Below are 72089 nucleotides of genomic sequence, written 5' to 3'. Positions count from 1 at the left end.
AACTGGTATCAGTCCCAAATCAGATGAGGAAAGGGACATGATGGCCAAGGTTCCTTATGCATCAGCAATTGGGAGTCTTATGGATGCTATGATAGCTACTAGACCAGACATTGCATTTGCAGTGGGAGTTGTTAGCCGGTATATGGCTAATCCAGGAAAGAGGCATTGGGAGGAAGTTAAGTGCATCATGAGGTACATGAAGGGTACCAAGGAGATGTGCATCTGCTTTGGTAGAGGAGACATGCGTGTACTTGGGTACACAGATTTAGACTATGCAGGGCATGTGGATAGTAGGAGATCCACTTCTGGTTATGTGTTCACCTTTGCAGGTGGTGCAATGTCGTGGATGTCTCGTGCACAGAAGTGCGTTGCTTTGTCTACCACAGAGGCTGAGTATGTTGCAGCCATAGAGGGTTGCAAGGAGGCTATATGGCTTGATCGGCTAGTGGGAGATTTGGGGATTCATACAGGTGTACCAACATTGCATAGTGATTCCATGAGTGCTATTCAGCTAGCACGGAATCCGGTCTTTCATGCGAAGACCAAACACATTGAGGTCAAGTACCATTTCATCAGGGAGCTACTTGAGGACAAGCGCATAGAGCTTGTCAAGGTTCATACAGATGGTAACCCTGTAGATATGTTGACGAAGAGTCTACCTAGTCGACGGCTTGAGTATTGTCGTGTATTAATGGGCATTGGATAGTATGCTCACTGGTTGTTCTCTCTTAAAGGCACATTGTCCTTTAAGTGGGAGGTTGTGGGGGTTAAAGGTCACTGTGCCTTTACCCCGGTTATGTACAATACTCAAACCTATATATAAATGAATGAAAAAGAAGATTAGGGTGGTTCTACACCCACCAAAACTTGTGTGGCTCTCTCTCTCTCTCCCTCTCTCTCCCTCTTTCGTTCTTGCTTCCATTGAGAGCACTCTCATACATGCTATTGATGGAATGTTTCTATGACGGAAGCAAGCCAGGTATACAATGATTGACACCCGAAAAAAGCCATGCTAGGAACAAGTATTTGTGGTGGTTGTCTAACTTGTAAAAATGCGCATGATCGGTGAGAAGTGGCACACCGATTATCATATTTTTAAAAAGAAGCTTGCAAGCTAGTTAATGCGTAGAAGCCATATGAGAGTCATATTTTTGCTCCCTTGCTACTACAGCTTAATCGTGATAGCAAGAGTTGGCCAATAGAGTCTTTGACATGAAAGGTGGGTGAGAAAAGATACTCCAAGCATCTACAAAGTTACGCTTCAGAGTCACAGGGAGTATGCATCACAACCAACTACTTTGTGCCCAATCACCACTCCAGCATATAACGATCTACGCTACCAAAGCTAGTTATCATGATCTGCACTCCAAGATATGATGATCTATGCATGCTTATCAACACAATTGTTGACTATAAGAGGTAATCTAAAGACCGATAGGAGTTCCTTTTCAAATCTATACATTACTCTTTTATGGTTGTACGTGATCCCATGATCTAATAATCTAATGACCTACCATGGATTATCATTACTGTTTGGGACCCTGGTGAAGCTTTATAAGGGCAAGTTGGTGGTCAAAATTGATGCTCACACAACAATCTAATGACCTACCATGGATTATCATTACTGTTTGGGACCCTGGTGAAGCTTTATAAGGGCAAGTTGGTGGTCAAAATTGATGCTCACACAACAAATATGCTTCCTATAATTGGATTTTCAAACCTTAGTTGGAGCACTCAAGCTAGTAAGAGGTAACTACTATCTCAAATAGCATGAATTTTTACACTAATGATAGGGTGGAACACTCAATACTTTCCACCATTTATAACATGGTAATAGTGAGTATAATGCCAATATAGTTCCCAAGCATATACCATTTTTTCATGGGTATATTCATAAATGACATTTTTTTGTTTTGAAAATGGAAAATAATCAGGGATTCACTTGGATCCTAGACGTGAGTTCGTGGAGACTCAGGAAATTCATAATTTTCTTCTAGCCTGAGGACCTAGCCTTGTTGTCTCATATTCTAAAGGTATGATGATTTTTTCACTAGGCATATTATTGTCATATTCATATAGACATGAATCGGTACCATTGGATGTATATTACTAGATTTCATCAAATGGTAATCTATATGACTAAATCCTTGGTCTCTATAAGAATCTTGTTTATAGCTTCAATGGAGATAAAACTTTATCCATATCAGTCGACTAAAATTTCTTCCAACCCCGTTCTTGGGGTAATTTGTAAAAATATGTTTCAGAAAGTGTGAAAAGCTCACACCATACACATGGAGCATCTGGATGCTTGTGACTCAAATATTAAGGTGTCGCATGGTGCACCACCATCCAAGGTTGATTCAATTTTGCTATATTAGAATAACCTATGATATTGTGACATCGATAACAAGTGGAGCTGCGCATTGAAGCCTGTAGTCCCACAAATAAGGGTCCTTGTTATAACTTGTGCTTGTTGTGGATGGATGCAGGTGAGTGGAGCTCCTTCAATGTCATTCGGTATTTATAATTGAGCAAAATTACATGATTCTTTCTTAAATTTTCTTTGTAGAGATTATCGTATCACAAATTGTCTTGATTGTTGATAAGCCTAAGATGGATAATGTTTGTCTTAAAATTGCACACACACACACCTGGGGGATGGAGAAGGGAGGATAAACCTCGTCTATTGCCATCCATAACATTATCCTATCTTTTTCTGTTTCTTTCTCTGTCCACATGTACTTTCACAGGACTATACTTGGCATGGTGATTTACACAAAATGGGATATATTGATCCCCTTCCAGCTCCTTCCATTGGGGTCGAAGGGTTTTTATCTATTATTTCTAGCAAAGAATTCCATAAATTCATCCAACAACATGACAATGATTTGCTTTTTGTCAATCCAGAGAACCAACAACTACTATTGATCCAGTTAGGTATTTCAGATTGGTGCCGTTGGAAACTTTTTGCAAAATCTTATGACAATGGCCTTTCCACTATTCCAAAGCTATCAAAGGTTATTGGTAAGATCATTTCCAATGATGAACCACAATACGAGGAATAGAAGAAAAAATTTGATGGGGTAATTAAATCTTTTTACCGCTACCACAATGAAGAGTATCTTTTCGATAATATTGGAGGAAGGAAATGTGATGCCATGGTTACACCTTTTTCCACAAAATTACATTCTTTGATTCCTTTTGACACTTTATCTCAAGAAGAGAAAAATGTCCTTACGCAGGAATTCCCTGCACCAGACACTTTGGCTCTTAATATCAAGGATATTTCAGTTAATCCCCTTATCCCAAGAAGGATATTAAAAGGGACATTTGCACATCGTGGAACATAAATTGTTGTCGCTCAATGATTTAAGCGTTGCAGCACCCATCACATTTGAAATGTGGGCAGTTTTGGCTGGAATTACTGAGAATATTGATGCTGTTAAAAAAGAATACAAGAACATGGCTATTGAAGGGAAGGCAGCACATACGGACAACATTATCTTACCGGAGCTCTTTGCACTCATTTTGCACATCAAAACAAGGAATTTTTTGCAGCCACAAAACTTTATTACTTGCAAAAAAAGTGCTGGATGTTTGGAACTATATGCGACCCTACTTAAAATGCAATTGTAACAATATGGGGTTATAGTGTCCCAACAAGGTAATGTGGTTTGACCATGCTATATGGTACATACTCAATCATGCACACCAATTTATGCATAGCAACACCCTTACAGTCAAAATGTATGCCTTCATACAATGGTGCTCTTCTTTTCTTCAATTCTCAATTAAGCAAGCCATGATTTTTTCTTGCTACCGGGATTTAGTCAATGAAGGTGTCAGGGCCACAAGTGATCCATACATTGACCCATTTTAGGGGCTTAATGGAAAAGGGATTAACTTTTTGGTCAGATCTCTTAATCCAAAACGGGCTAGAGTTATGGATGAAAGGCACCAGAAGTTCTAGAGGTGGAAACAACTCAACACGTGGTGGGAGACATGGTCATGTGCCAAGAAGAGGAGGCTACCGCCCTTCCACAGGCAAAGGCAGAGGGCAATGTGTAGAGGAGTCCTATGGGTTCAATAGGAGCAGTGATGTTGGGAGAAGACAAGATACTATTGATTTCTCCCCTGGTGGATCATCTCATGATGGACAGCAGCTCAAGACGTGGTAACACATGATATGATACAGAGGAGGGTAGTAAAAACTCTTCCAAAATATCTCTAATAGAGGATATTATTTTTTGACACATGTTCACAGATATATCTCTTTTTCGGTTTACGGAAGGAAGATGTTGGAAAGTACAAGAGAAAATGGCTTTTCACACTTCATCCATGTTCTTTTTGATAATCCCTTACTTGAAGGCATAATTTTGAGAGACTTTTTTCTAAATGCTTGTAATTTTTGCAAAGTGATAGTGGAAAATACTATCTTTGATGAAATCTTGTTAACTTGGAAACTCCACAAAAATCTACTAGGGTACGTATATTCTCCAAAAGAGACCTTTTGCATAATACTAAGTTACAATGCTCATGCCACAAATTTGGTAAATTTATCGATAAAAAATGGAATCATGTGGTTACTTGTGATTTGAGTATAATTGATTATGAACCATTAAGACATGAGCTCAAAAAAGGACTTAACCACATACCGGTTAAAAGGCCTTGTAGCACTTGAACAAGCTTGGAAAAATTTATGCCACATACTTGGCATTTCCCTATGGGCTACTTTAACATATTTCAGAAAATTCTCTTATGATTGGCTATGGAACCAATACAAAAAGTTACCCAACCGTAAGAAATTTATGAAAGATGTATGGGGTGATAAATATTTTTGGGAAAATTTGAGAACTCTCAAGGACCATTTTTTCATGCATGGTATTGACAAGGCTTCTAATAACATTGCATTGGTGTGTCAGAAATTTGCTCATGACTCAGCCTTCGAAAGACTTAATGATGGAGATTTTGAATTAGTAAATAAATTAAATATAGAAGTGAAAATTGAAACCGAATTCCAAGCATTTTCTGTAACACCTCTATCCACTGAATTACCATTTATTATGGGTATATACAAAGACCCAGAACACTTTTAGATGGATTACCAATGCTACTGGTTGCATTTATGATGAAATTGGACTTATTAATACATGCATATTAAAAACATGCATTTCACATCTTAAAAGTAAATGTGCTAAAACGCAACATGAGCTCTTTCTCAGAGGTGGAGTCAATTGTTCTTGTTGGTGGGGGATTGAATCCCTCTACGACTACACTCTAAATCTTCCCAACAAAATATTTAGTATTTTTTTGGCTGACATAGCACAATGCTATGAAAGCATTCCTCTAGAAGGGGAACGTGGTCTAGTTAACATCATAAGGGAGGTAATCATTATGACATTCAAGGATAGTAGCTTCAATTTTATCTCTTTTCGAAAAAAGCCTCACTCTCCAATTGAAGGTATATGGACTTTGATAGGTGGTGCACTTGAGCTAAACTATGATATGGAGGCAGTCATTAAAATTAATTCATGGCTCATTTCCAACATGTACGTTCAACTTAACAACATGACGTGGAGGCAAAAGAAGGGAATTCCTATGGGCTTATCTTGCTCACCCATTTGGTGCGATCTTTACCTGTTTTACTTTGAGTACAAATTCTGCATTAATTTGGCCAGACAAGGCAGATGGAATATTTTGAAATGGTTTCAATATCCCTTTAGGTACATCGATGACATTTTCCTGGTCAATATACCTAACCCTATGATATTCTGTTCCCTTGGAGATAATTGCATTTACCCTCTTGAGTTCGTGGACATTATTGCTAATACCACAACTTTTTGCTAACTGGAGAACTAGTGCTAAGTTTCTTAGCACAAAGGTCATCATCACATCAGTACATGATGGAGCCTTTGTCATCCTAAAATATGACAGAAGGAATTCCCTCCCATTTAAGGTTTCAAGATTCATCAAGGTGGATAGCAATAGACCATCAAAACTTTGCTATATGGGTATATGCTCTTAGATTATGCCTATCATTTACATTTGTAACAATGACAAACATGCGGCTTATTTTATTCGTAAACTTTTCAGATGCTTTTCTGAAAATGGTTGTAATAGCTTGAGGCTAAGGAGGGTTGTTTCTAACTACCTTAACAGTGATTTTCCTGGGACTTCAATCAATACTCGAGAGATCTAATAAAAGTTATTTGATATCACTCAAAACGATGCTCTTAAACTAATATTTTTTGTCTAAGTTTTTTCTCTTCAAAAGGTGGGCACCATGACCCTGACAAAAAATGAAGAGGGGAGAGGAGAAGAGTGGAGATGAGGAGAGAGGGCACAGCTAGAGAGCACACCACAAATAACTAACTGTACACTAGATTTAGTTGAAAAAATAGAATATATACAAAACCTTTTAGGGTAAGGGTTAGGGGATCTAACCCTTTCCTTTATAGCACTCTATAAGGTTAGTGCTATGCACATATGATCACATGATGGTGCTATGCACACATGATCACATGATATTGAGCGTGAACTCTCAACACCTTCCCTCAAGATCAACATCATGAAGTAGGCCTTCCCTCAAGATGATGATTCTCAGGAATCGAAGAAGGACTGAGCATTACATTCCATCACACCCCTTTAATGGGAATGTCCTTCTTCTGTGTCAAACCAATCGGTGTTTCTCGAATAGCTCTTTACCAAGTGGTTTGGTAAAGATGTCTGCAACATTTTCTTTGCTATCACAATGCTGCAGTGTGATGTCACCAAGTAACACTCTTTCTCTGATGAAGTGCTCTCTGACATCAATGTGCTTTGTCCTGGAGTAATATACTGGATTTTTGGCCAATGCTTGAGCCGATTGATTATCACAGTATATTGTTGTTGGCTTTGACTCATCAAAGTAATCTGTTTCTAACAATAGTCTTCTGAGCCATATAGCCTCACATGCACCTATATGAGTGCTCTATATTCTGCTTTAGTCGAAGACAAAGAAACAGTTGGCTATTTGTTTGACAACCATGATATAGCACCTTGACCAAGGAAAAATGCATATCCCTGTGTCGATCTCCTAGTCTCATGATCTCTGGCATAGTCACTGTCACAATATCCATGCAACTGTGGATGACTTCCTCTGTATTCTATCCTAAACTGTCTTGTACCTCTGATGTATCTCAAGACTCTTTTGGCTGCATTCCAGTGAGACTATTTTGGATTTGCCATAAACTGTGCTAGTGAGCTTACTGCATAACAAATATCTAGCCGTGTGATTGTCAAATATATAAGAGATCTGATGAGTTGCCTGTAGTATCTATCATTGACTTAGGCTTTTCTGAATCTTTAGTAAGTTTCAAACTCTTTCCATGGGAGTGGATGCAATCTTGCAATCTGCCATATGAAACTTCTTCAGGAGATTGTAAACATACTTGAGCTGACTCATAAATGTGCAATCTAAATCTCTCCAGAACTCAATTCCAAGACAATAGTGCATAAGTCTAAGATCTTTCATGTTGAACTCTGCAGATAAGTCTTGTTTCAATTTTTTGATGAAGCTATCCTTGCTTCCTGTCACAATCAGATCATCTACATACAAAAGTGCAATAGTAATGTCTTCCCCTTGAACTTTGTAGTAGAGAGTATGATCTGCATTGGACTTCATGTATCCTAGATCAGCAAAATACTTGTCAATTCTGCTGTACCAACTTCTGGGTGATTGCTTTAAGCCGTACTGACTTTTCTTGAGATGGCAAACCTTTTTCTCCTTTCCTGGTTCAACATAACCTGTTGGTTGTTGCATGTAGACTTCCTCGTCTAGATAACCGTCTAGATAACCATTGAGAAATGCATTCTTGACATCGAGCTGATACACATTCCATTTGCTAAGTGTCACTAGTGATATCAACAATCGTATGGAATCCATCTTTGCTACTGGAGCATAAGTCTCATCATAGTCTTGACCATATTGTTGTGCAAATCCTTTTGCAACTAATCTGGCTTTATATCTTTGAATACTGCCATCTGGATTGTACTTCACTTTGTATACCCATTTGTTTGCTATGGCCTTCTTTCCTGGTGGAAGGTCACATAATTCCCAAGTGTTATTTTTATACAAAGCATCCATTTCTTCATTCATAGCAGTTTTCCATTCTGGCTTGTCTACTGCATCTTCGAAGTACACTGGCTCTTCTGTAGCCATGATGGTAGTCATAAGAGCATAGTTGGTGGTTTCCACCTGAATTGCTTTGCCTTTCTGAGCATATGTCAATGTGGCTACAGGTCTGCTTTCCCTAGTAGACCGTCTGAGCTGCTGGGGCTCTGCTTGGATTGTTGCTGGCAATTCTTGCTCTTATTCATCAACCTGTTCTGTAGATGACTGTGAAGTCGATGCTTCTATCTCCTATGTAGGTGAGGTTTTCCATTCTGATTCCTCATCAAAGATTACATCTCTGGAGATAATGACTTTGCGGTTGATGGGATCATACAATTTGTATGCTTTGCTTTCTTCATTGTAGCCAACCATGATGCATTTGCATGACTTCGCATCCAATTTTCTGCGATTATCATCATGTATGTGGGCATATGCTATGCAACCAAATATGCGGAGATGCCCAATGCGTGGCTTGTGTCCAGTGAATGCTTCATAAGGAGTCATACCTTATATCGGTTCGGTAGGAAGCCGATTAAGCAAATAGTTAGCTATAGCTATTGCTTCTTCCCAATACTGATTCGGAAGATGCTTTTCACTAAGCATTGCTCTAGCACTGTCTGCTAAAGTCCCATTCTTCCTTTCAGCTATTGCGTTCTGCTGAGGAGTATCTGCACATGTGAATTGTCTTCGTATGCCGTGTTTTTTGCAAAAGTTCATGAATGTTGAAGACATGTATTCACCTCCTCTGTCTAATCTCATGACCTTGATCTTTCTACTTGTTTGGTTTTCTACCATGGCTTTGAATTCTTGAAATCTGGAAAACACTTCAGATTTCTCTTTCAGAAAGTAGACCCAACAATATCTACTGTAGTCGACGATGAAGGTCAAGTAATAAAGTGAACCATTGATGCTTCGGGTCTAGGCATAACCCCATACATCTGTATGAATCAAGAATACCTCATGCACGAGAGGTGCTTTTGACAAAGTTGGTTCGCTTTTGTTTGCCGAAGCAGCATGCTTCACAAACCTTTCCAAGAAACTGTAGCTTCGGTACCCCAATTTCCATATTCTGATTCCTTAGATCTAACAAGTACTTGAAGTTGACATGACCATATCTCTTATGCCATTTTGCAGATAGTGGCATCTATTGCATTTGAGCTGACATGGCATGCTTATCTGGTATTGTAGCTAGCATTCTGTATAAGCGTCCTTCCTTGACACCTTTTGCTACTAGCTGACATCTTTTGGATTTGTCTCTGATAGTGCATTCATCACCATCGAAGATGACTTTGTAGTTGTGCTCCATCATTTGACCTACTGACAAAAGGTTCTTGCTGAGCTTTGGAACATAGAGCACATCTTTGACTAATCCTTTTGTACCAGTGAAATTGTTCATAGGGATAACACCTGTCCCTTGAACTAGATTTGGTGTATTGTCTATTGTGTAGATGACATTTTTCTGTCCTTCTAATGGTTTCATTTCTGTGAACCATTCCTGATGATTTGTCATATGAGATGATGCACTGCTGTCGATGTACCAAGGATCCTGTTCCACTTGGTCGACTTGATAGCTGAAATCCTCTTTGGGATTGAAATCAGTGTCTAGGTGCATTGTGTCAGTCTGATGTAATTCCTCGCTTGCAAGAAACATATTTCCATGTTCATTTGCAAAATGACTGTGACTAGAATGTCCACCACGATGATTTCCTCTTCCTCGTGAACTCCCTCGTCGATTACTGCTGGATTGACCGCCTTGGTCGTATTGATTCTTGCGGCAATCTCTTTCATAGTGTCCAAACTTGTGACAGTAGTTGCACTGAATGTTTGACACATTGGTGGATGCATTCCCTCGACCTTGAAATCTTCCTCGATTGGAATGATTTCCTCTTTGCTGATTTTGATGTTGCTGAGGATGATGCTAATGCTGATGCTAATTCTGACTTTGATTTTGTTGATGATGACCACTTTTCTAGTATGATCTACCTCTGTTTCTGCCTTTGCCTCTGCTTCTGTCTGAAGCTGTGAATGCCTGATCATTAGAATGACCTTTACGTGCTTGAATAGCCTGAGTCTTGAGTTCTTCACCAAGTAGAACTGACTGAAGTTCTTCTAGTGTTGGAATTTGGCGTTGGATGGCAATACTCTGGACTAGATTCTCGTATCCTTCTCCTAGTCCATTCAGGATTACTTGAACCATTTCTGCGGGATTCATAGTCTCTCCTGCTGCTGCAAGTTGATTGTTGTAGTCTTTTATGCGGAGTACATAAGCATGACCGGTTTCACTGCTGTTGCGGAAAATCTAGTTGATTTGGTTTCTCAGGGTGAGAATCCTGGATGTGTTCTTGGACTCGTAGAAAGCTGCAAACATATCCCATGCTTCTTTTGATGTCTTGACTATGTTGAGCTGTCCTAGCATGACATCTTGCACATTCTGCTTGATCAATTGATAGGCATACTTGTCTTTCTTATCCCATTCTGCTTGAGCTCGGGCAATGGCAGGATCTACTACTGGTGCGAAAACTGTTTGAGTAGTTGTAGATCCTGATGTAGATCCCGTTGCTGGTGCTATGACAACAGATGGAGTAGAGCTACTGGTGGCTGGTTTGGCCAATGGTCTAGGTGTAGACCCATTGACATACTCCCATTTGTCCTGAAGCACAAGAATGGTCTCCATTCGGTATTTCCATGTACCATAATTGGAGTTGTCTAACTTAGCAGATGCCTCCAGATTGAGGTTGCTAGTCGACATGGTGCAAAAAATGTACTCAAAAAGTGTCCAGAAAATCTCTGTATGAATCAACTGCAAATACACTGAAGATGCCAAGTGAAATCTCTGTACTGCCAGTGAAGATAGAACTGCAGTATATGAAATCTGATCTATGTTACAAGGCTTGTGGCGATGATGCCGGGAATAGCCAAGAGGCTTTACAAGGTTGAAAATGATGTGCACGATGCCGTGAGATAGCCGAATAGGCTTTACAATGGTGGCATGTGTGTGTGAAATCAAATGCTATCTGCCCACTGAATCAATCTGCAATGCCTCTGAACTCTGAAGTCTGCTCACTAAACTGAGGAACGTAAGGTTTTAGGTAATGTAATGATGTGAAATCGGATGTGAGCGTATGGACTGACTCCGAGTAGGTACTAGTCGAGAATTTCGGGCATGGCTTAGATTGGCAACTTGGGGAATTCAAAGTGTCCCCTCTATGGCGATCTAATCTACTCTGATCTAGATCTAAGCCAACCCTCGATTGATGAAAGAAAAACAAATAATTCCTTTTCTTTTGTTATTTTTAAGTGCTGGGTCAGATGCATCGATGTAGAGGCAAATGTGCGTGAAGGAAGTGGTTTTGTCGGCGAGGCTCAAATGTGAGTGTAACTTGCACCGAAATGTGCACATGATGTGACGAGCGCATAGAGTACGAAAAAATGAGCGACTTTCCTTTTTGGAGCGCCCTCAAATTCTTCTTGGACCAAGAGATATGACTTGATCTAGGTGGAGGGGCAAAAGGAGTGCAAATGTGTTCAATGATGATGTGTCACTGTGAGTCACATGCAGTGATGATGTGGCACTGTGCTTAGCAAGAGGTGTGCCAATGAAGCTCTGTGCTGAGGTGGCAACTGTGTGCACATGCAGTGTGTGCACAGTGTGCTTGACAAGGGACTGTGCTTGTAGAGGTCAGTGCTGAGGTGGCACTGCTGATGTGGCATTGATGATGTGGCTGATGATGTGTCCTTGATGATGTGGCATAGGTGACATGGCTGATGATATGGTAGTCGGTGATGACATGGCAGTCGATGATGATGTGGCCTGATGACATGGCGATAATGACGTGTCAGTTGATGTGGTAGCTGCGGTGGCACTGATGACATGTCAGCTGAGTTGGGCTACTGACGTGGCTGCTTATGTGGCACTGATGACGTGGCACTATGGATAAGGGTGCCATGTGGCAAAGGATAGGATAGGTACACGTGGCTCATTCGGGTGCCTGATGACATGGCAAGCAAGGCTGACGTGGCAGATAGGGTCTGCCATGTGGTTGGTCGTTGACCAAGCTCTAGAGTGTGGTGACCCTGAGGATAGGATAAGTTGATCTGCCACGTGTTGTGCTGCAAGCTACCAGAATCTCTTGAAGATTGCTATCGAAATCTGCAACGCTGCCTCTAGATCGACGAAAATGTGAGTCTGCTCTCAAAGGGTCGCTCGTAGCTCATTGTTGATGCAGAGGCTCATTGGAAGCTTTGGAGGCTCATCGTTTTAGATAGGAAGCTTGCCTGTTACAGGTCGAGGCTAGAGAGGTGCTTGAGTCGCCCGTGAGGAAGCTGGAGGAGCCGTTGGTCGATGCTTGTGGAGGAGAAGCCCGTGAAGCAGGGAGCTAGAGAGTTGTCCTTCATTGACAAGGACTGAGGCTGTGAGTTCATAGTAGCTGCTGTGTAGCCAGTTGGGATGGTCGTTGGGAGCACCTAACTTGTTTAGTTGCTTGTTTGTAGCTTGAGGACTACAGAGCCGAGTCATTGGGTTGAAGGTAGCCGGGGCTGACAGGTTCGCTGGCGCTATTGGTAGTAGAGAGGAAGTCGTAGCTGAGGCTATAGTATAGGCGTTGTGGGCTAGGCTTGGAGCAGATGCGTGGCTGTTGAAGGAGCGACGTTGGAGAGCTGTTGTTGCAGAGCGCTTTGTATTTGAGTCATTTGGCGAGGCAAGGCGCTATAGATGGCTGGCGGCTAGCTTTATTGAAGCTGTAGATGGCATTGGCGCAGCTGACAGACGGTCGTTAGAGAGGCTTCTATAGATCTTGGAGGCTCGTAGAGGAGCTGCTATGAATCTTGTTGTAGATGGCTGGAGCATGGCCGTCGATGATATAGTGCAGTTGTTGGAGTCATGTCTATTCGTAGGCGATAGAGGTAGAAGCTTGTTGTTAGCTTGGCCGTTGTAGTCCCAGAATAGAGCAGAGTCGCAAGGTTGGAGCTTGCTATCATGAAGCCGTTGATGGGCTAAGGTGCCCAAAGAAAGGTTAGCCTTCGGAGATACGTTTGAAGAGTTGGTATTGTAGCTGGCTGTGGAGAGCTCTCGTGAGCTTTGAAGACCAGTTGAATCAGTGCTTTGAAGGCTCGAGGAGCTGCATGGCTATATCCACTAACAGCATTAAGCTTTCTATCTCTCAAACAAGACTCTATTCATGCATTATCACAGCAGAATTTCTCCCTATATCTCTCTAAATTAAGGGAAGAATACCTCACAAGTAAAGCACTCTCTTTGTCACAATGGAAATCTCTCAAGAACAATGACGGAAATTTCTATCAATGGACGGAAATTTCTCTCAACGGAAGTGAAGGGAAGGATCTCACAATCACTCAAGAGAACTCTCAATCTCACAATCTCTCAATCGCTCTCAGGAATCACAATGCCTCAGCGGAAGGCAAGGGAGCTCTGATACCATGACAAAATATGAAGAGGGGAGAGGAGAAGAGTAGAGATGAGGAGAGAGGGCACAGCTAGAGAGCACACCACAAATGGCTAACTGTACACTAGATTTAGTTGAAAAAATAGAATATATAAAAACCCTTTTAGGGTTAGGGTTAGGGGATCTAACTCTTTCCTTATAGCACTCTATAAGGTTAGTGCTATGCACATATGATCACGTGATGGTGCTATGCACACATGATCACATGATGTTGAGTGTGAACTCTCAACAGACCCCTCTCTACCACGAGGAGCATGGTGACCCTCGTATGTAACTTTCTCAAGGGTGATTTCCATGGCACTTTGATCAAGACTAAGGATCTAATAAAATTTGTATAAATTCTACTTTTATAAAATATCAATTCAAAATTTGATAAACATTAGGGATTATAATTGACTTTCTCATGATATGGTGTTCCTGAAACATTGATCAAACACTCATGATCTAATCCAGGCTTGTTCGGATGTCTTTTAGTTCTAAAGATGGGCACCATGATCCCCTCCCTATGAGGGAACATGGTGACCCTCGTAGGGTGTGGGTTTGTGATTGTGTGAGCGGATGGTTGGGCGCACACACACACACACACACACACACACACACGTGTATACTTTTTTAGAAATATTATATCTTGGACTTACCATCAAAGCTAGACCATGACTTTTTCTTTGTTCAAACATTGGCTAGTCCGTGAGGAATTTCTATTAAAAAGGTATTGTTTTTTAATAATTACCCATGGAACTTTGCATGGAAATGCACATAAGAGATGAAACGTTGCATGAATATAGACCGACTGGGTCGGCATGATTCGTTCCACTCATCCTCTCATTCCCATACAATATCTTAGAAAATAAAAATAATTGAGAGCCACTAGGATATCACTTGATACTCACACTCTTATCAAACATAGAGAAAAGCAATACCAATTGCCAATAAAACATATCAATTTTGGGCCTCACAATGTCATTATCAAAACTTTAAAATCTGGTATAGATATGGCATCACAGGGGTGCTACACATGTAGGCTTGGAGTAGACATGTCCATGGTTCATCAATGGAAAGGCCATTGCTACATATGGTGGGAAGTGCATTGCGCTTTTATGGATGGCATGAACATACCCACGGACCTTATAGTTCATCCATGTTAATCTCGGAATCATGCTATGATTGTTAAGAGAGGGAGGGGAGGGGGAAAGATAGGGAAAGGGAGGAGGGGAGAGAGGGGGAGGAAGGGGGAAGGAAAGGGGTAAGGGGAGGGGAGGGTGAAGGGAAGGAAAGAGAAAGGGAAGGGGAAGTGAAGGAAGGGGGAGGAAAGGGGAGGGGGAGAGAGAGTGGAAGGAAGGGGCAGAGAAGGGAAAGGAACAAGGAAGGGAACAAAGGGGAGGGTGAGAAAGGGGGAAGAGGGGAAGGGAACAAAAGGGAGGGGAGGGAAGGGAGAAGGGAAGGACGGGATAAATGGGGGTGAGGAGAGAGGAAGAAATATGGAAGGGGGACAGGGAGGTAGAGGGGAAGCAAGAGAGAGAGAAGAGGGTGGGCACAGCCATGGCGGCAAATACCCACCCCCCTCCCCTCCCCTTCCTTCTTTCCACTATCTCTCCCTCTCCCCTCCCCTCCTATCCTGTCTCATGTAGCCATGGCCATAAGAGAGGGGAGAGGAGGGTAGGGGAAGAGAGAGAGAGAGAGAGATTGTTGGCTCTTTCCCATGGCTTCCGTAGGAAGAGCAGGGTATTATCAGTATGCAGGGTTCCGAGGCTTTTTGTCACCTATAGATATATCGGTGTTGTTGTATGTAGTATAAGTGTAGGTTAGGACCTCGAGTTGTATTCCGATGAGAAACGTAGGCTTAAGTGGGGTAAGAAAACATAGTGCATGCATGTGTGAAAGGAATGTGTATCATCATGGTTGGGGTAATGAAGGCTTTCGCCTTCGTTGGGGGTTGAAGGGTTTAGGAGGAGTTTAAGGGGGTTTAGAGGGAGGTTTAGGGTTTAGAAGGAGGTTCCAAGTTTCAAAGAGAGGTTCCAAAGTTTAGAAGAGGTTCAAGGGTTAGAAGGAGGATTCAAGGTTCAGGGTAGAGTACATGGTGGAGAACTCGTCTCCCTTGTAGATCATGGAGGTTAAGGGTTGAGGAACTAAGGGTTTAGGGGGAGCATAGGAATGGGAGAGGAAGAAGACGTAAGAGCATGGGGGGAAAGGAGAGAGAGAAGAAGGGAGGAGGAGGGAGGAGGGAGGAGGGAGGAGGAGGAGGGAGGAGGAGGGAACAGGAGGAGGGAGGAGGAGGAGGAGGAGGGGGGAGGAGGAGGAGGAGAAGGAGGAGGCAGAGGAGGAGGAGGAGGAGGGGGGAGGAGGAGAGGGAGAGGATGGGTTGCAAGGTTGGAGGAGAGAGGAGGAGGAGTTGCAACGTTAGGACATGCTTTTGGACATGGAGTGCAAGGAAGCATGGACACTTGAGAGAATTGCTTGGAATACCAAAGTAGAACTCAACACAATGCCCCAAAGAGTGTGGGCTTCATTCCATTATGGGGTATTCATACAAGTTGGAGAGTGTCTCTCTGCATGTAGGAATTGTAAGACATTCTCTCTCTACATGTAGAACTTGCATGTTGCATGTAGGAATCACATGCAAGACTTGCATGTAGGAGTTGCATGTTGAGGATTCCTAAGAGAGATTATTCCTAGCCATATGCAAGTACAAGTGGAGCTTTGCAGCTACTCTACACACACATTTTATACTACCTAAGTCCATGTTGGCATAGAGACAACATACTCTTGAATCCATTTTATTACCTATCCTCGAGTTATGCTTATTGTGATCACGTAGCTAGGTTGCCATGAGACAAATCTAGTGGCTGTGGAACATGTGTCATGCCAATCATTCATTGGGATTGAAAGTGAGTGGAGGAAAAGGGTGGTCGAGGTGGTTGGGAACTTGCAGAATGTATTCCAATGTTGTGCAAAAGATAGCACTTTGGCGAAGGAAGCGGTCATTATTGCTGCGGATTATTTGCTCATGCTGCTAAAGTGCTCAGTTTAGTGTGCCTTGGATATTCCATTCTACACTAGCATATGGTTCGATCATTGGCTAATTAATGGTGCGATCATCACCCAAAGTGTGTATGTTGGCTTCTCATCTATGACGTCGTGGAACTGCATAGAACTTGGGATGGGTTGTGAGACATGGAGTTGCATGAAGATACTCTTTCAAGAAGATTACATCAAAGAGGGATGGCACCAATCAGGTTGGGGATCCAACTTGCTTATCCAATCTTCACTAATTTGACGCTGACGAAGGTTGGTAGGGAAGTTGTCCAGGGTCCCATCCACCTCGAGTTTTCATATCAGGATATTTGCTCCAAAATTCCTTGATGAGTTTATTGGGAAGTGGTATCTCATCAAAATCATACTCATCATTGGAATTTGGCATGGGAGTATGAATTGGATTATCCGGATCCTGACATTCAAAATCAAATACTATGTCATTTTCTGTGGATGGTAGCACAAGTAGTGTTGGAGGTGATGACGGGGCAGGGAGAGAATGACGGGGTAGGGAGAGAATCTGGGGACATGGGAGAGAAATATGGAAGAGTATTAGTTGTGGAAGGGAGAGCAGAGGGGAGGGGGGGAAGAACTGGGCAAATGGTTTGAGCAGCTTGGTAATCCTCAAGGGTAGGATTAGCAAGGAAAGGGAAGAAGCTAGGTGTGAGGGGCTTGTGTGTTTATGACTGTTGGGTTAGTTGAAAATGGTGAGAGGCATGAGCAAAGAGATGATGAAGGGAATAGATGTTAGGATGGAGCTGAGGGAAGGTTAAGAGGGTGGTAGCAGCAAGGGTAAGTGAGGTTGGCAAAGAGAGTGGTTAGATATGGGAAGTTGGATGTGAGATAGGCCCTGTCATCTTTTGACACTTCTTTTTGCTAGTGCGATGGGATCATCAGCTCTGCAAGGGTGGGATGTCGGTTATGTCATGCCTTGCAAATAATAGTGATGGCCTTTGTAGCAATGGCAACAAACCAGCAATAACCCTGAGGGGAGGACTACCCATGAGGCATACATATGCGATGAAAGCGTCCATCCTGAGTGCTATAAACCTGGCATGTGTAGATAGGCAAAGGATATTTTTCTCATCTTCAGACAAGCCTTGGAAAATTTAGTGTAGTTTTTTGGTCCCTATGGAATGTTCCCATTTGATTGTTGGATGAGCAGATATGATCCTGATTTGGAGTTGCTTCCATTGGATAAGAACTCGTGCGTTGAGGTGATCTGCTTGTAGAGCAGCCACAAGCTCTTGGTATACCACCATTGTGCATTGTAGTGGGACTTCATTGGTGTTCTCTTCCATTGCCTCATTGTTGTGCACTAGCAATTGGAGTTCAAGCTTGGAGATGATTATCTTTAGGGATTGCATCTCATCCATTTTCTCTTTATATTTATGGTAGATGTATGTATATGCCTCCTTAAGCTTTCTCATTTGCAAGGTGACCTGTGCTTGTTGAGGAATGACTTTAGTGGTGTTGGACCATTGGTCTAAGACTTGTGCTTGTGAAGTGCTGACCTCTTTAGCAGTAACAAGTTGGTCCTTTAAGTTTCTACAATCCCTTGTAAGCTCTTCAATGTTGAATGTGCATATTGCCAAAGGCTATTGCATGTACCATTGATCATTAAATTAGTTGGCATGCAAGTATGTGAGAGATCTTATTTTTACACATGCTTTGAGAGTGTGGAATGAAAGTGTGTGGCACAATTATTCATGCAATCAACTATGTGTCTAAGCAAAAGCGTATGAGTGCACGTGACCTAGTAACTAGGTAGGGACTAACTATATGCTTTTTTGTTGTTGCTGGGATTTCAAAGGGTAGCTAGGACTTAGGCATCACTTCCGAGCCCTAGGTTGAAATCGGTTGATGCTACCTATATGTGTGAAGACATACATAGGCAAGTGGGTGCTCATGATACAATCTAATCCTAACTAAGGAAGACTTGGGTTTCCCAAATCTTCATTTTTTTTGAGGATGGCTTGTGTGTTGAAGTAGTAGCGCTTCAGTCAGCTCCCATTTATAATTGTGTTAAATTGAACTCCATCCAATCTTTTTAGCAGCACAGCTCCGATGGCATTCATCTTTCTTACTCAGTAGGGTCCTTGACCTAGATACTTGAGTTTTCCCTTGTGTACTTTGGCATTGTATAACAACACTAGGTCACCTCCCTTGATGTCTTTGGCTTTAAGATTTCTATCAAACCATGCCTTTCTTTTGTGCTTTTCTATTGTCATGGCATGGTAGGCGACTAATTTGGTCTCTATATGCTTTTCCAATTGATAGAGTCTTTCTTTCAAGGATGCATGATCTCCCATGTGTTTTTGTACTATTATGCATAGGCTTGGTATTGCAAATTGTAGTGGGAGAGCTTCAAGGCCATACACCAATTGAAAAGATGTATTCCCTATACTGACCTTGAGTGTGGTTTGGTATGCCCATAAGACTGCATTTAGTTTCTTTGCCCAATTAGAATGCTGTGGTTCTACTACCTTGGTGAGGATAATGCATAAGATTTTGTTGGTGGATTCAGCCAGCTGGCCATTCCCTTGGGGGTAGTAAATTGTGCTTTTTCTATAGATTACCATAAAGCCAGAAAAGAGTTCTTGGATTATCTCATTGACAAAATGTGTGTCTCTATCCGACACAATTTCAATGGGGCATCTGAATCGGGTGATCACATTCTCATATAAGAATCTTGCTGTGCTTCTGGCATCTACTTTTCTGACTGCTTTAGCTTCAGCCCATTTGGTAAAGTAATCAGTGGCCACAATGATGTAGCGTGCCTACGTTCCCTTTGTTATTGGATGGATGGGACCCACATAGTCGATCCCCCACTTTTCAAATGGTTTTTGTGCAACAACTATTGCTAGGCCCTTCCCCTCAGTTGCGACAGCCCCCCCCCCTTCATGCCACTTGGCCGCTGCCCTACACCCCCCCCTTGTTTTTTTTGAAACTTAAAAAAAAAAACCTAACCTAACCTTAGCTAGGTTAATCTAACCTAGGTTAGGTTATGTTAGTGGGTTAGGTTAGTTAACTAGCTTGGTTAAGTTAGTTAGCTTAACTTTGATTAGTTAGGTTAGTTAGAGCCAGCTAGGCTTAATTAACTAAATAGTTAGACTAATTGCCTAGGTTAGGTTAAATACTAGTAGTTCAATTTTAGTATTAACCCAAGTCAGTCTAACATTACTGAGTGTTTACCACAATTAGGTTAGGTTACCGTTGTCAAAGTAATCATCTAGTTATAGTAGTTGGACAGTTAGGGTAATAAGCTAGTTAGACTAACTAGAATTACCCTAGTTCAGTTCCCCCAGTTAGAGTTTAGGACCATTCACACCATACTTAAGGCCAAGGAACCCCCCACCAAAAAGACCCCATTTTACCCCTACTTCAATTCTTCATATCTCGCCCGTTTGGGACCCAAATTGGACCCTGTTTGAGCCATGGTTTCACACATGGAAACACCACACTATGGGGCATTTTTCTAGCCCATTGCACACCATTTTGGCATCCCTAGCACTCATTAATTTGTGCCCCTATGTGGGCCTCTTTTTGCACTAACTCGCTTGTATATTTTTGTCATGACCTTCGATTGCCGATCGCTTTACACCAACACATTTCTCTACACACGTGGGACAATCCTAGGCACATTATTTACATGATGGTCCCTACAACACTAACACATCTATAACCCCCCTAACACAACTACATCAGCACCCACACTTGTGACAGAGACACCCGTTGCACCTCCTGCCAAATTTGCATGCATCCCTTTGACTCCTCCACGACACAACATGGTTGAGCATTGTCGTGATGATGGGGATATTGACCTCAATGTGGAGGGGAACAATTTCTTTAATCACAAAAATTTTGGCAACAATAATAACAATCAAGGTAGGTGCCCCTTGGGCAAACTCAAACTTCCCAAATATAATGGTGGGGGCGATCCAGCCCGACTCCTATAGCATTTTGATGCCGCATGCCGAGCGAGTGGAGATCAATCCAATGAAACCAAGGTCGCCTAGTTCCCCAATACCTTAGCCAATAAAGCCTCAGAATGGTACCTAGACCTCCTAGTGTTATTCTACAATAAAGCAAAAAACTACAACTATATACAAAACTGAATCTTGACACTGTTGTGGCAGCCATTGACATTGAGGATGGCATGAATGACTCTAACACCAACAGTGTTGATGGAAGATCTAGTGCACGAGATAAACGCTCTAACAAGGAAAAATCCAAGTCTATTGCTGAAATGTCTAATGAAGATCACCTAGAGGCCATGACCATGAAGCTAAAAGGTGAAATGATGCAAGCCATGGAACAAAAGCTTCACATGTCTCAGCTGCCACCTCGGATTTATCCACGATGAGAAAATGTATGGTGCCTACACTAAATGGCCAATCATACATCAAATGAATGGCCGGTCCTAACAGCTAGGACCACTGCACAAGCAAATCCACCTCGAAGATTATGGTGCCATATTTGCAGTGGGTGGCATGATGAAAATAGTTGCATCTTCAACATGCGTTACAACATGCCACGACCACAACAATACCAACTGACACCCATACCAGTGTACAGGAAACCGACACTTGCACAAGCGCCTCCAGAATCCTGTTCCCATCTAGACAAAAGTCCCACAATTACTCAAGAATCCAAATCCACAACCATATCCAAGAGCACCAAATCCAGCTCCTCAGGCAGTTCCAATACAACAACTTCAAGCTGAGGAAGTGGACTCGCCATTTGAGTATGAAATTGAGTATCCACTGTACTATGTCAAAGGTGTAGAAGTTTTAATACCAGTCTATGCAAATCAAGTTCGACCCAACACATATCGAGCACCAATCAAGTGCTACGGTTGTGGAGAAAATCACCAGATCGTAGAGTGCCCTCATCGCGGTAGCCCTGCTACTTTCCAACCACTCTGCAAAGATTGTGGCATAGGCCATGCCTGTATGGATTGTCCCATGAAAAATAAGGTCCCACAACAAATTGAGGCTAAGCCTGACATCCCAATTGGCATTATTGGGGTGGACCATCAAAGTCTGGGACTGACAAGCATAATATCACAACCTATGAATGTAATACATGCCAGCAAAAAGAGGCCACGAAGGACCCTAATATTCCAATTCAATCAAGACGACTTCTTCAAAAGAAAGCACAAGTGCTTCTACCTCCGCCAAGCATTGAGCAACCAAGCTCATCCACATCAACTCATGAGCCTCAAATAAAAGAAACTCCATATCTGAATGTAGAAGTCGAGAAGGCTCGATTTCAAGCACTTCAACAATGGGTACAAAAGGAGCAAGCTCAATTTGAGGCTGAGAAACAAGCACAAGATCCAATCCCTGACTTGGCCCCACTGAGTATTGATACTATACTCCAGCCTCTATTCCAACAACAAAATCCACAACATAATGTACTATCCCACCAACTTGAAGGAGCCGTGCTTTCTAGCATTCTAAGTTATCGTGTATCAATTCCCTACTATGGAATTATCCCAATCTCTGGGAGAGTTTCAAAGGCTAGATTGAACTCGCAAATCCCCCTCCACCTCTGGAAAACATAGAAGACATCCCTGTGTGGATGGGTGAGAGAGATGATATACACAACATCACTGTGTCTTTGATCCACAAGGCATATATAGAAGTCCAAGCCATGTGGATGGCAGAGCAGGTGTAAATGTACTATCCAAGGAGCTCTACGATGAATGGGGTCTCCCACCAATGCAAAATGCTAATTTAAACATATGCCTTGTTGATGATTCATGGGCTAAACCCTTGGGAATAGTGAATGGCGTGTCAACAAAAGTTGCAGGAGTCCGCTTTACCCTTCAATTCACAATCTTGGATCTCCCCAAGAAATCCTATCAAATCTTGATGGGACGTCCTTAATTGCGGGAAGCATCAGTCCTCCATGATTGGGGAACTAATAGACTGACAATCCAAAATCATGACACCACAATCAGAGTAAATGTGGGGATAGGATCAATAAAACCAATTGTGCCTAGAGCGTTGGATGAAGCCTCTTCAACGATGATTTCAAGCAAATCAGCTCCCCTGCAACAGCATGCCATAGCGGGCGATACATAAAGCAATGTCAATAACTAGATACAAACATTGGAAGCCATCAACAACTACCATTCATCAGAACCCATCTTCTCGCAAATAGATTCTAGGGTCATGCAGGTAGATCCTCCACTCACACATGAAGAACCAATCAATCTAGAGGTGCCATTCTTTATGGCTGACCTTGAGTGGAATAATGAACTTGAAGAAGGTAACCATACCAATAATGACTCATATTTTCCTTGGGACCTCAAAACTAAGGCTGAGAATGCTCAAATTGAAGATTAAGTCTTTGACAACAATGACTTAGCCATTCTGCATGCCCTAATGTGGCAGTTGAGCTTCCCAAAGTTGAATAACAACAGAAGATCCCGCAAGAAAACTGAAGGAGGAAATCACCAAAAAGCCAAGGCCGAAGACTTCAATGAATTCAAACGAGTCCAAATAAGGATCGTCGAATTGTTATATCTTGCAAAGCCAGCTCCCTTAAAATTTGAGCCACCTCCTCTTGAATGGTACCCTAAGGGACTGGAAGGAGTATGCGCAACAAATGAACCCTTACTTAGGAACACCTTACCAGTGGAAAAGTTAACCCATACTTCCCAATGTAAGAAGTTTTGAAAGTATAAGCCACATGTGCAGATGAAGATTGATCAAGAGACTTCAAAAAAAGAAAGTCACCAAGACCCTAACAAATTGGTTAATGATACTATGCCACCCAGTACCCATAGCACATGCCAAGCTAGTTCAACACGATTAGAGGCTGATCTTCAAGAAGTGCCAAAGTACTTCAAGAATTACACAAGTGGCAGTGTCCCCATAGCAATGCCAAGACCACTAAGAGAATCTAAAGTTCAAGAAACCGATAGCATTGGAGAAACTCTAATCTATGAGGGACTGCCAAAAACTCAAACAATAAACCTCGCCCTTGAAGGGGAGGAAGAAAAATTGGATTTCATTAGGAAACAGCTTCGACAGGAAGATGAAACCAAGCTCAAAGCACTCCTAATGGAATACTGTGACGTCCTAGCATGGTCATACAAGGAGATGAAAGGAATTTCACTAGACATGGCAATACACATGATACCTATAAGGGAAGGTACCCACCCTAAGGTATGTGGACATTATCGAACAAATCCAAAGTATGGCACCATGGTTTATGATGAGCTAGAAAGACTCTTAGATGTCGGATTCATCTATGAGATAGAGCACACTGATTGGGTTTCACCCATTGCCATCGTGCCTAAACGCAACAAGAAGCTTAGAATATGCATAAACTTAAAATATGTGAATGCTGCCACAATTAGGGATCACTATCCCCTACCCTTAACAGAAACAGTGTTGGAAAAGGTGGCAGGTTCCGAGATATATAGCTTCTTGGATGGCTTCAGTAGCTATAACCAAGTGAAAATTGTGCCTAAAGACCAATCAAAAACAGCATTTGCTACAAAATGGGGTATTTTTTCCTATTGAGTCATGCCATTCGGCCTTTGTAATGCCCCGACCACATTCCAGCGAGTCTGGGGGTTAAAGGTCACTGTGCCTTCACCCTGGTTATGTACAATACTCAAACACATATATAAATGAATGAAAAAGAAGATTAGGATGGTTCTACATCGAGCAAAACTTGTGTGGCTCTCTATTTCTCTCTCTCCCTCTTCCATTCTCGCTTTTGTTGAGAACACTCTCAACTAGTATCAGAGCTCGGGTGATCTAGTTGAGCATGCGTGAATGCTTGGAAGCTTAGCTGCTCTATGGGAGGAAGGAGAAGATTTGTGGGTGACTTTACTTGCATCCGAGTGTGCAAAGACCTTAAAGGAACCTTTGGAAAAGTCACATTGGTTTTGCGAAGTGGTTTTGAGAGCCTGTTAAGTGTTTTCAAAGAAAAGTCGTTTTTTAAGCTTTTCCCTGTTCCGTTTGATGACAGAGACTCTGCATTGACTTGTAAAGGCAACTATAGCTTGCTTTTGTTGTCCACTTCACTTCAAGAGCTTGGAAACACCTTCATTCTTAAATCTGGGATCATTTCATTGGATTTCTGAGTCACTGTGTTAGTTCCTACGTTTTTTTGCCTAGGTGTTGGAACTCAAGTTTGGAGCAACCATTTATAGATCCGTTAGTTTCGGTGGACTCAGGAGGTCCTAAAATTCTATGTTGCTCATCATTTGCACTTCGGTGGAGTTTACAAATAGTTCTGTTTTCAAAAACGTTTTTCAATCCATGTGTTGGACCTAGTGATTGAGACCACGGTTTCCAACACCGTCTATCTCATTGCGTTTCGGATGCCCAAAAATCCCTACCTATTAGTTCTTACGCAATTTGGTGGAGTATTTTCATAGTTATAGACCTCTGTGTATTGGATTTTGTCTCTCTGTTATGCATTTTTCATTCTAAGGTTTTGAAACCTTAGATTTATGCCACATGGCAGTGGATAAGTGTTGACTCCCATTTCTCACTCATTGGTTGGGATTTTGGATTTCTATCAGAAGAGAGAGATTTGTAGATTTTCTTGTTGAGTTCAATTATGCAATGGCACCCATATTTTGAGGCATCTGAAGTTCTATTTTCAATAGCGGTCATTGCCGTGGGACCATGATTTCTTGAGCATACCTTATGCAGATCACTCTGAATGCAGTTTGAGCCATGTGTGCTCATTCGTGGTGTGCATTGGGTTGTAGTGGATGATTTATAGGCCATTTGGATGCATTGAGATCCTTATTGGATGCGCTGATAGGCCCAAATTGCCTTGTGGGATGCTATTCTTTATGGACGCTTTGCACATGGATGCTATTTTATGCTGAGGGACAGCTTTGACACATTGCAGGTGATGCACTGATAGTGTTATGCTCTCTTGGATGCGATATTGGTAATGCAAATGCCCATGGATAGTATTTATGCTTGAGCCATTTGGCACTTATTAGCATTTTGGATTGCCATTGCAGTTGGCATTTTCTTTTGGGCCAAATTTGCTCATATGGATGCATAGTATATGGACATGAGTCAAATGCATCTTTTGATGCTTTGAGCTTTGAGTTTTGGTGATATTTCACTCTATTGTGGCATACACATTTGGGTGCACCTGGTATTTGGTGTGATTCTCTCTTGCAAGTACTAGCATTTGGGATTTTGTTTCATTTGCATCATGGCATCCTCTTCCATGTCTAAAAGGAGTTTTTCAGCATTAAAAAGTTTGATGGGACAAACTTTTCTTTGTGGAAAGAACAGATAAGGGATGTGCTTATTCAAAAGAAGCAGATTAAACCCTTGGTAGGGATTGAAGCTAAGCCTGCAAATATGTCTGAGGATGATTGGAATGAGTTGGATGCATTAGCAAAGTCTACTATTAGACTTCATCTTGCAGAGTCAGTTTATTACTATGTGCCACTTATGAGAAGGAAACTACCTCTAATAAAGTTTACCTCATGAAGAGGTTGTTTGAGCTGCAGATGAAGGAAGGGGTCTCCATTGCTTCTCACTTACATGAATTCAATATTATTTTTAGCCAGCTTCAGGCTCAGAAGATGAATTTTGATGTGGAGACTATGGCAATATTTCTCTTATGTTCATTGCCATCCTCATGGGATACCTTTCGTACAGTTGTCAGTAACTTTGCACCTGGTGGAGTACTAAAGTTGGATGATGTTGTGGGTAGCTTGTTGGCCGAGGAGATTAGACGGAAGTCTATGGATGGCAACAAGCAGGATGCAGCGTTAAATGTGTAAAGGGGTAGATCACAGTTCAGGGGAAAGTCCCAAGAAAGAGGGAAGTCTCGCAGCAAATCAAGGGCATGAAACATTGAGTGTTCCCACTGTGGCAAGAAGGGCCATATGAAAAAGGATTGCTACAAGCTGAAAAGAGAGCAAAAGGATAAGAAAAAGAATGCAAATTGGGGTGTGAATCAGAAGGAAGAGAGTCCAAGGGAGGACAAAGGAAAAGTGAAGATCGAGGAGATCAATGCAGTCACACATGATAGTGACAATGAAATTCTCTTCATGTCTAGTTTATATGCAGAGTTGCTTACCACTTCAGATGATGCATATTCCCAAAATTGGATTGGTGCTTCATTCCATGTTACTCCCCATAAGGAATGGTTCTCCACTTATGACAGTGGAAAGACAGGTTGTGTGCATCTTGGAAAGGACTATGCATGTGACATAGTGGGAGTAGGTGACATAAAGTTTTCTTTTGCAAATGGGTCTGCATTTGTTTTGAAACATGTGAGACATGTGCCTAAGTTGACCAAGAGTCTTATTTCAATGGGTCACCTAGATGATGCTGGTTTTCACAACACTTTTGGCTTTCAGAGTTGGAAAATTTAGAAGGGTTCTATGCTTTTGGCCAGGGGTGTCAAGTGTGGGACTTTGTATCCCTTACATGTATCAGGGGTGTTTGATCATGTTGTTGCAATAACCAAGCAGCCAAGTACTTCTTTGTGGCATTGCAGGTTGGGGCACATGAGCCAGAATGGAATGAAACTCTTATGCCGTTTGGGTTATGTACCGCCTTTGAGTTTCTTTGATTTTGAATTTTGTGAGCACTGTCTCTATGGGAAGCAGAATAAATCAGCCCATAAAAGAAGGGGAAAGAAAGAGTTTGAAAAGCTTGATTTGGTGCATTTAGACGTATGTGGTCCCATGCCTACACGGTCGTTAGGCGGGGCTGAATACTATGTGACATTCATTGATGATGCAAATAGGAAAGTGTGGGCTTATGCCATAGCTCAGAAGAGTGATGTGTTCAAGGTATTTCAGAAATTACTGGCCTTGGTTGAGAATCAGTCAGGTAGAACGCTTAAATGCCTACGAACTGACAATGGTGGAGAATATCTCTCTCATGTCTTTCAGCATTTCTATGATACACGTGGGATGAAGATGGGATTAAGAGGGAGCTCACATCCCCTCGTACTCTAGCACAAATTCCAATTGTAGAAAAGATGAATCGTACCATTTAAGAAAGGTTGCAATGCATGCTTTCCAATGCAAGTCTTTCTAGTGGTTTTTGGGCTGAGGCAATGAAGACTGCAGTGCATGTGATCAATAGATCACCTAATAAGAGTTTGGATGGTGGTATTCCTGAAGAGGCATGGAGTGGCAAGAAGCCCTCTTACTCTCATTTGCGTATATTTGGGTGTGAGGCATATGCACATGTGCCAAAAGAGCTTCAAAAGAAGCTAGATCCTAAGTCTAGGAATTGCATCTTTTTGGGTTATGGTGAAAGTGGAGAGAGGGGCTATCATCTCTGGGATCCAAAAGCAAAGAAGATGATATGCAGCCATGATGTAGTCTTCAATGAGAAGAAGATGCATAAGGCACCCATGAGGGATGTGGAAATGAGGAGAATCACTTCCCAGGATGTGAATCCACTTGCATATGTTGATAGATAGCAAGCTGTCCATGCACCAAATGTGCAAGAAATGGTACCACCAAGTACTCCCACAGGTATACAATCAAGGGTAGATGATGGATCATCTATTGGTGGAAATGATGAGCCAAATGTGGCTGATATTCAGGTGGGACAGCAAGCTGAAATGCCCTTGAGAAGATCATCTAGAGTGTCTAGGCCGCCTAATAGGTTTGTTCCAGGGGTAGACTATGTTATGCTTACTGATTACAGGGAGCTTTCTTGCTACAGAGAGGCTATGATGCACGAGGATCAACACAAGTGGGAGTCTGCTATATGCAATCAGAGATGAAGGTCTACAAGATGAAGGAAAGCATTGCCATGTAAATGGGTCTACAAGATGAAGGTCACAGGTGATGATGTCCCTAGGTATAAGGCCCGTTTGGTCGCTAAAGGGTTCAAGCAAGAGCAGGGTGTGGACTTTGATGAGATATTCTCTCCGGTTGTGAAGATGACCACGGACTAGTCACAATAGAGGATATGGAGCTTATACAGATGGATGTTAAGACAACTTTCTTGCATGGGGATCTGCATGAGGAAATTTACATGGTGCAGCCAGACGGCTTTGAAGAAAAGGGCAAAGAGCATTTAGTTTGCAAGCTAAAGAAGAGTCTCTATGGTCTTAAGCAAGCACCTAGAGAATGGTATCAGAAGTTTGATGCTTTCATTCGGTCCCAAGGTATTAAAAGGAGTGAAATTGATCACTGCCTCTACACTAAAAGGGCTAATGATAATAGCCTGATAATCCTAGTACTCTATGTGGATGATATGCTATTGGCTAACAAGAATACTTATGAGCTAGATGCATTAAAGGCCAAGTTGCATGAGGCCTTTGATATGAAGTATTTGGGACTTGCAGCTCATATTCTTGGTATGCGCATCACGCGCGTGATCAGAGTAGGAAACTCCTTTGGCTTTCATAGAAGGAGTATGTTACAAAAGTATTGCAATGTTTCAATATGGAGGGGGGGAAGGGAGTGAGTACTCCATTGCCTCCATATGTGAAACTGTCATACAGATAGTCTCAAAAATGAGGAGAGGGCCATGATGGCCAAGGTTCCTTATGCATCAGCGGTTGGGAGTCTTATGTATGCTATGATAGCTACTAGACCAGACATTGCATTTGCAGTGGGAGTTGCTAGCCGGTATATGGCTAATCCAGGAAAGAGGCATTGGGAGGTAGTTAAGTGCATCATGAGGTACATGAAGGGTACCAAGGAGATGCACATTTGCTTTGGTAGAGGAGACATGCGTGTACTTGGGTACACAGATTTAGACTATGCAGGGCATGTGGATAGTAGGAGATCCACTTCTAGTTATGTGCTCACCTTTGCAGGTTGTGCAGTGTCGTGGATGTCTCGTGCACAGAAGTGCATTGCTTTGTCTACCACAGAGGCTGAGTATGTTGCAGCCACAGAGGGTTGCAAGGAGGCTATATGGCTTGATCGGCTAGTGGGAGATTTGGGGATTCATATAGGTGTACCGACATTGCATAGTGATTCCATGAGTGCTATTCAACTAGCACGGAATCCAATCTTTCATGCAAAGACCAAACACATTGAGGTTAGGTACAATTTCACCAGGGAGGTACTTGAGGACAAGCGCATAGAGCTTGTCAAGGTTCATACGGATGATAACCCTGTACATATGCTGACGAAGAGTCTACCTAGTCAGTGGTTTGAGTATTGTCATGTATTGATGGGCATTGGATAGTATGCTCACTATTTGTTCTCCCTTAAAGGCACATTGTCCTTTAAGTGGGAGGTTGTGGGGGTTAAATTTCAGTGTGCCTTTACCCCGATTATGTACAATACTCAAACCCATATATAAATGAATGAAAAAGGAGATTAGGGTGGTTCTGCACCCACCAAAACTTGTGTGGCTCTCTGTTTCTCTCTCTCCTTCCATTCTTGCTTCTGTTGAGAACACTCTCAGCGAGTCATGTTCACAGCTTTCAAGTCATTTCTGAATAAGTTTTTACAGGTGTTCTTGGATGATTTGTGCATCCACTCAAACAAAAAAGACCACTTGAAATATCTCGAATCAATTCTAATCAAATGTAGGGAGTATGGCATCTCCCTAAATCTAATAAAATGCCAGTTCATGGTCACCCACCACGGACACATCGTTTCTCAACATGGAATTGCAACTAACATGGACAAAATCAAAATCATCATGGAATGGCCTCCTCCTACAAATTCCAAAGGTGTACAGGTCTTTATGGGGCATGTCAGCTATTATAGAAGATTTATATTGGGGTATGCCATGATAGCCAGACCACTTTACAAATTATTAGTGGATTTATAATGGGGATAGAAGAGTGCGACCAAGCCTTTGAGATTTTAAAGTGGCGCCCAATCACAGCACCCATCCTTATATCTATCAATTGGGATATTGATTTTCATGTTCATACTGATGGATCCAAGTATGCAATTGGGAGTGTGCTATGTCAACCTGTTGAGCATAAGAAAGACTACCCATTCTAATTTGTCATAGTCGACAAATCAATGATGCGGAGATCAACTATACCACCACAGAAAGAGAAGCCCTAGCTATGGTGTATAGTGTTAAGAAATTTTGACACTACCTATTGGCAAATGATTTTGTCTTCTACACTGACCATCAAGCATTTATTTATCTTGTGAACCGTCGGTGTATAACAGGAAGAATAATCAAATGGCTCCTCTTGCTTCAAGAATTCAGCTTCAAAATAGTGGTCCGCAAAGGTGTCCAACACTACATTGCCGATCACATGTCTCATGTCAAATTGGGAGAAGAAGCCACTGGAGTAGAAGATGACTTGCCAGATGCCACACTATTTCAGATAGATGCTGTTCCAGATTGGTGTGGAGATATCATTGAGTACTTAATTACAGGATGACCACCCCCTAAAATGAAAGCATTGGATGCTAGAAAACTAATTTTAAAAGCTGCACCCTATCAACTCATTGCAGGACAAGTGTGCAAGATGGGCAAGGACCAGGTTTTAAGATGTGTAATGCCTCATGAGATCATGCCAATCCTGAGTGAAGTCCATGAAGGCATTGCAGGAGGACCCTTCCAAGGGGAAGCCATCGCAAGAAAAGTCCTCCTCGTTGTAGGCTACTGGTGGCCAACACTTTGGGTAGATGCCTATGAATATGTCAAAGGTTGTGATGTATGCCAACACGCTGCCACTGGCGACTGGTAGGCATTGCACTATGCCGCGGCTACTCTATGTAGAAGGGACTTAGGCCCTTAGTTAGTTAGGTTAGGTAGTGGTGTGATAGGCGGGGGGTGGAAAAAAGGAGGAGGGGGGAAGAGGAGGAGAGAGAGAGAGAGAGAGAGAGAGAGAGAGAGAGAGAGAGAGAGAGGGGGGTGAAGAGAGAGAGGGGGGGGGGATGGAGGGAATGGAGGGGGTGGAGGGGGGGATGGAGAAGGGGGAGGGGGTGGGGGTTGAGGGGGTGGAGAGGGGGGGTGTGTGGGTGGGGGTGGTGGAGGGGGGGGGGACGGGGTTGGTGGAGGGGGGTGGGGGGTGGTGGAGGGGGTGGTGGAGAAGGGGGGGGGGGGGCGAAAAGGGTGGGTGGGGGTGGAGGAAACTTGATGGATGGAAAACTTTGACAAAAATCCAAAGGGAGGAAGAGATGGTCACCTGAACGCTCTCCAAGTCTTTTCTCAATGTAAGAGGATTGTTGAGGGCAAATGGACGGTGGGTGGATGGCTAGGTTATCGCTATGAGAAGGGCTCGAAATAACTCACCGTGTAAGGATAGGAGTAGGGTGGTGGTTGATGGAGAGGGAGGAGGCTAGATATGAAGAGGATAGAGGCTAGATGTGAAAGACGAATAATGAGGGGGTGGAGTGGGTTTTTATAGGAATGGGTGTAGGGTTAGGGTCAAACCCTAAACTCTTCCTGACCCATAACTTTCCATGGTTAGCTCGGATCGCTCTTATGTAGAAAGGTGAAATGAGCGAAATTGCAAGCTGTACGCATTTGTGTCCATTACCTAGCCTGATTTGATTTTAAAGTGGCTTATTTTTAAGAAATAAACAAAATTTCCTAAGGTAGTAACCCAAGGTTGATGCTTGGGGTTGATATGTTTGGCTAGAATTAGATTAAGAAAAAAAAACTCTCCTTGCCCTTGAGTGTTATGTTTGTGAAAGTGCGCAGTAGTTTGCTCTTTACACATACTTGTGTATGTTTACTCATTACTTGAGATGCTAGTCTCCCCGATAGCGATGCCAAATGTTGGCTCTTTCCCATGGCTTCTGTAGGAAGAGCAAGGTATTCTGAGTATGTAGGGTTCCGAGGCATTTTGTCACCTACAGATATATTCGTGTTGTCGTTTGTAGTATAAGTGTAACCCAGGACCTCGAGTCGTATTCCGATGAGAGACGTAGGCTTAAGTGGGGTAAGCAAACATAGTGCATGCATGTGTGAAAGGAACGTGTATCATCATGGTTGGGGTAATGAAAGCTTTCTCCTTCACTGGGGGTTGAAGGGTTTAGGAGGAGTTTAAGGTTAGAGGGAGGTTTAGGTTTAGAAGGAGGCTCCAAGGTTCAAAGAGAGGTTCCCAAGTTTAGAAGAGGTTCAAGGGTTAGAAGGAGGATCCAAGGTTCATGATAGAGTACATGGTGGAGAACTCGTCTCGCTCGTATATCATGGAGGTTGAGGGTTGAGGAACTAAGGGTTTAGGGGGAGCATAGGAGTGGGAGAGGAAGAAGATGTAAGAGCATGGGGGGAAAGGAGAGAGAGAAGAAGGGAGGAGGAGGGAGGAGGAGGAGGGAAGATGAGAAGGGAGGAGGGAGGAGGAGGAGGAGGAGGGGGGGGGGGGGAGGAGGAGGAGGAGGAGGAGGAGGAGGAGGAGGAGGAGGGGGTAGGAGGAGAGGGAGAGGATGGGTTGCAAGGTTTGAGGACAGGGGAGGAGGAGTTACAAGATTAGGATATGCTTTTGGACGTGGACTACAAGGAAGCATGGATACTTGAGACAATTGCTTGGAATATTAAAGTAGAGCTCAACACAATGCCCCAAAGAGTGTGGGCTTCACTCCATTATGGGGTATTTATACAAGTTGGAGAGCTTCTCTCTCTGCGTATAGGAATTTTAAGACATTCTCTCTTGACATGTAGAACTTGCATATAGAAGTTGCATGTAGGAGTTGCAAGTTGCATGTAAGAGTTGCATGTTGCATGTAGAAGTGGCATGTTGCATGTTGCATGTAGAACATGCATTTAGGAATTGCATGTAGGACTTGCTTATAGGAGTTGCATGTTGAGGATTCCTAAGAGAGATTCCTAGCCTTATGCAAGTAGAAGCAGAGCTTTGCCGCTGCTACTCTACACACTTATTATGTACTACCTAAGTCCATGTTGGCACAAAGACAACCGAGAGAGAGAGAGAGAGAGAGAGAGAGAGAGAGAGAGAGGGGGGGGGGGGTGGGGGAGGGGGGAGAGAGAAAGGGGGAGAAGGGAGGGTGACAAAGCGCAGAACGTACTTAGCCTAATCTATCACTCAATGAGCATAAAGATCACGGAGGATCAATCCATAGAAGAAACTCCATGAGAGAGAGAAAGGAAGTATGAAACACTCAATCTATTCCAATCTATATGTGTACTCAACAATACATGATAGGCTTCTTATATAGAGAGAGCCTTTAGAATAGTCAAACCATGTGGGATCCTCTCATCCACATCTCTCCTTGTGGATATCCTCAATCCACATCTCCACATCCTAGGGTGGCTACTTTAATTCTTTCCTATACCATACCTTAGCCCTTTAATCTATGTGCTCATGGCACCACAACTCTCAACACCTCCCCTTGGTGCCATGATCCTTTGGCTACTGCAAGGTGGTCAGATGTGAGTTACAAGATCAAATCCTCCCCTGGTTGCCTACATGGCTACTCTCAGGTGGTCAGGTTTGATTTACAAAATATATAGGCAAGGTTGGCAAGGGTTTTTGCTTTTCAATGCTTCATGTCGATGGCGTTTGATTCTTCGCTTGACGTAGCTTGATGTATGATGCTTTGTTCTTCCATGTGCCTTAATGCTTTATGTGTGGATGCCATGCTTCGTGCTATGGTCATCTCATGCACTTGTGCTTTTGGCATGCTTATGACAATGATGTGTGCATTCATGCTTTGCTTTTCCATTTGTTGCAAAGGTCTTACCAATTGATTTCTTTCAATATTGGTAGTGTCTAATTGCTAACAATGATTTTGGCTTCACAGGCGCATAGAGCTCGAAAAGGCAATCACTTTTCCTTTTTGGAGCGTGTGCAAATTCCTCCTGGATTGCAAGTTACGCTTTGTCGAAGTTTATGTGAAGAAGGGGGCCTTTGATGATGTGGCTTGGCTATTCACATGCTGCTTGTAGGACTGTGCTTGGTAGGGGTTATGTGCTTAGGTGGCACTACTGACCCTAAGCCTAACCATGGTTATGTTTCCCTTACCAGAGTCAGGTTTTATCTACCACGTGGCACTCTGCTAACCAAAGACCAATAAACCCAACCTGGAGTTAACCAACGTGAACCACGGTCTAGTTCATCTACCACGTGGCTTTTCCAAGGAAACCTTACAGAAAATGAAGTTTGCAGCAGGGAGCTCGGGGCGACACATGATTGCGCAATTTCATTGAAGCGATCGGAGGCTGGGTTTTGTGCATTTGCGCATGGAGAGGTAGTGCTTGAGCCAGGAGTTGCGGTTGTTGAAGAAGCGTATGTAGATAGAGTCGGCTCGTTGGTCGTTGGCCTGCTGTTTTAGAGGTGTGTCTCTTGTGGTGGAGTCAGTGCTGGCAGATGAAGGGAGACTTAAGCAGCTCGTTGGGCATGCAATTGGAGCGACTGGGTGTTGAGCCAAAGCCATGGAAGATCAGCCTGTGATGGAGATCGTTTCTACCGATTGTTGTGGCTTCATTACAAAGGATTAGTGCAGCGTGAAGCTTGTGGATGTAGAGGCATATGGAGGCATATGGAGCAGCTTTTGTAGTAAGCTCAAGGATGGAGCTTTCGGTCTCCTATTGCAGGCCACTCAGGAAGTAATCGTATATCCGCCTCATAGTCTCGGAGTATCTTGAATTCAAGGAAATGCTTGTTCATGAGCAGACCAAAGATCCATATGTCCTAGAGCTACTGTCATGAATGGGTTGCCATTTTGGATCGTAGGAGCTTTGTTGTTGTGTCGTTGCTAGATCTACTTGTTGGAGAGGCTTCCGTTAAGGCCGACGGTATAACATCTTTCGCTCATGCTGTATGCAAAGCCGACTGGAGGCAGGGGATGAGGCTGGAGGCATCACTTGTCCTTGGACTCGCTGCTACTGAGTCGCTCTTTTTGCTCCCTAGGTGTTGTTGCTTGCTCTAGCGCTTGGTGTGTCACTTGGCTATCGTGGAACGTGATTGATTGCAGACAATTTTGTTGCATCCACTACTGCTTGTTTGCCTACAGCAAGTACATGTAAGCATAGGAGTTGTTGAGCGTGGACAGTCGTTACAGGAGCACTGGAGGCCCTTGTAGTAGAGAAATGATCCAAAATTGGAGCTTGATGCGAGCTCGATTGCGACAATGGATTCTGTTAGAGCCAAAGCTTAAGGCGTCGTAGCAAGCAGTAGTGGAGGATTTGTTGAGCCTTTCGTTGTTGAAGCTTTGGAGTTGCTTAGGCTATCACAGTTGCTGCAGAAATTCGGTTTATGCAGATGTGTAGGGTATGGCATGTAATAAAGCAGGAGGTCGTCACTGATTCTCTCTCTCTCTCTCTCTCTAAGCAAGGAACACTAAGCTCACAATTAACTGAACTCTCTAAATGAAGAACTATCAAGATCTAAAACTAAACTTCCATTCTAAAACTTATCTAGGAACGGGAGCAATCCTAGTGAGCTAGTAATGAGCTAAACTAGGAGAGCTAAACCTATGCTCTGATACCATGACAAAGTGCGGAACGTACTTAGCCTATCTATCACTCAATGAGCATAAAGATCACGGAGGATCAAACCATAGAAGACTCCATGAGAGAGAGAAAGGAAGTATGAAACACTCAATCCATTCCAATCTATATGTGTACTCAACAATACATGATAGGCTTCTTATATAGAGAGAGCCTTTAGAATAGTCAAACCATGTGGGATCCTCTCATCCACATCTCTCCTTGTGGATATCCTCAATCCACATCTCCACATCTTGTAGTCCACATCCTAGGGTGGCTACTTTAATTCTTTCCTATACCATACCTTAGCCCTTTAATCTATGTGCTCATGGCACCACAACTCTCAACAGAGGGTAGCATCACTACTGCAGTCGCATATTCCCCCCTCCCCTCTCACCCTTCCTTACCCTCTTCCTCCCCCTCCCTAATAATCCTCCCCCTCCCTAATACCTCCTCACTTAGCCTTGGTGTAGGAAAGGGGAAGGGGAAGGGAAGGAAGGGGGAGGAAAGGGGAGGGGGAGAGAGAGGGGAAGGAAGGCAGAGGGAAGAGAAGGGAAGGGAAAGGAATGGGGAAAGGAACCAAGGGGAGGGATTGGGGGGGTCACTATGTATAAACCCTCTATATCATGTGCGTTCAAGGCCTATTTTTAAAATCCCTTATCTGTAAAGTTTTCATTAATAAAATGTACCCTTTTTCTATACAAATCTGCAGTTTTTTTCCAAAACTATTTTAAATAGTCCCATATGTATATTTATTTCTTTACATTTTAGAAATATAAAATATCCTTCTGTTGAACTCATGTGATAGGGTTACATATGATGAGTGACCCCGGGGGAGGGTGAGGAAGGGGGAAGGGAGGGCGAAGGGTGAGAAAGGGGGAAGAGGGGAGGGAAACGAAAGGGAGGGGAGGGAAGGGAGAAGGGAAGGGGTGGGGGAGACGAGAGGGGACAAGAGATGGAAGGGGGAGAGAGAGGGGAAGGGAGAGAGAGAGAGGAGGGGGGGGGGGCATGGCCATAGAACCCCCCCCTCCCCCCCCACTTCTTTCCCCTATCTCTCCCTCTCCCCTCCCCTCCTCTCTTGTCTCATGTAGCCATGGCCACATGAGAGGGGAGAAGAGGGGAGGAGAAGTGCAGAGAGAGAGAGAGGGGGGGGAGGGGAGGGGGGGAGAGAGAGAAAGGGGGAGAAGGGAGGGGAGGGGAGCATCTTTGCAATTGCACATTCCCCCCTCCCATCTCACCCTTCCTTACCCTCTTCCTCCCCTGCCCTAATATGCCCCCCCTCCCTAATACCTCCTCAATGACATAGCTTCGATGTAGCTGTGTGATTTTTTTCTCTTTTTCTTTTTTACTTCCGATCGTGGCCATGCCCACATGGTTATGGTATTTGGAGGAAAGAAAGGATAGGAGAGGTAAAGAGGAAGGCGAAGTGAAGGAGAAAAGGGAGAGGGGAGGGGAGGGAGAAGAGAGAGGGAGAGAGGAGGGGAAGGAAAAGAGAGAGGAAGGGGAAGGGGAAGGGGAAGAGAGGGTGAGGGGGAGGGGAAGGAGGAGAGCCATGAAAGGGCTAAAATAATTCAAATTTGTTTCTCTCCTTCCTCCTCCTCTGCCTCCCTAGAATTCAAAGTTCGCACTCTCCCTCCTCCCAACCCGGACTCCAAGAGTGAGTACACAAATTGTGGTCAGAACATGCAGTTTATTCATTTCGTATCTATATACAATTACACCATAGACTTGGTTTGTCATTGGACCCATTTTCTCCCTTGTCTAACTCTACTTTGCAACCAATGTGTGACTCAACTCCCTAGTGGTGGACAAAAGAAGAAGAAATCTTTATATATAATGAGCTTAGGTATTCGAACTTAGGTGAGTTTGTATTGATGATAGGAATTCAAAGAAACCAAAAACCTTTGTGAAGGTGGATAAAATGGTTGGTTTCTTAGGTTTTGGGTTGGAGGACATGGCTCTTTATGTTGAGAAGGACAACCTTTTCTACATTTCTACATAAAGGTCAAATTCATGAGCAAAGGAATCAAGAAGGAGATCATGAACAATGCAATTGTCAATATTGTGGAAAGCTTGCTCATAAAAAATATTTATTCTTCAAAAAGGGGAGAAATGCTAAGAAAAATATTGTGGAAATATTGGTCATAAAGAATACTTCTTCTTCAAAAATCTAAGAAGAATAATACTACAAACAATATGATGAGTTACTTTGCTAAAGTATGTGCGAAAACCAAACCGAACACATGATGATGACTATGCTTTTTGAGTAGATATTATTCACAATAGTTTAGTTGAGGTTTAGTTCTTTCTTTTTAATTGGATTTACCTTGACTTGTGGTGAGTCTTTCTAGGAGGACTGAGTGTCAGTTTTGGGCTAAACTCTCCTTGTAAGGAATTTCCCCTCTTTGTATCGTGAGCATGATTTCAATTAAGCACTCATACTTGTTGGACTGTTGGTTTTGACTTTGAGTAGTGAAACTCTTTATCTTTGAGTGTTTACCATTTGTTGAGAATCTAGGATTTGAAAGGTTGCACTTTTATGTTAGCCCCTACCTTTGGTTGAGGTGGATGTTGGGATGGACAACCTTTGTTAGGGTCTAATAACAAAGATATAGTGGTTAGTGGATATGCACATGGATGCTACTCACTGGTCCTGATGAGATGCATATTGCTGATTTTAAGGCTGATTTGAATGCCTCGTTTGAGATGTCAGACTTGGGACTTTTGCATCATTACTTGGGCATTCAGTTTAAACAATGTGCTGAAGGGATTGCATTGTGTCAGACACAATATGTAGAGACATTGTTGAGGAGATTTGGCCTTGAGGACAGCAAGTCTATTGCTACTCCTATGGAGACAGGTTTGAAATTAAGTCTTCATGATGCTGGAGATCCCTTTGATGTCACCCTCTATCAGCAAAGTGTTGGATGTCTCATCTATGTATGCATAACCAGGCCAGATATTCAGTTTGCAGTCTCACAGGTGAGCAGGTTTATGCATAGCCCAGGGTCTAAGCATTGGCAGGCAGTTAAGCGGATCTTTCGCTATTTACATGGCACTATACATCTTGGGTTGTTTTATCCCAAGGGGGGTACCTTACTGCCAGATTTGCATGCTTTTTTGGACTCAGATTGGGCTGGTTGCTACGACACCCGCGTGTCCACTAGCGGTTTTTGCTTCATGCTTGGAAGCTCATGCATATCATGGTTGAGCAAGAAGCAGCCTACAGTGGCCACTTCAAGTTGTGAAGCTGAGTACAGGGCAGTTTTCACAGCTACGGTTGAGTGTGTTTGGCTCAGACGCCTTGTGGCTGATTTGGGTGTTGGATAGGAGACTGCCACCACCATCTACACTGACAGTCAGAGCACATTGGCAGTTGCGAGGAACCCAGTGTTTCATGCTCGCACAAAGCACATTGAGGTGCACTACCACTATGTCAGGGAGAGACTCTCAGCAGGAGAGATCAGCTTGGTCTATGTGCCGACACAGGACAACCTTGCATATCTGTTCACAAAGGCGCTTTCTCGTGAGAAGTTCGAAGCTTTCCGCAAAGCTTTGGGCTTGCTTCCCTTTGTGGATTGAACACCTTGTAGGGCTTGGCACTTCCCTATACATTCAGTGCTAGCTCTTGATCACCGCATCACTCTAGGGGGGATTTGTTGATGTATTATAGTAGTGATGTGTGTGATCACACTTAGGACCGCCGGGGCACTTTTTCCCTCATTAGGAGGTTTTTTTCCCCGTGCACTAGATATATGCCCAGTCTCATTCTAGGGCATTATCTTTGTATCTTTTGTACTGTGCACACTAACGAAGACATACTGTGTGTTGTGCGCTCCCGAGCTTCATCTCCTTCATGCTTTCTGTTCGTGCTTGCATCCGTGTTCCAACAATTATCAACGATCCAATACCCCTAGAATTCGCCTAAAAGAGAGGAAGAAGCTTTCATGGTGGCTCAAAAAATAGATGGACCATGTGTGCACAGTGAGCGGCCAAACAAGAACTACTTTAGAGACTTAAATAGAGAGAGAAAAGAGCATAGGAATGGAGAAAAGGATTGGAGACTCAAGGAAAATGATAAGAAGTGACTTTCATTGCCATGAGAGTAAGACTCCACTCAAATACACTCAAAATACTACAAACACAAGGGAGAAGAAGAGGTTTCTTACATACAAGAGGGAGCAAAAGCTCCAAGACTACTCATAGAGAGAGAATAAACTAGAGAGAGATGGACTCAAGAGTCTACATAAGAGAATATCTACAAGAGGGAGAGAAGGCTCATGGAAGAGGCTTGAGGAGACTAGAGCTATAGCAATATGGGGCCTAATGGTGGAAGAGATGTTGAACAAGGGAGAGGAGGGCTCCTTTTATAGAGATTTTATCACCCTCCTTCACCCATTTACAATTATTGCCTGTAGATTCCTTTCCCCATCAATCACATAAGCCCGTATGTCACCGTCCATGTCCTTTTTGGCTACTCTTGCCATGTGTCCCATCAAAATATGCTCAAGAGTCTTAAAATATTGAGAAACTCAAGAGTCTCCCCACATGGAGCCCATAGGGACCCTCTCTTTTCCATATGTCCATATCCTCCTTATTCCACATAGGAATTCTAGAAGGATTCCTCTTGACTCCACACTCCTCCACATGCCTTCCACACGCTTGGCATGTGATTGCTCTTATATTATTGGAACACATGGACATGAGCCCACCTCTTTATATGACTCACTCTTCCTATTTTCTAAAAACCCCATAATATCCCATACACAAATAACTCTCACCCCATACCAAGGTATTTATAATTCATACCTATGTTATTTACAATGATCCATTCCACTCATCCTCTCAATCCCATACAATATCTTAGAAAATAGAAATAAGTGAGAGCTGCTAGGCTATCACTTGATACTCAAACTCTTATAAAACATAGAAGAAAACAATACCAATGCCAAATTAAAAAATATCAATTTTTGGCATCACATCTTTCCCCCCCCTGCAAATACTCTCTAATGACAAAGAGGGTCTGCTGGCCCTCAAGGTGGTCGAGCATAGAAGAATTTAAGGCGATACTCATTGGTGTGTCCGGGTATCACCATGCCATCAACATCCTCAAGCTGATACATTCCATTCGTGAACTTCTTTTTGACTCGATATGGTCCCTCCCATCGGCTGATAAACTTTTTGTCTAGCCACTTGTCCAGACGGCTATCAAATCTCATTACCAAATCTCCTTCTGCAATATCTTTCTTCTTGTGTAATTTGGTGTCAAAACGGGCCTTGCACATTTTTTGAGAAGCTTCCAAGTTTTCTAAGGCCTGTAATCTGCATTCATCCAAGGCTTCTAGCTGTACCAAGCATTGAGCATAGGCATCCTCCTGTGCTTCTTTTCTTGCAACAGCAGTGCAAAGACTATGTATCTCCAATTCAGTGGGCAAAATGGCTTCTATTCTATACACTAGTTGGAATGGTGTAAACCCAATAGCTAGCTTGTGTGTGGTTCTGTAAGCCCATAAAACTTCTGCCAAGTGCCTATCCCAAAGCCTTTTCTTGATGTCTACAAGCTTTTCCATTGAATTGCACAACAATCCATTTGTTTTCTTAGCCAAGCCATTACATTGGGGATAGTATGGTATGGACATGCTATGATTTATCTTTAGCTTATGCACCATATCTTCAATTAGTTTATTTCTAAAAGAGGTTCCTCCATCAGTGAAAATTTCCAAAGGACAGCCAAATCATGAACAAATTTGATCAAAGATAAATTTGCAACTGTGCTTGCCTTGCTATTGACTGTAGCCTTGGCCTCTACCCACCGAGTCGCATAATTTGTGGCCACCAATAAATAATGCAAGGGAGTGATCCCACAAAGTCCAACCCCCACCTCTCAAATGGTCCATATGCTGGAATAGACTTCAAGGGTCCAGGAATCAACTGTCACCTTTCAAACTTTTGGCATACTTTACAACTTTGACACCATTCATATACATCCTTATGGAGGCGTGGCCAAAAGTAACCTGCATTAAGAATTCTCCTAGCTGTGCTTGCCGAAGCAAAATGACCAGAGCATTCATGACACATTTCTAGGATTCTCCTAGTCTCCATGGGATGGCTTAGATCTCTTTCTATCTATGCTCCCCATTGATACCCGAATTAAAATGCAAGAATGAGGGAAGAATCATCAACCACTACCCAACAAGACTCCCCACGCGGGGGACGTAGTGTTATAAATAAACTACCTATTGCAGAAAAATCAATCCTTTTTGTACAAAGTTTCTCTAGGAAAAGTTTGGCTATGCGGAAGGGTTACCACAATTGAGTGTGGTACGCATTTATAGAGAATGAACACAAAGCACAATGCTTTTCTCGGATGGCCACTATAGCGCAGGTCATTCATTCCAAAGTAGATATAAATTAGTGCTTAGTAAGTAGGTCCCAAATTAGGATAAACCAAAATAAAGCATACCATTAGATTTTCATGAAGATAAATGTTCAAAATTGTGACACATGGCTAAAGGAGAGCTCACAAAATGAAAAATGGGTCTAGGCTACCTACTGTAAAGATGTGCTCCCAAAACGAAAACATGGGTCTAGGCTACCTGCTGTAAAAGAGCATAAGTTAATCGTTTCAAAGCAAGTGTTAAAATTTTCTTAATAAGTGGGTCCCAAATTAGGACGAGCTAAAGTAAAAGCAAATCATATCATTAGATCTTAATGAAGATCAACGTCAACAATTGTGATAGGTGACCAAGGGCCTATCACACAAGGGTGAGAATGTGCCACTGGCTACTAGGTGGGCTCAAATCTGATGCGGCTTTGGCACCTTCATTTTGGCATCAATTTGGCACCTCCATTTTGGAGGGTACAGATTTGAGTAGTGGTACTGCATTTCGACTCCAACCACAGCTCACATAGATGATCCTTAGGGCTCTGTCAGACGCAATAAAGCAGTCAGTTCACGTAAACAAATGGCATTGGTGTTTCAGAGTCACACTAAAGGCACACAAAAAGCCTCATGGGCAAGAAAATTTGGGTCTAGTACAATAAATATAGATTAAATGGCTTGAAATTTCCACGTTTTAAAACCTATTTCAAGTTAGAAGTTTACTATCTAAATTTTGCAATTCACCTCACATTAGACCTCCCTTTTGAGTGAACCCAATGACACAATGCTTAAGGGTTGATGGCCTCCGTTATGGCACTCAATAAGTCGATCCACCAATCACGGGTTTCATGCTACTTTTATTAAAGGATAGATAAAAGGACATAAGCCATTGAATGCTTATTTGCTAGCAAGTACCCACGAGTTGAAGACTAGCCGAAGAGAGGTTCCTTAACTCTAGTTTCCCGAACCCCTCTCAACGTAATCTTGAAGACTAGCCGAAGAGAGGTTCCTTAACTCTAGTTTCCCGAACCCCTCTCAACGTAATCTTGAAGCGGACCTCTCACAATCCATTGGTCTTTCTACCCTTTAGATAGGCGATGGCCTCTCTTATGGCGCTTCAACTATGGTCAATATGTCGGCGTTGCAATCGATCGGCCGATAAACGCTTGAAGTAATCACCACCCAAACGAATTCCTTGCCTGGTCCTATTCAAGAATGGGCACAAATTCGTTCCTAGCAATCATAAACGCACCGACTCACACTCGCATTATATACGATAGCTTGACAATCGGTAGTCAGTTTGTACGCATCAAAAAGTGTACTAATTCTGGCTTAGCTATCGATCCTGGACCCTGGTCGCTGGCCCTCCCCCGAATCTGGATGATTTGTACTTTCCTGTACTGTACGCAGCCAGTAAAGGCTGCTACTACGAGAAGCCCATGCCTTCGGTACTACTCTACCCAGTCCAAGCTCTGACAAGGTAGCATTGCTTAAACAATGGCTACAACAAGGAGCGCTAATCCTTTTCTTTCAAGGCTCCTCGTAAGGGGCAATTACACAGCTGCTGATAGTGCTGTGTTACTAACTAGCGCGTTACCTTCATGTTGCAAAGTAATGTTTATCCATTCTTTTTGTTTCTTGTTCCTTCCCACAAACTCGAGCCTTTTAGGACCTCGTTTTTCGAAATCGGGGATTACGCTCATAATGGCTTTAGACGAGTGCTGCAAGTCAAAAGCCGGCCCAAAGGCGGCCACAATTGAAAAAAAGAAATGTGCAAGATTTTGCCCTGATCCATAGATAAGATGATGTGTGCTCCGTTTCTTCAAAAACCCCCCAAAAAAAAAAAAGATGATGCATGCTCAACGCTGTGTTACGTGTGTAGAGGTTGCACTCCTTTTAAGTCTTTGTTGAGGATTCAAAAGAATAAATGAAAGTTTGGAAATGTCCTTTTGTGTGCTTTTACATTGAATGGAATGGGGTTTAGCCTTACCACATCGTGGACTTCTCAAATCATCGTGAAACTTTTGGAGTTCGAAAGAAATAGTCTAGGCGATCTTGCATGATATACTAGCGTCTTCTTGTGGAGGTAAGGTATGAATTTCATAAATGGAGCACATATTGTATATCTTTATTTTATTTTATGTTTATTTGTGTGTGTGTGTGTGTGTGTGTGTGTGTGTGTGTTTTGAGGGGAGGGGGAGGGGGGAAGAACCCTTTTCAAACTTTTGACTGGTTTTTTACCGATAGTATTGAAGGATTTTTTAAAATCTTGAAGTTTTTCTTCCGATCAAATTTTCACATTACCTTTGTTTGATTTGGAAAAACATATAAATCAACATTAATCAACTAAAGTCTCAGGCCTAGCAAGGGGTTCTAATTTAGGTCTAGAAAAATGAATCTGGTGAAGCAAAAAACAGAGTTTGCTTGCAAAAGCAAAAAGCTTAATTTTCTAATTTTTGCATATTGGGAGGACATTACAAATGTATTGGAAAATGTTAACACATGTGAAAACAACACACATTGCTCGATGGTTTTGGGCCCAAAGCAAATTGGATGGCTAATGAAATGGAATATCCAATGAAAGAGAATTGGAAGAAGATGATGATGAACACTATTGTGGAGTAGCCAAAGGGAAACCAAAAGTTGCTTTCAAGCCACATTTTGATGTACATAAAGACTAATTTGTGCATATGACCAAATGAGAAAGTATATCAAATTAGTTAGTGCTATAATTTTTCATGTTGATCAAGACAAAGCTCCACCAAACTATATGAGGGTGTAAGCAGGTTAACGTGCTATGTTATGTATGCTTGTAGACACATTTTAAGAGGTGTGTAACAAGCATACAAGTCGTCCCTTTAGTTATTTTACATGTATTGTATTTTCCAATAACAAGTCATTTGAATGATGATGAGTGGCACGTGAAGTATAACTGAAGACAGGCCATGGGTGGTGGAATGAGTACTTCGACTACTGCTTCTGTCGATGTTTTCATGTGAAGAAACCATGAAGCGAGCGAGAACCAAAAAAGAGCTGGAGCTCAGTCTATATTCAAGCCTATTTACAAAAGAGAAGACGAATATGTAGACCCGCTACCTTCAAGCCTACTTACAAAAGAGAAGACGAATATGCACACGAAGTGAGACTCCTCAGAAAGTATCTTCCGTCACTTAGTCTCAGTCTCTCTCTCTAGCTCTCGATGGCTCGAGCTCTCTTTCTGTCTCCCACTTTGTATCTGCATCTCTCTCTTTGCTGTTTGTATTTGCTTGGGTCTTTTTCTTAGCTGTTGATATTATGTTTCTGCACAGCAAGGTGGAAGGCACAAAAGGTTGATTATCCACGATATAAGATTTTCTATCTCACAAAAGAGGATTTCCATGCACAATACGGGCTGGACATAGAAGGCCAGGACAGCTACTGCAGCCTTCTTTTCCCCCATCTCTTAGCCACTATGACACGACGATCTAACACAACAACCTTACTCTTTTTCTTGGCCCATACACCCATCCATTGTGTTAATTTGAAGACATCAAACTCTTGTGCAAGAGTAGGGTCTACATTCCATGCAATGTTGAAGCGGGTCTCTGCATTTCCAATAAAGCTATCAACCCAAAGCATGGCATCTGTATCCCATTGCACCTGGCTCACAAGGTCATCATGCCTTCAAACTGCAAACTGGTCTTAGCATCATCAAGAATCAACAAATCAATCAACGTTGGAGTTGCTTGGAGGAGGATTAGATGACTTTGATATGCTCATGATTGTCCCTTATTGATGTACTTTTATCAATGTTTGGGTTTCTTTAGTTTGATTGTAATATGTATGTGTAAAGAAATTAATTGCCTTTGCACGTTTTCTGTATTGCAAGCTGATGTGGAGCTACAGTCTCACCTAGTGAAGAAGTTGGAAGGGCAACATGCATTGCTTTCGGAGATGCTCGACCAAGTGCAAGTAGGGTGCCAAGCTTTCCTTTTCCCATCTGCTCCTTCTATGGTTACTAGTAATGCAGACAACCTAACTCATTCAAGAAACTGTGTTGGTTGCGGAATGGCTTTCAATGTAGAGGTGACCTTGATGCTGGTAATGAGCACTACCATGCAAACACAAGTACCATGCCATTTGCTTTGCAACTGCATGATCTGTCGATGGTGTATGCAAATATCGCGATTATACTATAACAATTCCATAGACAACGCATTCCAACATGGCTTGGAGAGAAAGTAAATGCATCATTAATTTTCTTTTACATATAATAGTTAGCATATACTCTATGCTTTGTAGTTTCATGCTAGTTAGCACATGTCCATTTGTCCATTAGCACATGCTAGTTAGCATATGTTCCATGCATAGTTAGCATGTGATAGTTAACATGTGTTGTATGTTAGCATATGTTGTATGCTAGTTAGCACATGTTGTATGCTAGTTAGCACATGTTGTATGTTAGCATATGCTAGTTAGCATGTGATTAATAGCGTATAATGTATGCTAGGTAGCATGTTTTATGCTAGGTAGCATATGTTGTATGCTAGGTAGCATGTTGTAGCATGTTGTATGCTGGTTAGCATATGTTGCATGTTGGTTAACATATATTGTATGATGGTTAGCATATCTTGAATGCTAGGTAGCATATCTGCTGTGTTAGCATATGTTCTATGCTAGATAGAAAATGTTTTGTGCTAGGTAGCATTTCTTCTGCATTAGCATATGTTCTGTACTAGATAGCATATGCTCCATGGTAGCATATGTTTTGTGCTAGGTAGCATATGCTCTATGCTACTTACCACCCATGATATGCAATTTAGCATGCATGATGCGCTAGTTATCATGCACTGCTAACAAACAATTTTGGAGCTTTTTCTTACCTCGAAAATTGGTCATTGTATTGACATTTTTTGCAAATCCAACAATGTGTAACTCATCAAGAAAAATGTATGACTGGAATGTGTTTTCATCAGAGCAAATTGAGAGCATGCCTGCAGCAAGTGGTCGAATGCACATGCAAGTAGGAAAGAAGGCAAATGCTCTGCTAGAAATTTGGCTAACATGAAGAATGATGCTGATAGTTTGTGGGTTGGGTGTGGCAGTGAAGACATGGATGACTCATCAACTTCATTGTTGCAGTTGGGAATTGCAAATAAGTTGAAAGATGCAAAGGCGATAAAGGTGCAGCATGCACATATTGAAGGGAAGTTGAAGAATGCAGCTGAGAGCCTTGGGAATTCTAGTGGCAAACAATTGTCAAAAATGGTTGACAACCTCATCATAGATCTTGCTTTTGCTGGGTATACCCCAGAAGAGATTGAAGATGCATACGTTGAAAATGACTCTCCCTTGGCTCACCTCTTTAAAAAATTGTCGAGGAAGAAGGGACATGACCATACAACGAGTCGGTGCAAAGAAATCCAAGGGCACATCAGATCCATCAAAATCCCCAAAATCCAATCCCCCACAACAAAATCCCCCAAACCGTCTGCATGCAAGAAATTATGAGGTTCATAGTCTCTTGGATGCTAGGATGTATCTTTTTGTAAGATCCCCACCTCTAGGAGGTGTGTTTTATAAGAACAATGATAGTGAAAACTCCATTTTTTCAATTAGATTTATAATTAAGTATCTCCCTTTCCTATTTATGCATGACCCAAAATCTTTTATTGTTGTGCTTAAGTACTGCAACTTTCTTTGTAGGAAGCTTTGCTCCTAGTGGTTGTACATTAGTTATGTGGCTACCTCCCTTCATATGTATTGCCATTGATTGGTCAGGAGGGGGTGTCATGCGTGTTGTGTGGGTGCAACAAATGTTGGGTTTGAAGTATTTGCAATCATACATGCCTCATAATTTCTTTCCATCTATACACATACCAATCATAGTGTGTCATGAAGATTTAAAGACATTGTTGTGTCTTGGCAACCAGAGAAAAAAAAGATGCCAAGAGAGAAAAGACAACTACCAATAGCAGAGGAAGACATAGAGGGCAACGTTCAAGTGCTGCCTGTCCTAGAAAATGTTGTCCTTGATGTAAATATTATGCCACTTGTAGAGGAGAATGATCATGGAGCGCTCATATTGGACTTGAATGGTGTCCTGCTCTATGTTTTAAGGGCAAGGGACTTACTTCCTAGGCACACAGCTTGGATGCCAATGACAGAGGTTCCATTCAATCGGTGTGAGCCTGTATGGGTCCGTAAAGATGCAACACATTTTTTAATATGGTGCATGGAGCATTTTAATGTTTTCATCTGGAGTTGTGCACGGCTACGCAAAGTCAGGCGGCTAGTGCGAGCAGCATTTCCAGACTAAGCTGCCAAATTAGAAGGGCATCTTTTTAGCCAAGAAGATTGTCAATTGTAGGAGGGTGCAATGACCGTACCTGGAATAGAGAGCCCATTTTGTATAAGTGTTTGGAGGATTTTTGGGCCAGGTTGCCAGTGTTTAACAAGGATAATACTTTTATAATTGATGACATATCATACAAATGTTTTAAAAATCTATGCCAATGCTGTATCATAATTCCAAATCTTGAAGACCTAGTAGACTCACAACTCATTGGATACTTGACTAACATGATTGCAAATTGGCTGTGGCAATGGCTACTTGCAGAATGCCATCCCGAGTTTTCATTGGCAAACCGAATAGATACAAAGTTGGACAATGAGAACTTGAGTGTGTTTCACTGTCACCGTGCATGGATGGTTTTTTCCTATTAGTTTTGTTAAGAAGTGAATGTTTATATTGGTGTCAAAAGTCTGTATGCCTTGATAAAAATAAAAGTTTGAAAAATTGGCCACAAGATTTGAAACTTTTATGAGCAAAAATTTATGGTTTCTCCAAGATTTACAACTTTTTCTTTAAAATTGAAAAGAAAATATACAAAATGGTAATATGTTCTACAAATATTGTGAGACTTTGTAAATGTACAAAAGTTGATAAAATGTACTATTCTCAGTTGGTGTAATTATATGTTATTCTCAATTGGTGTAATTATACAAGTTTATAAATGTACAATTTTTTAGTCGACTTTAACTTCTGGAATATATGTTATTCTCAGTCTTTGTTCAATATATGCTATGATTTACATGTGCTGGGATTATTGTGTTTGTTGCATCACATAAATTGAAATCGAGGAAATCTTTGGAAAATTGCAACATGCAACTCTTGGAATCAATGAGCTGCATATATTAATGGATAGGATCTATTCTCTGCTACTTAGTCTGACTGTTAGTATATGTACTATGTTAGGCATCATATGTTCTATGCTTGTTAGCATGTGTTCTGAGTTAGGTAGCATATGTTCTCTGCTAGTTAGCATTTACTCTCTACTATGTAGAATATATTATCTACCTATTAGTGTATGTTCTATGCTAGCTAGCATATGTTCCATGCATGTTAACACATGTTCTATTCATGTTAGCATATGTTTTGTTTAAGTTAACCTCTACATATATTCTACTCCTATTAGCATATGTTATATGCTAGTTAGCATCTATTCTATGCTAGTTAGCACATATTATGGTCTAGCTAACTTCTAGAGAATATGTTATCTGCCAGCTAGCATATGCTCTGTGCTAATTAGCATATTCTCAGTGCTAGTCAACTTCTAGAGCATATATTATTCTATGCTTGTTAGCATAGGTTTTGTGTATGTTTTATGCTAGCACTATATTCTATGCTTGTTAGGATAGGGTTTTGTGTATGTTCTGTGCTAGCACTATACAGTAATGAAAATACTTAATGTGAGTCTTTTATATGTTAGGATAAGTTCTATGCTAGGTAGCATACTTTCTATGTCTACACATAGTAAGAGACCTCTTGCTTGGCTATCTGTAGTTCAATTTGGACTAAATCTGGCATGTCTATATGGCCCTTGCCCCTAAAGGGGACCCCTCAAGGGCCATATTGACCTGTTAGTGGATATTGTCTGATATGGCCCTTGAGGGGTCCGCTTTAGGGGCAAGGGACATATCGACATGCCAGCCACCCCGTTCTATCGCAAGTGTATGCAATTGGGTACGAAACTATGCTAGGTTTCTACGGTAAACTAGTGGGATGGGTGTGTATATGTAGGACTTTGCGGAGGCATCTTCTTGTTTATACAGAGACCCACATGAGGGATTGATGTATGCTTGATAGTATTCGAGCTTTTCACTCATCTCCTCTATCCACCATTTATCCTAGAGTGTATCAAAGAGAGAAATTTGGAAACGATGTATGTCGATTGTCTTCGTGGCATAGTCAAATAAGCACTCAACAAGCACCGACATTCCATCTACTGAACCAATTTTGTGGATATCCAATCTCCATGCAGTGGACAAAACTTTGATTTTGTGATACTCAAGAAATGATGGAGAGAAGACAAAAAGGAACTTCTAGAATGAAAATTCTACTATAATGAATGGAGGCTCAAGAGGAGCCAACATAACAAAACCCTAGGGCTAAAAGTCATAACTAGACCATACTGGCTCTTCATTGCATGATGTAGCAACAAATGCACAAGCAACCAAATTAGCATGCTCTTTATGGACAACTGCTCTAGTATGGGCTAGCAGAGGAGTATCCTATTTGCAATCATTTAATGTGTCAAGGAGGGCCTTTTCAGGCTCCTATAATTCAGCTCTTTCTTCATCAAGAGCCCTCTGCATAATTTCTTGATCAAGCGGAGGCATAAAGGAGGCTAAATATCATGTTGCACATGTGGCTACAAATGACCAACAGATAGAGAAGGAGCAACCTCAAATTTGACATCATCATGAGCATCTGCTATTGGAAACAAAGGCATCAAGCTATCAAAGAGATTTGGGCATCAACAATGGGTTGTTTTTGACAGTCCAACAAAGGCATAGAGGAGGATTCATCAAACACAACATCCCTACTGACAAAACACTTGCCCATGTGGGGCTAGTAGAGCTTATAGCCCTTGCTCTCTAAGCTATATTCAATAAAAATGCATTTAACAGCTTTATCATCCAACTTTGTGTGTGTTTGAGAAGACACATGTGCATATTCCAAGCATCCAAAAGTCCTCATATGAGAAATCTAGGGCTTATGACCTATCCAAGCCTCATAAGATGTGATGGTCTTCAATGCTTTTGTGGGACATCTGCTCAAAATGTAATTAGCACACATAAAGTGTGGGGTTAAAGGTCACTGTGCCTTTACCCCGGTTATGTACAATACTTAAACACATATATAAATGAATGAAAAAGAAGATTAGGGTGTTCTGCACCCACCAAAACTTGTGTGGCTCTCTGTTTCTCTCTCTCCCTTTTCCATTCTTGCTTTCGATGAGAGCACTCTCAACTAGTATCAGAGCCCGGGTGATCTAGCTAAGTGTGTGTGAATGCCTGGAAGCTCAGCAGCTCTGTGGGAGGAAGGAGAAGCTCTGTGGGAAGCTTTGTGGGTGACTTTACTTGCATCCAAGTGTGCAGAGACCTTGGAGGAACCTTTGGAAAAGTCACTTTGGTTTTGCGAAGTGGCTTTGAGAGCCTGTTTAGTGTTTTTCAAAGCAAAAGTCGTTTTTTAAGCTTTTCCATGTTCCGTTCGAAGACAGAGACTCCGTATTGACTTGTAGAGGCAACTATTGCTTGCTTTTGGTGTCCATTTCACTTCAAGAGCTTTGAAACACCTTTATTCTTGAATTTGGGATCATTTCATTGGATTTCTGACTCACTGTGTCAGTTTCTACGTTTTTCTGCCCGGGTGTTGGAACTCAAGTTTGGAGCAACCATTTGCAAATCTGTCAGTTCCAACCATGGATGGTTAGTTTCGTTAAGAAGCTAAGCTTTTATATTGGTGTCAAAAGTTTGTATACCTTAATTAGAAAAAATGTTTGAAACATTCGTCAGGATTTGAAACTTTTATGCAAAAAAAATTAAAGTTTCATCAGGGTTTACATTTATTCCTTCAAGATTCAAAAGAATATACAAAAAAAAGTACTACATTCTACCAATATTGTGAAACTTAAAAAATGAGGTTGAAAACTTTCGCCAAGATTTTATATTAATATATAAGCATAGCTTCGATAAAAACATCCTTGGTTCCAGTGGACTCAGGAGGTCCTAAAACATCTATGTTGCTCATCATTCGCACTCCGGTGGAGATTACAAACAATTCAATTTCCAAAAACGTTTTTCAATCTGTGTGTTGGACCCAATGATTGGGACCACGATTTCCAAAACCATCTGTCCCATTGCGTTCCGGATGCCTAAAAACCCCTACCCGTCAGTTCTTGCACGATTCGATGGAGTATTTTCAGAGTCATAGATCTTTGTGTATTGGATTTCGTCTCTCTGTTATGCAGTTTTTCATTCTAAGGTTTTGAAACCTTAGATTTATGCCACATGGCAGTGGATAAGTGTTAACTCCCATTTCTCACTCATCGGTTGGGATTTTGGAGTTCCAGTAGAAGAGAGATATTTGCAGATTTTCTTGCTGAGTCCGATTATGCAATGGCACCCATGTTTTGAGGCATCTCAGGTCTATTTTCAATAGTGGTCATTGTCATGGGACCATGATTTCTTGAGCATACCTTATGCATATCACTCTAGTTGTAGTTTGAGCCACATGCGCTCATTCGTGGTGTGCATTGGGTTGCAATGGATGACTTATAGGCCATTTGGATGCATTGCAATCCTTATTGGATGCGCTGATAGGCCCAAATTGCCTTGTGGGATGCTATTTTTTATGGATGCTTTGCACATGGATGCTATTTTATGCTGACGGACAGCTTTGACACATTGCAGGTGATGCACTGATAGTGTTACGCTCTCTTGGATGAGATATTATTGATGCATATGCCCATGGACAGTGTTTATGCTTGAGCCATTTGGCACTTATTGGCATTTTGGATTGCCATTACAGTTGGCATTTTCTTTTGGGCCACATTTGCTCATATGGATGCAAAGTACATGCACATGAGTCAGTTGTATCTTTTGATGCTTTGAGCTTTGCGTTTTGGTGATATTTCACTGTATTGTGGCATACACATTTGGGTGTGCCTAATATTTGGTGTGATTCTCTCTTGCAAGCACTAGAATTTGGGATTTTGCTTTATTTGCATCATGGCATCCTCTTCCATGTCTAAAAAGGAGTTTTTCAACATTAAAAAGTTTGATGGGACAAACTTTTCTTTATGGAAAGAACAGATAAGGGATGTGCTTATTCAAAAGAAGCAAATTAAACCCTTGGTAGGGATTGAAGCTAAGCCTGCAAATATGTCTGAGGATGATTGAAATGAGTTGGATGCATTAGCAAAGTCTACTATTAGACTTCATCTTGCAGAGTCAGTTTATTTCACAGTAGTAAATGAGGAGACTACGAAAGATTTGTGGAAGAAACTATGTGCCACTTATGAGAAGGAAACTGCCTCTAGTAAAGTTTACCTCATGAAGAGGTTGTTTGAGCTGCAGATGAAGGAAGGGGTCTCCATTGCTTCTCACTTCAATGAATTCAATATTATTTTCAGCCAGCTTTAGGCTCAAAAGATGAATTTTGATGTGGAGACTAAGGCAATATTTCTCTTATGTTCATTGCCATGATCATGGGAGACCTTCCGTACAGCTGTCAGTAACTCTGCACCTAGTGGAGTACTGAAATTTCATGATGTTGTGGGTAGCTTGTTGGCCGAGGAGATTAGACGGAAGTCTATGGATGGCAACAAGCAGGATGCAACCTTAAATGTGCAAAGGGGCAGATCACAGTTTAGGGGGAAGTCCCAAGAAAGAGGAAATTCTCGTAGCAAATCTAGGGCACGGAACATTGAGTGTTACCACTGTGGCAAGAAGGGCCATATGAAAAAGGATTGCGACAAAGGAAAAGTGAAGATCAAGGAGATCAATGTAGTCACACATGATAGCAACAATGGCATTCTATTCATGTCTAGTTTATCTGTAGAGTTGCTTACAACTTCAGATGATGCATATTCCCAGGATTGGATTTTGGATTCTAGTGCTTCATTCCAGTTCTTCCTAATGTTCCTAATCAATAGGAAATGCAGGCATTTAAAGGATGGCATGAGAGAGCCAGAAAAGTTATGTACTAGCTGTCTATAAGTATTTCGGATTCTATGATTGTTCATATTCAGGATGCAAGTACGCCAAAGGAGGCATGGGATACTTTGGCAAAAATGTATAGCACAAATACACAATGCAGCTCAAGTAGGAGTTGCACAATATGCAGAGAGAAAATATGAGCATCAATGACTACCACATGAAGGTGAAGACGATTGCAGATGCACTTGCTTCCATTGGGTCACCAATGGAAGATGATGATTTAGTTTTTGTGACCTTGAATGGTCTAGGAAAGGATTATGCACAGTTCCGGACATCCATTGCCATCCGTGAAAAATTTCCTGATTTTGAGGAGTTGTTTGCTCTTCTAATTTCTAAAGAGCAGAGAAATGGTGGTGCATCTTCTTCAAGAGAAACTTCAAAAGAAATTGTCTTCTACTCAAATGCTGGAAGAGGTAGAGGCAAAGGTAGAGCAGGCCAATCTGGAGGCCGTGGTAGAAATCAGAATATGCAACAAACTCAAGAAAACCAGTCCTATGGAGGAGGATGTGGTAACTCTAGAGGTAGGGGGAGCCAAAGAAGTCATGGTGGATGGCAGAGAGGCCGAAATGCAAACAGTAATGTTGAATGCTACTGCTGTGGTTAAATGGGTCATATGGCTAAAGACTGCTATAAAAAGTAGAATGACATCATGAATGCAAAATTGCAGCAAGGGAATTATGCATCTTCTAGTAGACAGGGTGATGACAAAAATGAGCATCTATTTATGGTGCAGCACATGACCAACTCTGTGATAAGTGCAGAAGAAAGCAATGATGTGTGGTATGTTGACTGAGGTGCGTCAAACCACATGACAAGTCATGCAAAATGGATGCAAAAATGCAAGGAAAATGGAAAGACCAGGATTTGTGGAAACTGGTGATGATACTGCACATCCTATTGTGCAGATTGGTAAAATTCCTTTGTCTATGCAAGATGGGAAAAAGAAATACCTGTCTGATGTATTTCATGTCCCGAATATCACCAAGGACCTAGTTTCTGTTGGTCAAATGGTTGAGTAGGGCTTGCAGGTTAGATTTAATCCTCATGGATGCTTTGTTGAGGATATGAAAAATAACGGTCACTTGATAGCAAAAGGAAAGAAGGGCAGGATGTTTACATTGGATGCGGACATGCCATGCTCCTACAGGAACCTTGCAGAAAGGAAAAACAGGCATATTGGAGAGGTATCTCGGGCCATGCTAAATGAAAAAGACCTACCAGATTATTATTGGGCTAAAGCAGTTGCTATAGTAGTTTACATAATGAACAAGACTCCCACTGTAGCAATACATGGCATGACGCCAGAGGAGATGTATACTGGTAGGAAACCAGATATTTCTCATTTGAAAATTTTTTGTTGCATTGCCTATACATGTTCATGTGCCAGATGAGTTGAGGTCCAAGTTGGATCCAAAAGCTGAGAAGTGCATCTTTATTGGTTATTCTCTGTAGCAGAAAGGGTATAGATGCCATAACCCTTCTACTCGTAAGTTTACAGTGAGCAGAGATGTTTTTTATGAGATGAGCAGCTGTTATAAACCAGTAAATGTGATTCATGATGTAGATGCACAAAATGGTAATGCTGCACAGAATTCACAGTAGCAATCACAAAATATTAGTGGACCTGCAGTGCCCTCTAGCAGTGGTTCACATACTTCGCCATGGACAGGCAGATTGAGATCAGGAGAATCTCCTCAAAGCAATGCAGATAGTGGTATGCAGGTATCACGAAAAGTAAAAGAGAAGGTAGATCAGCCCATGTTTGACGTGAATGCAGGTCACTCTTATGTGGATGGTGAATCCAATGGCTCAAAACAGAGCATTGATGATGAGTTGGGTATTCCTTCTATTGTTACACCTGTAGTAAGGAATACCAGGGATGTTTTGAGAGCACCTAGAAGTGAGCTTATTTTGCACAGGTCTACTAGAGCTAGGTATCCTGTGGATAGGTTGAAATATGATGGATTTACAGCCATTCACTATGCCTATTAATCAAAGTGATACAAGAACCAGAACCCACTTCTTTTGAGCAAGCCATGGGAAAAGAAAAATGGGAGAAAGCCATGGATGAAGAAATGGATGCCTTGGAAGCAAATGCTACATGGGAATTGGTGCCTTTGCCTAAAGACAAGAATGCAATTGGTTGTAAGTGGGTTTATAAGGTGAAGCACAATGCAGATGGTTCTATGAACAGATACAAGGCAAGATTAGTTGTCAAGGGGTATGCACAGACATATGGCATTGTTTATGAAGAAACATTCAGTCCGGTTGCAAGGATGGCAACCGTAAGAGTAGTCATTGCTATGGTTGCATCAAAGGAATGGTCTTTACATTAGATGGATGTAAAGAATGCCTTCTTGCATGGTGATTTGCAAGAAGAGGTCTTTATGGAGCAGCCACCAGGTTATGTTCATGTTGTTCATCCTGAGGTTGTTTGCAGGTTGAAGAAAGCCTTGTATGGCTTGAAGCAAGCACCTAGAGCATGGTCTGACAAGATAGGACAGTATCTCATCACTATTGGCTTTCAGATTTCCAAGGCAGATTTCTCACTTTATGTGAGAAAAACAGAGAAAGGTATTATGCTGCTTGTCATTTATGTTGATGATTTGATCATCACAGGTGATAGTGATGAAGATATCCTTCATGTGAAAATGCTATTGAAGCAGAAGTTTGAGATGAAGGATTTGGGAGAGTTGCGTTATTTCTTGGGCATTGAGGTGATTAGATCACCAAGTAAGATACAGCTCTTGCAGAGGCAGTATCGATTGGACATGCTATCCAAATATGGGATGATAGGTTGTAAGCCTATTTCAGTTCCTTTGGAGCAGAATGTGAAGCTGAGCGCAGATGCAAGTGAGCTTCTGGAAGACCCTACTATGTACAGACGCATAGTAGGAAGTTTGATTTATATGACTATTACCATGCCAGATTTGAGCTATGTTGTTGGATTTGTAAGTTAGTTTATGCAGGCTCCAAGGAAACCGCATTTGGATGCGGCTAGACACATACTCAGGTATGTGAAGTCTGTGGGGGTTAAAGGTCACTGTGCCTTTACCCCGGTTATGTACAATACTCAAACACATATATAAATGAATGAAAAAGAAGATTAGGGTGGTTCTACACCCACCAAAACTTGTGTAGCTCTCTGTTTCTCTCTCTTCCTCTTCCATTCTTGCTTTCGTTAAAAGCACTATCAACTGGTATTAGAGCTCGGGTGATCTAGCTGAGCGTGCGTGAATGCTTGAAGCTCAACAGCTCTGTGGGAGGAAGGAGAAGCTCTGTGGGAAGCTTTGTGGGCAACTTTACTTGCATCTGAGTGTGCAAAGACCTTGGAGGAACCTTTGGAAAAGTCACTTTGGCTTTGCGAAGTGGTTTTGAGAGCCTGTTAAGTGTTTTCAAAGAAAAAAGTCGTTTTTTGAGCTTTTCCTTGTTCCATTCAATGACAAAGACTCCGTATTGACTTGTAGAGGCAACTATTGCTTGCTTTTGGTGTCCACTTCACTTCAGGAGCTTGGAAACACCTTCATTCTTGAATCTAGGATTATTTCATTGGATTTCTGACTCACTATGTCAGTTTCTGCATTTTTTGCCCGGGTGTTGGAACTCAAGTTTGGAGAAACCATTTGCAGATCTGTCAGTTCTGGTGGACTCAGGGGGTCCTAAAACTTATATGTTGCTCATCATTTGCACTTCTGTGGAGTTTACAAATAGCTATGTTTCCAAAAACGTTTTTCAGTCCGTGTGTTGGACCCAGTGATTGAGACCACGGTTTCCAAAACCGTCTATCCCATTGCGTTTCGGACGCCCCAAAACCCCTACCTGCTAGTTTTTGCGTGATTCGATGGAGGATTTTTAGAGTCATAGATCTCTGTGTATTCGATTTCATCTCTCTGTTATGCATTTTTCATTCTAAGGTTTTGAAACCTTAGATTTATGCCACATGGCAGCGGATAAGTGTTGACTCCCATTTCTCACTCATCGGTTGGGATTTTGGAGTTCTGGCAGAAGAGAGATATTTGGAGATTTTCTTGTTGAGTTCGATTATGCAATGGCGCCCATGTTTTGAGGCATCTCATGTTTTATTTTCAGTACCGTTCATTACCGTAGGACTATGATTTCTTGAGCATACCTTATGCAGATCACTCTGGTTGTAGTTTGAGCAGTGTGCGCTCATTTGTGGTGTGCATTGGGTTGCAGTGGATGATTTATAGGCCATTTGGATGCATTGTGGTCCTTATTGGATGCGCTGATAAGCCCAAATTGCCTTGTGGGATGCTATTTTTATGGACGCTTTGTACATGGATGCTATTTTATGTTGAGGGACAGCTTTGACACATTGCAGGTGATGCACTAATAGTGCTATGCTCTCTTGGATGAGATATTACTGATGCATATGCCCGTTGACAGTGTTTATGCTTGAGCCATTTGGCACTTATTAGCATTTTGGATTGCCATTGCAGTTGGCATTTTCTTTTGGGCCAGATTTGCTCATATGGATGCATAGTATATGCATATGAGTCAGATGCATCTTTTGATGCTTTGAGCTTTGAGTTTTTGTGACATTTCACTCTATTGTGGCATACACATTTGGGTGCACCTAGTATTTGGTGTGATTCTCTCTCTCAGGCACTAGCATTTGGGATTTTGCTTTATTTGCATCATGGCATCCTCTTCCATGTCTAAAAAGGAGTTTTTCAGAATTAAAAAGTTTGATGGGACAAACTTTTCTTTGTGGAAAGAACAGATAAGGGATGTGCTTATTCAAAAGAAGTAGATTAAACCCTTGGCAGGTGTTGAAGCTAAGCCTACAAATATGTCTGAGGATGATTGGAATGAGTTAGATGCATTAGCAAAGTCTACTATTAGACTTCATCTTGCAGAGTCAGTTTATTTCACAGTAGTAAATGAGCAGGCTACGGAAGATTTGTGGAAGAAACTGTGTGCCACTTATGAAAAGGAAACTGCCTCTAATAAAGTTTACCTCATGAAGAGATTGTTTGAGCTACAGATGAAGGAAGGGGTCTCCATTGCTTCTCATTTCAATGAATTCAATATTATTTTCAGCCAGCTTTAGGCTCAGAAGATGAATTTTGATGTGGAGACTAAGGCAATAATTCTCTTATGTTCATTGCCATCCTCATGGGATACCTTCCGTACAGCTGTCAATAACTCTGCACCTGGCGGAGTACTGAAATTTGATGATGTTGTGGGTAGCTTGTTGGCCGAGGAGATTAGACGGAAGTCTATGGACGACAACAAGCAAGATGCAGCCTTAAATGTGCAAAGGGGCAAATCACAGTTCAGGGGGAAGTCCCAAGAAATAGGGAAGTCTCATAGCGAATCCAAGGCACGGAACATTGAGTGTTACCACTGTGGCAAGAAGGGCCATATGAAGAAGGATTGCTACAAGCTGAAAAGAGAGCAAAAGGATAAGAAAAAGAATGCAAATTGGGGTGCAAATCAAAAGGAAGAGAGTCCAAGGGAAGACAAAGGAAAAGTGAAGATCGAGGAGATCAATGCAGTCACACATGATAGTGACAATGACGTTCTCTTCATGTCTAGTTTATCTGCAGAGCTACTTACCACTTCAAATGATGCATATTCCCAGGATTGGATTTTGGATTGTGGTGCTTCATTCCATGTTACTCCTCATAGGGAATGGTTCTCCTTATGACAATGAAAAGACAGGTTGTGTGCATCTTGGAAATGACTATGCATGTGACATAGTGGGAGTAGGTGACATAAAGTTTTCTTTTGCAAATGGGTCTGCATTTATTTTGAAACATGTGAGACATGTGCCTAAGTTGACCAAGAGTCTTATTTCAGTGGGTCAGCTAGATGATGCTGGTTTTCACACCACTTTTGGCTTTCAGAGTTGGAAAATTCAGAAGGGCTCTATGCTTTTGGCCAGGGGTGCCAAGTGTGGGACTTTGTATCCCTTACATGTATCAGGGGTATTTGATCATGTTGTTGCAATAACCGAGCAGCCAAGCACTTCTTTGTGGCATTGCAGGTTGGGGCACATGAGCCAGAATGGAATGAAACTCTTATGCCATTTGGGTTATGTACCGCATTTGAGTTTCTCTGATTTTGAATTTTATGAGCACTGTCTCTATGGGAAGCAGACTAAATCAGCCCATAAAAGAAGGGGAAAGAAAGAGTTTGAAAAGCTTTATTTGGTGCATTCAGACCTATGTGGTCCCATGCCTACACGGTCATTAGGTGGGGCTGAATACTATGTGACATTCATTGATGATGCAACTAGGAAAGTGTGGGCTTATGCTATAGCTCGGAAGAGTGATGTGATCCAGGTATTTCATAAATGTATGGCATTGGTTGAGAATCAGTCAGGTAGAACGCTTAAATGCCTACGGACTCACAATGGTGGAGAATATCTCTCTCATGACTTTCAGTATTTCTGTGATACACATGGGATTAAGATAGAGCTCACATCCCCTCATACTCCAGAGCAAAATCCAGTTGCAGAAAAGATGAACCGTACCATTCAAGAAAGGTTGCAATGCATGCTTTCCAATGCAAGTCTTTCTGGTGGTTTTTGGGCTGAGGCAATGAAGACTGCAGTGCATGTGATCAATAGATCACCTAGTAAGAGTTTGGATGGTGGTATTCCTGAAGAGGCATGGAGTGGCAAGAAGCCCTCTTACTCTCATTTGCGTATATTTGGGTGTGAGGCATATGCACATGTGCCGAAAGAGCTTCGAAAGAAGCTAGATCCTAAGTCTAGGAAATGCATCTTTATGGGTTATGGTGAAAGTGGAGAGATGGGCTATCGTCTCTGGGATCCAGAAGCAAAGAAGATCATACGCAGCCATGATGTAGTCTTCAATGAGAAGATGCATAAGGCACCCATGAAGGATGTGGAAATGAGGAGAATCACTTTCCAAGATGTGAATCCATCTGCATATGTTGATAGACAGCAAGCTGTCCATGCACCAAATGTGCAAGAAATGGTACCACCAAGTACTCCCACAGGTACACAATCAAGGGTAGATGATGGATCATTTATTGGTGGAAATGATGAACCAAATGTGGCTGATATGCAGGTGGGGCAGCAAGCTGAAATGCCCTTGAGAAGATCATCTAGAGTGTCTAGACCGCCTGATAGGTTTGTTCCAGGGGTAGACTATGTGATGCTTACTAATTGCGGGGAGCCTTCTTGCTACAGAGAGGCTATGATGCATGAGGATCAACGCAAGTGGGAGTATGCTATGCAATCAGAGATGAGTTCACTTATGAAGAATAAGACTTGGGACTTGGTTTCTTTGCCACATGGAAAGAAAGCCATGTAAATGGGTCTACAAGATGAAGGTCACAGGTGATGATGTGCCTAGGTACAAGGCCCGTTTGGTCACTAAAGGGTTCAAGCAAGAGAAGGGTGTGGACTTTGATGAGATATTCTCTCCGGTTGTGAAGATGACCACACTCAAATGCATGCTTGGACTAGTGGCATAAGAGGATATGGAGCTTATGCAGATGGATGTTAAGACAGCTTTCTTGCATGGGGATTCGCATGAGGAAATTTACATGGTGCAGCCGGAAGGCTTTGAAGAAAAGGGCAAAGAGCATTTAGTTTGTAAGCTGAAGAAGAGTCTCTATGGTCTTAAGCAAGCGCCTAGAGAATGGTATCAGAAGTTTGATGCTTTCATTCGGTCCCAGGGTTTTAGAAGGAGTGAAATTGATCACTGCCTCTACACTAAAAGGGCTAAGGATAATAGCCTGATAATCTTGGCACTATATGTGGATGATATGCTATTGGCTAGCAAGAATACTTATGAGCTAGATGCATTAAAGGCCAAGTTGCATGAGGCCTTTGATATGAAGGATTTGGGACTTGCAGGTCATATTCTTGGTATGCGCATCACACATGATCGTAGTAGGAAACTCCTTTGGCTTTCACAAAAAGAGTATGTTACAAAAGTATTGCAGCGTTTCAATATGGAGGGTGGGAAGGCAGTGAGTACTCCATTACCTCCATATGTGAAACTGAGTCATACAGATAGTCCCAAATCAGATGAGGAAAGGGCCATGATGGCCAAGGTTCCTTATGCATTAGGAGTTGGGAGTCTTATGTATGCTATGATAGCTACTAGACCAGACATTGCATTTGCAGTGGGAGTTGTTAGCCAGTATATGGCTAATCCAAGAAAGAGGCATTGGGATGCAGTTAAGTGCATCATGAGGTACATGAAGGGTACCAAGGAGATGTGCATTTGCTTTGGTAAAGGAGGCATGCATGTACTTGGGTACACAGATTCAGACTATGCAGGGCATGTGGATAGTAGGAGATCCACTTCTGGTTATGTGTTCACCTTTGCAGGTGGTGCAGTGTCGTGGATGTCTCACGCACAGAAGTGCGTTGCTTTGTCTACCACAGAGGCTAAGTATGTTGCAGCCACAGAGGGTTGCAAGGAGGCTATATGGCTTGATTGGCTAGTGGGAGATTTGGGGATTCATACAGGTGTACCGACATTGCATAGTGATTCCATGAGTGCTATTCAGCTAGCACGGAATCCGGTCTTTCATGCAAAGACCAAACACATTGAGGTCAGGTACCATTTCATCAGGGAGGTACTTGAGGACAAGCGCATAGAGCTTGTCAAGGTTCATACAGATGATAACCCTGCAAATATGCTAACAAAGAGTCTACCTAGTCAGCAGTTTGAGTATCGTCATGTATTGATGGGCATTGGATAGTATGCTCACTGGTTGTTCTCCCTTAAAGGCACATTGTCCTTTAAGTGGGAGGTTGTGGGGGTTAAAGGTCATTGTGCCTTTACCCCGGTTATGTACAATACTCAAACACATGTATAAATGAATGAAAAAGAAGATTAGGGTGGTTCTGCACCCACCAAAACTTGTGTAGCTCTCTGTTTCTCTCTCTCCCTCTTCCATTCTTGCTTCCATTGAGAGCACTCTCAAAGTCCACATTGCAGTATGGACTATTTTATGAGACTGGGGTTCAGATACAGTTGCATGGATACACTGATGCTGATTGGGCTAGTAGTATTTCTGATAGACGATCTACCAGTGGATATGTGTTCTCTTTTGGGAGTGCTGCAGTCACTTGGAGCAGCAAGAAACAGCCTACAGTTGCCTTGTCAAGCACAAAGGCTGAGTATAGGGATGCAACAATGGCTGCATGTGACCTAGCTTGGTTGCATAAGCTACTTTATGATATGCATCAGTCTATAGATGGGCCAGTTGTCATTTATTGTGACAACATGAGCAGTATACACTTGGCAAATAACCCAGTCTATCATGCTAGAACAAAGGACATTGAGGTGCATTATCACTATGTGTGGGAGAAGGTTTTACTAGGTCTTATTGATCTAGTTTATGTCAACACAGAGGATCAGGTAGCTGACATATTCACGAAGGCATTGGGCGCAGAGAAGCTGCGCAAGTTCAAAAACCTGCTTGGTGTGTGCAGGAATTGGGATTGAGCTCAAGGGAGAGTGTTGAGATATCGAGCTCCACTCGTGATATGCCAAGGTGACCGTTGTGCATTTATGTCACCAACTTGTTAGGTGCGGATGCGGTTGGTACACCGCCCATGAATAATAGCTGGATGATAGCTATCCTTATGTACTCTAGTTCGTGGCTCAGTTAGTATGCCACCTTAGTTAGCTGAGTTTGGTTTGAGACCCACATATAGGGTTCTTCTATTTCTTTGTACTAGAGTTCTTTTGGCTTTCACAACTAAGAGAGGAAAACTGTTTTCTGCCTCCACCTTTGTGTGTATTCCCCCATTGTGTATGTGAGAAAGCCGCAAGTGAGACTCCTTCCTTCTCTCCCACTATCTTCACAATAGCTACTAGACCAGACATTGCATTTGCAGTGGGAGTTGTTAGCCGGTATATGGCTAATCTAGGAAAGAGGCATTGGGAGGCAGTTAAGTGCATCATGAGGTAAATGAAGGGTACCAAGGCGATGTGCATCTGCTTTGGTAGAGGAGACATGCATGTACTTGGGTACACAGATTCATACTATGCAGGGCATGTGGATAGTAGGAGATCCACTTTTGGTTATGTGTTCACCTTTGCAGGTGGTGTAGTGTCGTGGATGTCTCGTGCACAAAAGTGCATTCCTTTGTCTACCACAGAGGCTGAGTATGTTGCAGCCACAGAGGGTTGCAAGGAGGCTATATGGCTTGATCGGCTAGTGGGAGATTTGGGGATTCATACAGGTGTACCGACATTGCATAGTGATTCCATGAGTGCCATTCAACTAGCACGGAATCTGGTCTTTCATGCAAATACCAAACACATTGAGGTCAAGTGCAATTTCATCAAGGAGGTACTTGAGGACAAGCGCAGAGATTGTCAAGGTTCATAAGCAACCAGAATATATTGTTTTGTGTATATCTAGCAGGCTTAAAAGGACCAACCAAATCCAATCCCCATTTTTGGAATGCTTCCCAAGGACGAGTAGGTTGTAATGCCATAGACTAGTTTGGCCAGTACATTGGCACACATCACATTACATACACTTAGTTTGAGCATCCTTAAACAAAGTTTCCCACCATAAACCTACCTGCAAGACCTTTTTGGTAGTTAATTCTCCCTAAAAGTGTCCACCAAATGGACCCAAGTGAGATTCATACAAACTATAGCTCGCTTATGTGGCAAAACCCATCAATGGAGAACACCATCTACATAGTAATGGTAGAGATGTCTAATTAAAGTAAATTTCCATGCCTTCAAAGATTTCCTATGCTTGTCTCGTGGCATATTGTCATGAAATGTGCCATTAGATAAATAATCCATCAACTCATCATACTCATGCTCATAGTAATCAACTGCAAAGATATCGACATCTGGAGGCTTAGTAATGACTCCCTGAGCATCTTCTAGGGTAGTTAGCCTAGACAAATAGTCAGCTGCTACGTGAGTCTTCCCAGGCTTATGAATAATCTTAAAATTGAACTCCAATAAATACTCATGCTCATAGTAATCAACTACAAAGTTCTTGGCATTTGGAGGCTTAGTAATGACTCCCTGAGTATCTTCCAGGGTAGTTAGCCCAAACAAATAGTCAGTTCCTACTAAGTATCTTCCCAGGGTAGTTAGTATAGACAAATAGTGAGCTCCTAGATTAGTCTTCCCAGGCTTATGAATAATCTTAAAATTGAACTCCTCTAACAAAAGCATCCAACACACAAGGCATCCTTGAACTTGTTAATTAAATAAAGCAGGACTTGGTGAACAACATAGAAAAGAAAAGGGTTGCCAAGTAAAAAATGCCTCAATTTTTGCACTGAATATCATGCCCAAAGCTTCTTGCTCGATGATGTCATTAGGAGTCAACAAATGAGTGGCATAGTATACTAGATGATCTAACCGACCATATTGAGTCAATATAATGCTTTCATTGGGTATAACAACTGGAACAAAGCATATGTGGCAGAGTTTGAAAATCATGTATTTGGTTATCCACAAGCATCAACAAGCACATGGAAAATGGCATCCCATCTACATTGCCTCAAAATGGGTATAGCTACAGCTTAGCTTTCCACATCGTGATTGAGAACTCCATTCAAACTTGGCATCCTTTTTTAGTTAACTCATATAATGGAGTTGCAATCTTGGCAAAATCCTTGATAAACGCCTATAAAAGCTTATGAAATAGGTATGAAACCCACAAAAGAACGCACTTGGGTTAAATTCTTAGGCTCTAGAATTTGCAGAATGGCTTGAATTTTATGTGTCTTGGTGCATATACCATCTTGTGAAATAACATGCCCAAGCAAGATACCAGCTCGAACACAGAACATGTTGAGGAATCATCTCAACATCATGTGATCATATGTGCATAGCACTAACACATAGAGAGTGCTAAACGGCACAAGGGTTGGAAACCCTAACCCTAACCCTAAAGGGGTTTGTATTATGTGGTTCTATCATCGGTATACACATTCAGACATCTAACACCAGTTCAGTTCTCTTGGCATTTGGCAGTTCAAGACTTTAGTATGAAACTTGCCAAAGTTCTCCTCCTCGGATTCAGGATTGTTGCACATTTGCACACACACATGCCACCCGCGTAAAGTCACACATTGTTGACTATTTTCTAGCATTGGTTCCTACACACATATATCAATATTGTATAGCCTCTTGGCTACACCCAACACTTAGTTGTCATCACTTTACTACAAAGCTTGATCCTTGGCACATCGCAGTTCTCACATGACTTAGTTTTGACCGTTCAATGTAAGCTCCCTAGTGGCGGCTCTCACATGGTGCTCTCATGCATAGACACTCTCTTTGGTACACAAGTAAGCCTCTTGCATAGATCACTAGACCCCCTCGAGCATGGAGCTCTTCACATCACACAGTTGATGTTGCACCAGTCATGACTCTGGATGAGATCTGTGAGTGGAAAGAGAACCTTCTTCAACCATTTATTGCCACAGGGTATGTACTAGTTTACATGATGACTCGAGCCTCATTAGTATTGAGCGAGTGGATACAAATGTTCCACATGCTAGCATGGATTAGCCTATAGCTTTTGATCATGCACATTCCTTAGTAAGCCCTCTACATGAGGCAACTTCGGCAATAAGCCCTCAACACAAGGCACATTTGACAAAAAGACCTCAGCATGAGGCAATCCCATCTACATTAGCACAGTCTGATTCTTATGATGCACTTCCATGATCTTCATGCATAAATTGGACTCCATCTTTTGCCACAGATGCTACAAATACATAGCAGAGTACAATTATGATCATGCAGTTATTCAACAGGTAAGTCGTCAATACGAGGCACTCACATCTCTAGCCACATGCAAAGATATGCCACAGTGCATTCAGCTCCTTAGGTGATTCCATTCCAGCATCCATCACTGATGCTTTCACCTCTGACATAGAGCTTATCACATCTATGGACACGGTTCCTACCAACAGTTTAGATCAACACATCAGTCTTTAGGACATTCCAGCATCGGCTCAGTCATGCCTCATTGCACCATCCTTGGATCCAGTGATCACCACCTCTTTCGATCAACAGATCATTCCTCAGGGTGAGGCTATTTATGCATCAGTGTGGTCTTGCCTTAGTGCAATGGACATCATCAAGTTCATCCATAGCACAACTTGGGGAGACTCAGTGTTTTAGCATGCACTTATGGTTGTCGTATACAGTCCTTGTGTGATGTAGATTGGATCTAAGACTTCATATCAGTCCCTACATCATCATTCAGCACCTCATATACCTTAGGGACGTCATTTTTAGTGACATTTCAGGCTTCTAGGCCTTTATACTATCAGCTCCTTCTTGACGAGCCTATGACACATGCTACATCCCATGCCGACGGATGTTTAGCCATGCACACATGAGATTACCTTTAGCTCATGATAGTTGTTCATACAGGTTTGACAGGTTGCCATACCTTGTCATCTGTATGGACCTATTCTTTAGTAGAGCAGTGTATCATACCTACACCTTCAGCCCCAAGTTTTCAGCCCTTGGATCACTCTGTCCACACTGCCTATGTGGTCTTCTTCGACCCCGCATCATTTGACAGAGCTTTATGTTCCTCTCCATACCCAATCATAATGCACTTCTCACTCTTGGAATCAAACTTACCCCTCTTGCCTTTGATAGATGTGCATAGGCAATCAAAAGCTCTAAGATGCTCGACATTTGGGTTATGTATGCTAGGCAATCTTGATGGGGTCCATTGTCTTAAGTTACAGTTTGAGGGGGGCTGATGAAATGGTGTATCATGGGAGGCTCTTGGTGGATAATTTAGCCATGCAACATAGATACTAGAAGGAAATTACATGGAGTTCTCTCACTCTGGCAACTATGTGGTGCAATCTAATCAATGCATTGAGGTTATGGTATAAGTATGATCTAGCAATGTTGTTTGGGCTACTTTGAGTGGAGCATCATATGAAGAGTTCAATGAGAGTTGTCTACATATCTCTAAGCTTCTAGCTTCTACTGTTAAAAATCCAATAGGATGGTCATATACTCAAGTATTTAGTTTTGAAGTGTCTTTGTAACCCTTTTGTAATAGGAAATAAACTTGGTCAGCTTGAGCATGTATAACAAAATATATTGAGCCTTTTTTTGGGAAGCAACATTGTCATGAGATTTGTCTCATGAAATTCACTTTCATATTGTTTTGAAGGGGGGGGAAACAGAGAGAGAGAGAGAGAGAGAGAGAGAGAGAGAGAGAGAGAGAGAGAAATGTTGAATAAAGTAAACTAACCAATAGTGGAATCAAAGTATGTTCCTTGAGGGGTTGTGATATTTGAGAGAAAAGAACACATCGAGGTCTTTTGAAGCATGAAGGACACGTAGTCAAAGGTCAATGTTCTTTTGAAGCGTGAAGGACACCTGGTCAAAGGTTGACAAAACTTTAGCAATCAAGTCCACCTTTTCCAAATCCAATGGAAGAAATTTTCCCTATTGGAAATTATCAATCGGGTTATATCTCATAGAAAAAGGTCTATGGAGAGTCATGTCAGGGTTTGATAAAAAACTTGCAAATAATAAGGGTTCATAAAAATCTAGGCATGGGAGCTTTTAAATAAAATGGCTCTAGGAATGCTTAGTCCTACTCTGGGACTCCATTATTTTCACCATGTGATTGTCTCCAAAATAGCCATGCAAGGCTAAAAGACCATATCAAAAATAGTTTTTGGGTCAAAGGTGAAGAATTCCAAGATTGTCTTAAAGGAAGAATTATGTGGCTTACATATGGGAGAGGATGAGTCCTTAAGCATGCATCTAAATTTCATACAATTGTTAATGAATCAATTACATGCTTTGGGATCAAAAGTCATTGATGATGATGCAAAAGCAATACTATTGATGAACCTATGATCGTGCTACTCTAAATTGGTAACAATCACTTGAATGGCATAGGCTTTTTGGGATATTGAACAAAAACTCTATGGATCTCGGGCTATACAAAGCAACAATCCACAACAAGCTCAACAACTCAGACACCAAAATGACACCTCTACCACAACTTTTTTGTAAACTCCCACTACATAATTAAAGCATAACCCAAGTGTGGGTCATGAAATTGGTACAAGGGATCTATTAACCCGATGACAACATGTGAGCTTAAAAGATATACTTGATGGATCTAATGGGAAAGGAATAGCCAAAACACTCTTTAGAAAAGATCTAGAAATACTTGCAAATCATAATCTACAAAGAGAGAGACTAAAATTATTGAGAGAAATACTAAAATATGACACTTTTCAGAGTAGTGGCATACACTTTTGTAGAGGCCGTTGGCATACACATTTTTTAGAGACCCATGCCATATACTATGAGAAGTGCAGCGATGTGGAACAAGAAAATAGCAAATACTCATGAGATAAACCAAGAGAACAAGAGAGACTTGCACAAGATCTCAGGACAAGCCTTCTCTACTGCTAGAGAAAAACCCTCCATTGGTGACTACTCCAAGTGTGAGCTAAGATGAGAAACAATGAGGGGAGGGGGCCCTATTTATAGGGTCACCCCCTTGCCCAAAAGAACCGACCAAAGGGGGGGGAAACAGCCAAGACCAAGGGGCCGACCCTGAGTGGTCGGGCCGACCAGTAGGTCAGACCGACCAGTAGGTCGGGTCTCATGGACCTGGTTGGGACCTATGTACCTCGCCAAGAGGGGTGTCACATAGGTGCCATGTGTGAGGCCTAGTGGAATTATGGAAATAGGCCCAAAGTGGGTACATGTGCCCCTTGCAATAGGCCCATGTGGCCCCATGCTATCCTGTAGTAGCCGTGGCCTGGGTGGCGAGTTGGTACGGGCTATGTGTGCCTCTGCTCCTGCTCCCTAAAGTATATGTGCAAGGATAGCCATCGATGTGATCCCCCTTTACCTCTCCTAGGCAGGCAAACCCACAAGCAAGGCCCTCACTCTCCCTCACATGGGCGAGCAGACCCACAACCAAGGCCCTCACTCAAGGAGACAAGAGATGAACTCTAACACCCCCTCTCAGCTCCTAGATCATGAATCATCCGGAGGGAGCTGGAATGAACACTAAGCAGCTGCTATGCCAAGGGTTTGGTGAAGAGGTCCACTTTGTTGTGCTCAGTCTTGCAGTACGTCAACTGGATCACGTCAGCAAGAACCTTCTCCTAGACATAGTGGTATTGGATCTCAATATGTTTGGTACAAGCATGAAACACAAGATTCCTGGCAAGAGCAATACAACTCTGATTGTCACTTTGAATGACTCTCGAGGCTATCAGCAGAAACCCAATCTCTCCAAGCAGGCGACAAAGGCAAACTGTCTCACAAGTAGCAAAACATGTAGCACAATACTCTGCCTCAATAGAAGAGAGGGTGATTCTCACTTGCCTCTTACTGCTCCATGTGATGGTGGCTAAGCCGAGAGTGAACCAGTACCCAGTCGCGAAATAGTGAGTGTCGGAATCTCCTCCCCCGTAGGAGTCACTCCAACCCAGAAGCTCGATCCTGGAATGTTGTTTGGACTGATAAAACAACCTCCATTGCAAGACCCTTGAAGATAAGAAAGGATGCGTAGACCACTATCCAATGAGTCTTCTTAGATGTCTACATGAAGGCATTCAGAAGACCCACAGAGTAACATAGATATAGTCTGGTATTGAGGAGCCAAATCAGAGATCCAATCAACTTTCAGTACTTGTTTGCATCCACTAGATCACTGGGATCATCCTTGGTCAATTTGGTACTGGAGTCCACTAGTGAGGAAATGGCACGACAGTCGTACATATGAAAAGCCTCTAAAAGCTCCTCAGTATAACGTTTCTAGGACAAAAAGTAGCCTTCCAATCCCTGTGAAATCTCCAGACCCAGGAAGAAGTGTAGAAGACCGAGATCTGCAATCTCAAAGGCCTAAGAAAGAGCTGCCTTGGTCTCAACAATATGGGTTGCATGACTTCTTGTAATGAATAGATCATCCACATACATGATGATGAGGGAAAGAAGTCTTCCTTGACGGTAAATGTATAGGTTGGGATCTTTGGTCCTCTTATCAGGGGTATGATGTTCTGGAAACTTTCTTAACTACTATGGGGCTGCCAGAGCATCGGAACCACCGCCATGGAGAGAAGTTTGAAAACGGTCCTCTTGATCCAAAATCATAGGCACCGATTCCTCCCCGGTGAAGGTACTCATCTTATCACTAGTGATTAGGGAAGAATAAAACGCAGAGTACTAGGGAGTGAGATGAGACAACAAAGTAATGGCCATATCCTCATATGAGATCTCCTTTCCTACCTAAATTATCTCCTATTGGTATTCCTAAACCTTATTGATGTGCTCCCTCATGGAAGGTGACTTAGCAAGATCTAATATCCACATTTGAACCTCAAGAGAGACCCTCTTCATCAGAGTGGTTTGGTTATAGAAGGAAGCCAAATGCTCCCAAATACTCTTTGCTACTACTGACATGTGCTTTCAATTGGTTAATGATCTCCTCCGAGTGATTAGCTTTCACACAGAGAACAAGAGAGACTTGCACAAGATCTCAGGAAAAACCTCCTCTACTGTTGGAGAAAAACCCTCCAGTGTTGACTGCTCCAAGTGTGAGTTGGGATGAGAAACAATGAGGGGATGGGGCCCTCTTTATAGGGTCACCCCCTACCCAAAAGAACCACCCAAAGGGGGGGGGACATCTGA

The 72089-nt window shown here is 42.2% G+C and overlaps 1 pseudogene; it reads left to right on the top strand.

Moving 5' to 3' along the window:
• Positions 1-38722: 38722 nt before the first annotated feature.
• Positions 38723-39814, top strand: LOC147883180 (secreted RxLR effector protein 161 pseudogene; annotated as a pseudogene).
• Positions 39815-72089: the final 32275 nt, after the last annotated feature.

This window comes from Dipteris shenzhenensis, chromosome 28 (genome assembly GCF_047967505.1).
Source record: "Dipteris shenzhenensis isolate YYH24624 ecotype China chromosome 28, Dip_SZ_1.0, whole genome shotgun sequence".
Lineage (NCBI taxonomy): Eukaryota > Viridiplantae > Streptophyta > Polypodiopsida > Gleicheniales > Dipteridaceae > Dipteris > Dipteris shenzhenensis.
The sequence above is the reverse complement of the archived record's forward strand: the minus strand, read 5'-3'. Positions and strand labels throughout refer to the sequence as shown.